This window comes from Vulpes lagopus, chromosome 3, assembly GCF_018345385.1.
Source record: "Vulpes lagopus strain Blue_001 chromosome 3, ASM1834538v1, whole genome shotgun sequence".
Taxonomy (NCBI): Eukaryota; Metazoa; Chordata; class Mammalia; order Carnivora; family Canidae; genus Vulpes; species Vulpes lagopus.
In genome coordinates, this window is record NC_054826.1 from 129,995,099 (window position 1) to 130,067,187 (window position 72,089).

Genomic DNA, 72,089 nt, shown 5'->3' on the forward strand with positions numbered 1-72,089 from the left:
AGTGGCTGCACCAGTTCACATTCCCACCAACAGTGTAAGAGGGTTCCCTTTTCTCCACATCCTCTCCAACATTTGTGGTTTCCCTCTTGTTAATTTTCCCCATTCTCACTGGTGTGAGGTGGTATCTCATTGTGGTTTTGGTTTGTATTTCCCTGATGGCAAGTGATGCAGAGCATTTTCTCATGGGCATGCTGGCCATGTCCATGTCTTCCTCTGTGAGATTTCTCTTCATGTCTTTTGCCCATTTCATGATTGGATTGTTTGTTTCTTTGGTGTTGAGTTTAATAAGTTTTTTTTATAGATTTTGGAAACTAGCCCTTTATCTGATATGTCATTTGCAAATATCTTCTCCCAATCTGTAGGTTGTCTTTTAGTTTTGTTGACTGTATCCTTTGCTGTGCAAAAGCTTCTTATCTTGATGAAGTCCCAATAGTTCATTTTTGCTTTTGTTTCTTTTGCCTTCATGGATGTATCTTGCAAGAAGTTACTGTGGCCAAGTTCAAAAGGGTGTTGCCTGTGTTCTCCTCTAGGATTTTGATGGAATCTTGTCTCACATTTAGATCTCTCATCCATTTTGAGTTTATCTTTGTGTATGGTGCAAGAGAGTGGTCTAGTTTCATTCTTCTGCATGTGGATGTCCAATTTTCCCAACACCATTTATTGAAGAGACTGTCTTTCTTCCAATGGATAGTCTTTCCTCCTTTATCGAATATTAGTTGACCATAAAGTTCAGGGTCCACTTCTGGATTCTGTATTCTGTTCCATTGCTCTATGTGTCTGTTTTTGTGCCAGTGCCACACTGTCTTGATGACCACAGCTTTGTAGTACAACCTGAAATCTGGCATTGTGATGCCCCCAGCTATGGTTTTCTTTTTTAAAATTCCCCTGGCTATTCGGGGTCTTTTCTGATTCCACACAAATCTTAAAATAATTTGTTCTAACTCTCTGAAGAAAGTCCATGGTATTTTGATAGGGATTGCATTAAATGTGTAAATTGCCCTGGGTAACATTGACATTTTCACAATATTAATTCTGCCAATCCATGAGCATGGAATATTTTTCCATCTCTTTGTGTCTTCCTCAATTTCTTTCAGAAGTGTTCTATAGTTTTTAGGGTATAGACCTTTACCTCTTTGGTTAGGCTTATTCCTAGGTATCTTATGCTTTTGGGTGCAATTGTAAATGTGATTGACTCCTTAATTTCTCTTTCTTCCATCTCATTGTTAGTGTATAGAAATGCCATTGATTTCTGGGCATTGATTTTGTATCCTGCCACGCTACCAAATTGCTGTATGAGTTCTAGCAATCTTGGGGTGGAGGCTTCTGGGTTTTCTATGTAGAGTATCATGTCATCGGTGAAGAGGGAGAGTTTGACTTCTTCTTTGCCAATTTGAATGCCTTTAATGTCTTTTTGCTGTCTGATTTCTGAGGCTAGGACTTCCAATACTATGTTGAATAGCAGTGGTGAGAGTGGACATCCCTGTCTTGTTCCTGATCTTAGGGGAAAGGATCCCAGTGCTTCTCCATTGAGAATGATATTTGCTGTGGGCTTTTCGTAGATGGCTTTTAAGATGTCGAGGAAAGTTCCCTCTATCCCAACACTCTGAAGTGTTTTGGTCAGGAATGGATGCTGTATTTTGTCAAATGCTTTCTCTGCATCTAATGAGAGGATCATATGGCTCTTGGTTTTTCTCTTGCTGATATGATGAATCACATTGATTGTTTTACGAGTGTTTAACCAGCCTTGTGTCCCGGGGATAAATCCTATTTGGTCATGGTGAATTATTTTCTTAATGTACTGTTGGATCCTATTGGCTAGTATCTTGTTGAGAATTTTTGCATCCATGTTCATCAGGGATATTGGTCTGTAATTCTCCTTTTTGGTGGGGTCTTTGTCTGGTTTCAGAATGAAGGTGATGAATTTGGAAGAATTTGGAACGAATTTGGAAGTTCTAAAATTGGAAATTTAGAACGAATTTGGAAGTACTCCATCTCTTTCTATCTTTCCAAACAGCTTTAGTAGAATAGGTATGATTTCTTCTTTAAACGTTTGATAGAATTACCCATGGAAGCCATCTGGCCCTGGACTCTTGTGTCTTGGGAGGTTTTTGATGACTGCTTCAATTTCCTCCCTGCTCTTTGGCCTGTTCAGGTTTTCTATTTCTTCCTGTTCCAGTTTTGGTAGTTTGTGGCTTTCCAGGAATGCGTCCATTTCTTCTAGATTGCCTCATTTATTGGCGTATAGCTGTTCATAATATGTTTTTGAAATCGTTTGTATGTCCTTGGTGTTGGTAGTGATCTCTCCTTTCTCATTCATGATTTTATTAATTTAAGTCTTCTCTCTCTTCTTTTTAATAAGGTTGGCTAATGGTTTATCTATCTTATTAATTCTTTCAAAGAACCAACTCCTGGTTCTGTTGATCGGTTCCACAGTTCTTTTGGTCTCGATTTCATTGAGTTCTGCTCGAATTTTAATTAACTCTCTTCTTCTGCTGGGCGTGGGGTCCATTTACTGTTTTTTCTCTAGCTCCTTTATGTGTAAGGTGAGCTTTTGTATTTGAGTTCTTTCCAGTTTTTGAATGGATGCTTGTATTTCCCCCTTAGGACTGCTATTGCTGCATCCCAAAAATTTTGAACCGTTGTATCTTCATTCTCATTAGTTTCCATGAATCTTTTTAATTCTTCCTTAATTTCATGGTTGACCCTTTCATCTTTTAGCAGGATGGTCCTTAACCTCGACGTGTTTGAGGTCCTTCCAAACTTCTTGTTGTGATTTAGTTCTCATTTCAAGGCATTATGGTCTGAGAATATACAGGGGACTATCCCGATCTATTGGTATCGGTTCAGACCCGATTTGTGACCCAGTATGTGGTCTATTCTGGAGAACCTTTCATGTGCACTTGAGAAGAATGTGTATTCAATTGAGTTTGGATGTAAAATTCTGTAGATATCTGTGAAATCCATCTGGTCCAGCGTATCATTTAAAGCTCTTGTTTCTTTGGAGATGTTGTGTTTAGAAGACCTATCGAGGGTAGAAAGAGCTAGATTGAAGTCACCAAGTATAAGTGTATTATTATCTAAGTATTTCTTTAATTTCGTTATTAATTGGTTTAAATATTTGGCAGCTCCCACATTCGGGGCATATATATTGAGGATTGTTAAGTCCTCTTGTTGGATAGATCCTTTAAGTATGATATAGTGTCCCTCTTCATCTCTCACTATAGTCTTCGGGGTAAATTTTAGTTTATCTGATATAAGGATGGCAACCCCTGCTTTCTTTTGAGGACCATTTGAATGGTAAATGGTTCTCCAACCTTTTATTTTCAGGTTGTAGGTGTCCTTCTGTCTAAAATGAGTCTCTTGTAGACAGCAAATAGATGGGTCCTGCTTTTTTATCCAGTCTGAAACCCTGCGCCTTTTGATGGGGTCATTAAGTGTGTTCACGTTCAGCGTTACTATTGACAGATATGAGTTTAGTGTCATCATGATATCTATTCAGTCCTTGTTTTTGTGGATTGTTCCACTGAACTTCTTCTTAAAGGGGAATTTTAAGAGTCCCCCTTAAAATTTCTTGCAGAGCTGGTTCGGAGGTCACATATTCTTTCAGTTCCTGCCTGTCTTGGAAGCTCTTTATCTCTCCTTCCATTTTGAATGAGAGCCTTGCTGGAAAGTATTCTTGGTTGCATGTTCTTATCATTTAGGACCCTGAATATATCCTGCCAGCCCTTTCTGGCCTGCCAGGTTTCTGTGGAGAGGTCTGCTGTTACCCTAATATTCCTCCCCATTAAAGTCAGGGACTTTTTGTCTCTTGCTGCTTTAAGGATCTTCTCTTTATCTTTGGAATTTGCAAGCTTAACTATTAAATGTCAAGGTGTTGAACGGTTTTTATTGATTTAAGGGGGGGGGGGATATCTCAATTTCCTGGATCTTAATGCCTGTATCCCTTCCCAGATTAGGAAAGTTTTCAGCTAGGATTTGTTCAAATACATATTCTGGCCCTCTGGCCCTTTCGGCGCGCTCGGGAACCCCAATAAAATGTAGGTTTTTCTTCCTCAGGCTGTCGTTTATTTCCCTTAGTCTGTCTTCATGGTCTCTTAATTGTCTGTCTCTTTTTTCCTCAGTTTCCCTCTTTGCCATCAACTTGTCTTCTATGTCACTCACTCGTTCTTCCACCTCGTTAACCCTTGTCGTTAGGACTTCTAGTTTGGATTGCATCTCATTCAATTGATTTTTAATCTCTGCCTGATTGGATCTAAATTCTTCAGTCATGAAGTCTCTTGAGTCCTTTATGCTTTTTCTAGAGCCACCAGTAGCTGTATAATAGTGCTTCTGATTTGGCTTTCTGACATTGAATTGTAATCCAAATTTTGTAACTCTGTGGGAGAGTGGACTGTTTCTGATTCTTTCTCTTGAGGTGAGGTTTTTCTTCTAGTCATTTTGCTCAGTGCAGAGTGGCCAAAAACAAGTTGTATTGGGAAAATGAGAAAAAGAGAGAGAGAGAGAAGGAAAGAAAAGAGAAAAAGAAAAAAGAGAAAGAAGAAGAAAAAGGAAAAAAGAGAAGAAAAAGAGAAATAAAAAGGAATAAAGGGGGAAAAAGGGTGGGGGAAGCAATCAGAAATCAAAAAGAAAGAAAAAAGAAAACACAGAAACAAAAAACCAAAAAACACGGGGGAGTATCCTCTGATTCTGTATACTTTAAGTCCCTTGACTTCCCCTGGAACTGGTCCGTCTAGCTGGTCTTCTGGGGAGGGGCCTGTTGTGCTGATTTTCAGGTGTTAGCACTTGGGGGAGCTGCTCTGCCCCCTGCCTGGTGCAGGGCTCAGTGGGGGTTGTTTACCCCGTGAGGCCCCAGGAGGAACAGCCACATGGCGGCGGCCAGCTCTGGAAACCTGGATTCAGCCCCCGCAGTAACTCCAGGGCTCTCTGTCTGCAGTGCCTGGATGCTCCGGGGCGGGGCCGCTGATCTGATCAGTTCCAGGCAGGAGCGTCCTTGCTGTCCTGGGCCCTCCGGGTCTTTGCCTGTCCCGGGGGGAGGCCGGATCCTGGTCTGTGTCCCGGCGCCGGGTCCTGCCTTGTTGGATTCGCGCTCCCGGCCGCGCAGCCGCCTCTCTGCGGAGCCGCCGACCGAGCCCCACCGAGCTGCTCCCGGAGCCGCGCAGCCCCCTCCGCGGAGCCGCCGCCCAAGCCCGTCCAAGCTGCTCTGGGTCCCGCCCTGCGCGCTGCAGTCCTTAGGGAGCTCGGCCCACTCTCTCCTGGGCGCAGGTGTCTGTTAGTGTCCCAGGGAGTCTGAGGGCATCCCCGCCCTCCTGGGTCCTGCTGTAACTCCCTGCGGGCGCCTTTCTGCTGGGAAGGTTGGTGCAGCTCCTGCTTCTCCGGGACAGGGCTCTCCTGTCCTGGGGACACTCGCCCGGCCTTAGCCCGGCTCCTCGCGAGGCCCCTCCCCCTTGGATGCTTTTTGTTTCTTTATTTCTTTTTCCCCGTCTTCCTACCTTGATAAAAGCGCGAACTCTTATCACTGTAGCATTCCAGCTGTTCTCTCTTTAAATCTCAGGCCGAATTCGTAGATTTTCAGGATGATTTGAAGGTTATCTAGGTAATTTGTTGGGGACAGGTGATTTGGGGACCCTTCTCTTCAGCTGTTGGACCCTTGCTCACGGGTGCCAATGTGTCCCGGTGGACGCCCCAGAGACTCAGACCCCAGACAGGCAGATGCAACAAGCAAGAGGGTTTATTGAACGTTTGCACAAATGGGCTCTCCGCCTCAGAGGTGGCAGAGCGCCCCGATTAGCAATTACAGGCATCTTTTAAAGGCAAAGAAAACGCGGGAGTAGCATAGCATTCGGGTTATGACGTGATTGATTTCTTTGAAGGTCAACACGACCATGTTCAGGGACTTTTCCAGTCAGGGCGAGGCGGGGGATAGTTTTCTTATCTCGGAAAAACAGAATGTTTTCGTTACTTGAATTCATGGGAGGCGCCTGGATGGGCTGCCTCAGGGTTAGGCCTGGGCCCACTCATGGGGGTGGGGTGGGGGGGTGGGGTTTCTTCATTCCCTCCTCTTTGTTTGGACTGATTTTAACCTTAAAATCTTAGGGAACTTTTTAGCAAGAGGGTCAATAGCAGAATCTAGTAAGTCCATCACTGGTGGGGGACCTCCATAGAGAATCTCGTAAGGAGTTAGTCCATGGCGCGTAGGAGTGTTCCGGATTCGGAACAGGACCAAGGGGAGGAGTTGGACCCAGTCTCTAGTGCCAGTCTCCAATGTCAATTTGGTTAGGGTCTCTTTAATTGTTCTATTTATTTTTTCTACCTGCCCTGAGCTCTGGGGTCTGTATGCACAATGTAATTTTCAATTTATCCCCGGTAATCTGGCCACTAACTGACTTACCTGGGAGACGAAGGCAGGGCCGTTGTTCAACCCTATTACCTTGGGCAGTCCAAACCGGGGGAAAATTTTTTCTAGGATTTTCTTGACAACCACCTGGGCAGTTTCTCGTCTGGTGGGGGATGCTTTTGTCCATCTTCCTGTGGGCCTAGTGCAGTGGCTCGTGCTGTTTCATCGGCCATCCTGTTCCCCTCTGCTACTGGGTCGTTGCCGTGCTGATGTCCAGGACAGTGAATTATACTCAATTTTTTGCTGTCAGTATAAATGTTGACCTTTTTGTCCTTAGCCTTTTTTAGGGCCTGAGTTAGGGCTATAAGCTCCGCCCTTTGAGCTGAAGTTCCAGGCTCTAGGGCACTGGCCCAGATGACAGTTTTTTTAATTTACCACGGCCGCCCCAGCTTTACGTTCACCATTTCGTAGAAAGCTACTCCCATCTGTGTACCAGGTTGCTTCAGCATCTGGCATAGGCTGGTCCATCAAGTCCCCTCTGGTGCCATGGACCTCGGCTAGGATCTGGTGGCAATCATGCATTATCAGGGAGGGGGACTCGGTTTCTGGAAGCAAGGTGGCCGGGTTTAGGGATGTAGCCGTTCCAAACTGTATCCACTCGGAATTCAGTAACATGGCCTAATAATGGGTGACCCAAGCGTTTGAGAGCCATTGATCAGGGGGCTGGCAGATGACTGTCTCTATGGCGTGGGGGGGCCACCACAGTGAGGGGTTGGCCAAAGGCCAACTTATCTGAGTCTTTTACCAGGACTGCCACAGCCGCTATTATTCGGAGACATGGGGGCCATCCTGCAGCCACGCTGTCTAATTTTTTGAAAAGTATGCCACAGGCCTTTTTCAGGGTCCCAGTTTCTGAGTTAGGACCCCTTTGGCTATTCCTCGGCGTTCATCAGCATATAGCGCAAATGGCTTGGTTACATCTGGGAGGCTCGGGGGGGGGGGCGGTCAATAAGGCCCTTTTTATTTTGTCAAAAGCCAATTGTTGCTCCTTTCCCCAGTGGTAGGGGGTGTTGGATTTTGTGAGAGGATATAGGGGAGCCGCCAGCTCTGCAAACCCGGGTACCCAGAGGTGGCAGAACCCGGCACTGCTGAGGAACTCTCGTAGCCCTCTGGCATTAGTTGGTGCTGGGATCAGGGCTACAGCCTTTTTGCGGCCCTCCGTCAGCCACCTCTGGCCTCCTTCCAGGAGATATCCCAGATAGGTCACTCGTCTCTGGCCTATTTGGGCCTTTTTGGCGGAGGCCCTATACCCCAGTCCTCCCAGTCTCTCGAGCAGGGCCCCCGTACCTTTTACATAATCCTGTTCTGTCTTAGCCACTAGGAGCAAATTATCCACGTACTGCAGGAGGATGAGGTCCGGATGGCCAACTCGGAAGTCTGCCAAATCCTGGTGCAAGGCTTTGTCGAACAAGGTGGGGGAGTTTTTGAATCCCCGTGGCAGCCTTGTCCAAGTGAGTTGTCCTGAGAATCCCGTCTCAGGATCTTTTCATTCAAAGGCAAAAATAGGCTGGCTTTGAGAGCTTAATCTTATGCAAAAGAATGCATCTTTTAGATCTAAAACCGTATACCAGACGTGGCTCGGGGGCAAGGTGCTGAGTAAGTTGTAGGGATTCGGCACGGTGGGGTGTATGTCCTCCGCCCTTCGGTTAACTTCGCGTAAGTCTTGTACCGGCCGGTAATCTCCTGTGCCGGTTTGTTTTTTTTTTGTTGTTGTTGTTTTTTTTTTTTTTTTTTTTTTTTTTTTTTTTTTTTTTTTTTACGGGCAACAGAGGAGTGTTCCAGGGCGACTGACAAGGTATTAAGATGCCCAATTGTAATAGTCTCTGTATATGTGGCCGAATGCCCTCTTTGGCCTCTTTGCTCATTGAATATTGCCGGATCGATATAGGGGTGGCCGAGGATTTTAGGTTTATAATTATGGGTGGCTGGTTAACAGCTAGTCCCATTCTGGCTGTTTTCACCCAGGCCTGAGGGTAGTTAGTGAGCCATTCAGAATGTAGGGGCTGCACGGGCAGTGGAGAGTCCTCGTGTAGCCCGTGTTCATCCTCTAGGCGCAAGGTCAATACCTGGAGGGGCTGCCCTTCTGCGCCAGTAATGGTGGCCCCTTTCTGATGAAAATAGATCTGAGCCCCTAGTTTTGAAAGAAGGTCTCTGCCTAGGAGGGGGTAGGGGCAGTCTGGGACCAGTAGGAAGGAATGTGTTACTTGCCCAGTGCTCAGGTGGACCTTCCGTTCAGTTGTCCATCGATATAACTTGCCTCCAGTTGCTCCCTGAACCCAAGACGTTTTAGAGCTCAAGGGTCCTTTTGCCTCAGTTAAAACTGAATGTTGAGCTCCCGTATCAACCAAGAAGGTCACTGGCTGGCCCCCCACTTTAAGGGTTATCCAAGGCTCGGGGGGGTGCTCCTGGCCCTGACACCCCTAATCTTTATCTTTTAGGGACAGAACGGCAATGGGCTTCTTCTTAGGTCCCTGCGTTTGGCCCTTCTTTGGACAATCTTTAACCCAATGTCCTTTTTCCTTGCAGTAGGCACACTGGTCTCGTTCAACCCGTGGTTTTCTTTTATCTCCCAGGTCCTTACTCTGTCCTGACTTACTCTGCCCTGAGCCCTGTACTATGGTGGCCAGTATCCCAGTCAGTTCTTTATTGCGTTTTTTTAATCTCTTTTATTCCCTCGTTCCTCTTGCTCTTTACGGATCCTTTCCTCCCTTTCCTCTGGGGTGTCTCTCTTTTTTTCTCTTTTTTTCTCTCTCTCTTTTTCTTTCTCTTTTTCTTTCTCTTTCTCTTTCTCTTTCACTTTCTCTCTCTCTCTTTAAGTATACATATGGTAGCCTTCCATTAATCTTTCCAGAAAACCTGTCGGCGTCTCATCTTTTTCCTGCACTATAGCATGTACCTTTGCCAAATTGGTGGGGCATCGCCCTGCCCCTCTGAGACCCGCTAGGAGTACCTGGCAATAGAGACGGAGCTGCTCCCTACCGGCAGCAGTGTCACAGTCCCAGGTCGGGCGAACCAAGGGGAAAACATCCTCAATTTCATTAGGCAGCTGGGTCCGCCTCCCATCCGCCCCCGGGACGCTTTTCCGTGCTTCGAAGTAGAAGCGCTGTCTCCTCCGTGGTGAGGAGAGTCTGCAGGAGCTGTTGGCAGGCATCCCAGGTCGGCTAGTGGGTCAACAGAATTGACTCAATTAACCCGGTTAGTGCCAGGGGGTCTTGGGAGAAAGTGGGGTTATGAGTGTTCCAATTGTAAAGGTCAGAGGCAGAGAACGGCCAGCATTGCATCTGGCCGCCTACTGATCGGAGGGGATGTGCCTGGGAGGTCCAGACATCTTTCAACTCCCCCTTGCGCTCTCGTCGAAAGCGGAGGCGACTGGAGAGCGGGGGGTGAAGCGAGGGGTTGCCTCTCTACCCCAGTAGAGTCGGGGGACGGAGCTGAGGGAGAGGAGGGAGAGGTAGGGCGGGGAATAAGGGGAGTGACACAGGCAGAGGGTGGGGGTCTCGGCCTGGTCCCCCCTGAGAAGGGGTGAAGCATTTTATCCAGGGGGGTGGGTTTTTAGCGAGATCCTCCCAAACTATGATGTACGGCACCTGATCAAGGTGCCCATTGGGTCCTGGCTGAAAGACCAGGGCTTTCACCTGCAAGATAACGCCAATATTAAAAGTTCCATTCCTGGGCCACCCGACGTTGAGAGTCGGCCATTCTGAGGAGCAGAAGGTGACCCATTTTCGTCTTCTGACTTGGACTGAAAGGTTGTGTGCCCGGCCGGCGACTTCTTTCCAGTGATCTAGAGTGAGGCTTAGAAGGGTGGTTACAGTCTGTCCCATGGGTGTAGAAAAGAGGTGAGCGGGGAGGAAGAGGACAGAGAGAAAGACACAGAACAGACAGACGCACACGAATGACAGGACTGGCGCGGCAGATACGGATGGGAGCGGTCGCGAACAGCGACCCTCCCCGAAGAGGAGGGAGTGCCGGGCTCCGTTCCTCTTTCAGACCACTCCGGAGTCCGACTCTGGAGGGGGACCAGGGGTCTCAGGGCACATCTGCCTCCCCCGCTGGTCCAAAAACAGAATACAGAGTACAGAGTCCTGCAGGCACAATACAGACCCAGCACAATACAGACCCGGCCAGTCAGACAGACGGAGGAGACAGATATGACATTTAGTGAGCTCGATCTTACCTCCTACCTGTTTTAGGATTGAGCCTGGGGGCGTCTCGGATCCCGGACAAGCCCCCAAATGTTGGACCCTTGCTCACGGGTGCCAACGTGTCCCGGTGGATGCCCCAGAGACTCAGACCCCAGACAGGCAGATGCAACAAGCAAGAGGGTTTATTGAACGTTTGCACAAATGGGCTCTCCGCCTCAGAGGTGGCAGAGCGCCCCGATTAGCAATTACAGGCATCTTTTAAAGGCAAAGAAAACGCGGGAGTAGCATAGCATTCAGGTTATGATGTGATTGATTTCTTTGAAGGTCAACATGACCATATTCAGGGACTTTTCCAGTCAGGGCGAGGCGGGGGATAGTTTTCTTATCTCGGAAAAACAGAATGTTTTCGTTGCTTGAATTCATGGGAGGGCCTGGATGGGCTGCCTCAGGATTAGGCCTGGGCCCACTCACGGGGGTGTGTGTGTGTGGGGGGGTGTGTGGGGGGGTTCTTCACAGCCATCTTGCCCCTCCCCTCGATAAAGATTTCATTGAATCTGTAGATTGCTTTGAGTCATATGAACATTTTAGCACTAGTAATTCTTCCAATCCATGAGCATAGTATATCTTTCCATTTGTTTATGTCATCTTCAATTTCTTTCATTAATGTTTTATGGTTTTCAGACTATAGGTCTTTCATCTCCTTGTTTAAATTTATTCCTAGTCTTAGGTATTTTATTCTTGTTATATATGTGTGTATATATATATATACATATATATAATAGTATATATACTATATATTCTTGTTTTATATATATATATATAATAGTATATATACTATCCTTGCAATAGTAAATGGGATAGTTTTTACAATTTTTTTTCTGCTACTCACTATTATTGTGTAATAGCAATACAGCAATAGATTTCTGTATATTTATTTTGTATCCTGCAACTTTACTGAATTCATTTATTACTTAAAATACTTATAATGTCTTTATATTTCATAAGTCAAGTCTCCTACAAGAATATCTTGGCAATTTCTGCTTTTTTGAATTTCTATATACATTTTGGAATAATTGTTAGCTGTTGACCTACACATACACAATATTGTGCTTTTGATTGTGATATTATTTAAACTATAAATCAATTTTGGGGAGAATTTACATTTTTATTAGTGTTTTTAATCCATGAAATGGGTTATTAGTTTATTTAGGTCTACCTTAATTTCTCTAAATAAGGTTTTATAGTTTTCTCCAAATATTTTCTCCCATTCACCGGTGTGTTTTTGTTTTGTTGATGGTTTCTTTTGCCATGCAAAAGCTTTTTATTTTGGGGTAATCCCAATAGTTTATTTTTGCTTTTATTTCCCTTGCCTGAGTATATATACTCATAAAAATGTTGTTAAGGACAGTGTCCAAAGGATTACTGAATCAACACGTTCTATTTTCCATGCCTACTTTTCATGTATGGTTGTTTTCATTCACCTTTATTCTTTCTAGTGATTTTCATTACATGTGTTAATTAGAATTCTTAATACTTAGAATCCATAATTCCTAGTGAAAACTAAGAAGTAAGCAATTGTGGACTGACAAATTTGTAAATACTTAGCATAATTTCTAGAATTATATGTTTCCTCATAGCAAATTTTTCAGGGTAGCACAAAACATGTTTATTAATAGACCCAAATATTTTTGTCTTTCCAAAAAATTAAAAGCCAAAACTAGACTTATGTTTAGCATTTGATATTTATCTTGTTTTGAAATGATTTAGATATTCAATGAATAATCATTGTTTAGTTTAACTTAGTATAAATTTTTATCTTATTTAAATTTCTTTAAATTACTTGCTTTTAACAATTATGCTTCAAATCAAACTCCAATAAAAAATATACAAAAAAACAATTATGCTTGTATTAAACATTAAACAGCTAATCATCATCTAAGTTATTTTTCTTGTTGACAAATTTTGAAGACATGACTGCTTTTATTAAACAAACTTTTATTTGTTAAAGATTACCCCAGGCCCATGAACATGAAACATATTTGAGTTAGTGTATATTTCTGATATTATACTTGATTTATAAAAATACTTCACTATTTTTAAGACAAATAGAGCTCTTTACAGATGAATTTTGGTAATACCATCTGGAAGTAGAAAAATATCACATGTCTATAACATGCATGTGTAGATACACATAAATATACACACAGACACAGATATCTTTTCAAAAATATATATATATTTTTTATTGGAGTTCAATTTGCCAACATATAGCATAACGCCCAGTGCTCATCCCACCAAGTGCCCCCCCTCAGTGCCCGTCACCCAGTCACCCCAACCCCCGTCCACCTCCCTTTCCACTACCCCTTGTTCGCTTCCCAGAGTTAGGTGTCTCTCATGTTTTGTCACCCTCACTGATATTTTCACTCATTTTCTCTCCTTTCCCCTTTATTCTCTTTCACTATTTTTTATATTCCCCAAATGAATGAGACCATACAATGTTTGTCCTTCTCCGATTGACTTATTTCACTCAGCATAATACCCTCCAATTCCACCCACGTCGAAGCAAATGGTGGGTATTCGTCGTTTCTAATGGCTGAGTAATATTCCAGTGTATACATAAACCACATCTTCTTTATCCATTCATCTGTTGATGGACACCGAGACTCCTTCCACAGTTTGGCTGTTGTGAACATTGCTGCTATAAACATCCGGGTGCAGGTGTCCCGGCGTTTCACTGCATCTGTATCTTTGGGGTAAATCCCCAGCAGTGCAATTGCTGGGTCATAGGGCAGGTCTATTTTTAACTCTTTGAGGTACCTCCACACAGTTTTCCAGAGTGGCTGGACCAGTTCACATTCCCACCAAGAGTGCAAGAGAGTTCCCCTTTCTCCACATCCTCTCCCACATGTATTGTTTCGGTCTTGTTAATTTTCACCATTCTCACTGGTGTGGTGTTATCTCATGTGGTTTCGATGTGTTTTTCCCTGATGGCAAGTGATGTGGAACATTTTCTTATGTGCTTGTTGGCCATGTCTATGTCTTCCTCTGTGACATTTCTGTTCATGTCTTTTGCCCATTTCATGATTGGATTGTTTGTTTCTTTGCTGTTGAGTTTAATAAGTTCTTTATAGATCTCGGAAACTAGCCCTTTATCTGATACGTCATTTGCAAACATCTTCTCCCATTCTGTAGGTTGTCTTTTAGTTTTGTTGACTGTTTATTTTGTTGTGCAGAAGTTTTATATTTTGATGAAGTCCAAATAATTCATTTTTGCTTTTGTTTCCCTTGCCTTCATCGATGTATCTTGCAAGAACACAAACAGATATCTTATAGCTGTTGCCTTAACATTTTAAACCACATCTCAGGTACAAAACTCAAAAGAACAGTTGCATCTGAATTGTATTTCAGATAGGTAGATTAAGTTAAGTTAACCAGCTCAGATGGCCAAAGTTTTTTACTAAAGATTATGTATTTGTGTGCTGTAGGAATCCTTTTAGAGCTGTTTTTTTGTGGTTATTTTGTCCTTTATAAGTTTCTACAGAATACCCAAAGAAAGCATTCCATTGCTTCTGAAAGGTTTGAAATCCTCTGTTTTAAGTGTGCTCCTTATGGAGGATTTATATAAGTCAAAATTCCCCAAAATGGACATTACAATTCCAAAAGTTCACCCATTTCCCCAAAAAAACCCCCCCAAAACAAAAAACAAAATATTTGTCCATCAACCATGTGGAACCAATCTTTACATTTCCTAAGACATCTTAACTATGAAAGCCTCTGTTTTCCATCAGCTATCCAAGACACAATGAATCTACATGGTGCCTCCTCCACCCCAACAGAATAGGGTGACCTACCAAAAAATCTTTAACAAACAAAATACAGATATGCACAATAAAATTGGGGAGCTCAAAATGCAGAGAGCAGAGCTCAGAACCTAATGCACATCAAAACCACAATGATATCACCTTACATTTGTCACAATGGATAGTATCAAAAAGATAAATAACAAGTGTTGGTGAAGATGTGGAAAAAAAGGAACCCTCATGCACTGTTGGTGGGAATGTTAATCGGTGCAACCTTTGCCCACATTTTTATTTCGTTATTTTTTTGCTGTTGAGTTGTATGATGTTCTTGTATATTTTGGATATTAATCCTTTGTGTGATATGTAGTTTGAAAATATTTTTGATTCTATTGCCTTTCCCTTTTGTTGGTAGTTCCCTTTGCTGAAGAGAAGCTTTGTACTTTGATGTAGTTCTACTTCTTTATTTTTATTGTTATTGCTTTGCTTTTGCTGTCAAGTTAAAAAAATATATATCCTTGGCAAGACCAATGTCAAGGAGTTTACTCTGTTCTCTACTAGGAGTTTTATGGCTTGCAGTTTTACAGTCAAATTTTTAATGCATTTTGAGTTGATTTATGTGTGTGGTATATGATAGTGGTCTAGTTCATTATTTTGCATGTGGCAATCCAGTTTTCCCAATAATATTTATCGAAGAGACTATCTTTCCCCACTGTGTGGTTGGCTTCTTTGTTATAAATTAGTTGAAAATATATGCGTATTATATTGATCTGTGTTTGTTTTTATTCTAATACTGTACTTTATATTATTAAATTTTGTGGTATAGTTTGAAGTAGAGAATTTGATGCCTCCATCTTTGTTCCTCTTTTTGTAAAAGATTTTACTTATTTATTAATGATAATATCGATAATATTAATGATAATACGATAATATTATTTATTAATAAACATGTTTCTTGTTAATAAATAAATAATAATAATAAATAATAAACAGAGAGAGGCAGAGACATAGGCAGAGGGAGAAGCAGGCTCCCCCTGGGGAGCCTGATGTGGGATTTGATCCCACAAATACCCTGAGCCACCCAGGTGCTTTATTTCACTTTCTTAAGATTGCTTTGGCTGTTCCGGGTATTTGTGGTTCTATATAAATTCCAGGATTGTTTTTTCCTATTTCTGTAAAAAACAAGCAACAACAACAAAAAACGCCATTGGAATTATATAGGAGTTGCAATGAATCTGTAGACTGCATTGGATGGTATAAAGTTTTTTTCCAAAGATTTTATTTATTTGTTTGAAACACAGAGAGAGCACAAGTGGTGGGGGGAGGGGCAGAGGGAGAGGGACAACCAGACTCCCCACTGAACAGGGAGCCTATCTCAGGGCTTGATCCCAGGACCCTGAGACCATGACCTGAGCTGAACTGAGAAGCTTAACTACTGAGCCACCCAGGAACCCCTGGATAGTATAAAGATTTTAACAATATTAATTTTTCCAATCCATGAACACAAGATAATGTTCCATTTATTTGATTTTTCTTCAATTTCTTTCATCAATGTATTATAGTTTTTAGTGTATAGATACTAAACTCCTTGGTTAAATTTAGTCTTAAGTATTTTATTATTTTTGAGGCCATCGTGAATGTGATTGTTTTCTTAATTTATTTTTCTGATAGCTCATTGTTGGTATACAGAAACAACTTATTTTTGTTTCTTGTTCTGTTTGTTACATATTCTTCTGTTTCTTCACTTTCCTTACCCTATGTGTTGGTCTTTGTGCTTTAGATAAAACAACCACTCCTCTCAATCTTAACAGACTAGTCTTTTGGAGGTATAAACCTCAATGATAAACTTGGCCTGAGCTCTCCTAGTTGTCTCTTAAACTTGTGTGATTGTCCAGGCCTCCTTCTTTGTTCTCAGTGGCTCCCAGTAGTTTATGGTGTGTGTCCCAAAGAAGGATCATAGCACCTAGATGAAGGCTGATTAGTAGCTGAGCCCTCAGGTAACAGCAGGCAAAGTATGTTTTAAGCCTATTCAAGTGTTACTAAGGTTTACCCCATCCCACTGAGCAGAAGCTAGCTCTATCTCTTTTCTTCTCCTCAGTTACAGACAAAACAAGAACCAGCCATAACCAGTTGGATCCAAGATGGTGGCAGGAAACTGCAAAGGACCAACCATGGCAAGTTACATCCAAGATGATGACCGATTCAACTGAAAAAATAACCCCAAACCTAATTATATGCTGTTATAATACATTATATGCTAGATGACACATCTACCAGTGCTATGGCAGTTCTGATCAAAACTATATAAAGAGAAAAAAGAGGTGGAATAGAGATTCTGAGAAAAGCCTGCCTCTTTCCAGGAATGCTTTTGCATAATCTTCCCCTGTTATCCAGACCGCATAAAACTCTACCTCAATTGCACCTTTGTTGAGAAGCTGATTTGTGAACTTACTTTCCATTTCTTTATTCTTGGCCATTGAGTAAAGCTTGTGCTGTCAAAAGCTCAGCTTCTGTTTCATATTTTACCTGAGATACCATATGGTGAAGACTCTCAAGGAGAGGCAGTGGGCTTCTCCAGGGATCCCAAGCCCTTTTTGGGGAAAGGGAAATCAGATGGTAACACAAAAACAAACTGGGAGAGGGCAGGTGGCCATTTTGCCTACTCCCTTTCTGCTGATCCAATATGCATAGCCATGAAGAAGGGGGTGCTCCTGTGCTTAACTCGTGTTTCTTTGTTTGCTATGATATTGTGGGACTCATGAATGCAACTCCTATTGGCTATCAGAGCCTGGGGATCCAGTGACTTGTCCCTCCGGTGGAAGCCACAAAAACTGGGACATCTGATATGTATGTAACTCCTTCCAGTGAGATATTGTTGATTTAGTTTTATGATTGGAGCAGGCTGGAGGGAGAACATGGAAGAGGGATCCACTGGCTTTCTCAGTCTCTGGGGAAGACTGCAGCCAGCCCCTACTGCCTGCTGAATTAGAAAGGTGGCCCTCAGGCAGTAGTTTTTAAAGATGAACCCTTTCCGGGCAAAGACTGGGAGATGGGCAATTTTGCCGGCTCCCTCTGCTGTAAACCCTGTGGAATAGCCTCTTTAAAATTTTTTTTGTTTGTTTGCTAGTCACGTGGGACTCGGGAATGATGGCCCTTGGCTATCAGAGCCAGGCTATTTGAGGACACATTCTTTGGGCAGAAGCTGTAAAAACCAGAGAGTACACATGTGTGCAAGCTCCTTGCAATCAGATACTGGTAAGTTGCAATGATCTGGAATGAGAAGGAGAGATAGGTGACTGCCACCTTCCCTGGGCTTTGGGAATGAGTGCAGCCAGACCTTAGTACCCACTAAATTGGAATCCTGGCCCTCAGACAGTAGCTATTAAAGCATGAAGACAACCTTCCTTCTGGGAAAGACGGAGAGATGGGCAATTTCACCTGCTCCTTTTGTGCTCAGCTCCGGGGTGAGTGTTTGCATACCTGTTAAGAATTGCTTTTTGTTTGCTATAGTCTTATGGGTCCCCTGGACACAAGACTTGTCGTCGGGTTTCAGAGCTAAAATTTTGGGAGTCTGTCCTTCTGGTGGGAGTACTAAAGGTTGGGACCCAAACTTTTGCAGGGTCTAAATCCTTTGCTTTTTAAGGACAAGCTGGAAGTTGAGGGTTCCCTTCCAATTGTAAGACACTGTGCCAGGGGTGGGGTTTATGGTGAGTGTGTGTCTCAGCCTTTCCCATCCATTATGATGTGGGTATTTTCTTGTTGTAGATGTATAGGAATCACTCATCTTGCTTCTGTATCCTTTTCTCAGGGAACTTTTCTGTGTGTAGTTGTGCATTTAGTGTATCTGTGGGGAGAGGGAAGCTCAGGAGCCTCTTATGTCACCATTAGTGGTGGACTCCCAATCTAGAATTTCTTTTAATGAGGGTTTTTTTTTTTTAAGATTTTATCTATTTATTCATGAGAAACATAGAGAGAGACAGAGAGTCAGAGAGAGGCAGAGACACAGGCAGAGGGAAAAGCAGGCTCCATGCAGGGAGCCCTATGTGGGACTCGATCCTGGGTCTCCAGGATCGTGCCCTGGGCTGAAGGTGGCACTAAACCACTGAACCACTGGGGCTGGTGATAAGTGCTCCTCTTATCTTTGTCTCAAACTGCCTTTATTTCACTTATTTTTTAAAATAACAAACATTATTTTTTTGGATTTTAGATTCATAGCAAAATTGAGAAGAAGGTACAGAGAGTTCCCATATACCCTGTGTCCCCATCCACACATATCCTCTCTTGCTATTGAGATTTTTCACTACAGTGATATTTGATGAACCTACACTGACAACATCATAATTACCCAAAGTCCATAGCTGACAAGAGTTCACCTGGTGTTGTGCATTTTATGCGTTTTGACAAATGAATAATTTACCATCACAATATCATACAGAATAGTTTTACTGTCCTAAAACTAGCCTGTGCTCTATTTATTCCTTCTTCCTTCCTAACTCCCAGAAATCACTGATCTTTTTACCATGCCCATAGTTTTACTTTTTCCAGAATGTCATAACATTATATAGCTGGAATCATACAGTATATATCCTTTTTGGATTGGCTACTTTTACTTAGTCATATGCATTTAAGTATTGTCCATGTCTTTTCATGGTTTAATGGCTCACTTCTTTTTAGAACTGAATAATATTTTATTGTCTGGATATATGGTAGTTTGTTCATTCACCTATTGAAAGACATCTTCGTTGCTTCCAACTTTTGGCAATTCTGAGTAAAGTTGCTATAAACATTTATGTGTAGATTTTTAAGTGAACATTGTAAGTTTCAACTCCTCTGGATCAATACTAAAGAGCATGATTGCTGGATCATATGGTAAGAGTATGTTTAGTTTTACAAGAAATTGCCAGTTGTCTTCCAAAATTGTTATAATATTTTGCACTCCTATCAGTAATAAATGAGACTCCTTATTGTCCCACATTTTAAAAAAGATTTTATTTATTTATTCATGAGAGACAGAGAGGCAGAAACATAGGCAGAGGGAGAAGCAGGCTCCCTGTAGGGAGCCTGATGCAGATCACACCCTGAGCCAAAGGCAGACACTCAACCTCTGAGTCACCCAGGTGCCCCTTGTTCCACTTTTTCATCAGCATTTGGTGTTAGCAGGTATTTTGGATTTTGACCATTCTATAGATGTGTGGTAGTATCTTATTGTTGTTAACAATATATTAAAGATATATTTATTTATTTACTTGAGGGGGGAGGCAGAGAGAGGGAAAGAAAGCGAATCCTCAAGCAGACTCCTTGCTGAGCTCAGAGCCTGAAGATGTGAGGCTCAATCCCAGGACCCTGAGATCATGACCTGAGCTGAAATCAGGAGTTGGCCAATTAACTACTTAACCAACTGAGCCACCCGGGTGCCCTTTATTGTTGTTTTAATTTGCAATTTCCTGATGTTGAAAATCTTTTCATATGCTTATTTGCCATCTGTATGCATTCTCCTCCTTCCCCTCCTCCTTCTCCTCCTCCTCCCTCCTTCTTCCCATCCCTCCCCCTCCTCCTCCTCCTCCTCCTCCTTCTTCTTCCGCTTCTTCTTCTTTGCCACCTGTGTGTCTTCTTTAGTGAGATGTCTGCTCAGATCTTTTGCCCATTTTTAGATCAGGTTCTCATTTTCATATTGCTGAGTTTTAAGAGATTTTAAAAATATTTTGTATAATAATCCTTTGTCAGATGTATCTTTGCAAATATTTTCTTCCAGTCTGTGGCTTGTTTTCTTATTCTTTTGGTCACTTTCAACTGGGTGACAGGCCTTAAGGAGGGTATATGATGTGATGAGCACTGGGTATTATGTGATGAATTATTGAAAACTACATCTGAAACTAATAATGTACTATACAAATGTACTACAAATTGAATTTAAATAAAAAGATAAAAGAACATTTTTCATTTGACATAGAGTTTTGTCTAGGAGTTCTCTTCAGATTTTTTTTTTAAGGTTTCATTATTTATTCATGAGAGACACAGAGTGAAAGGCAGAGACACAGGCAGAGGGAGAAACAGGTTCCCTGTGGGAAGCCTGATATGGGACTCGATCCCAGGACCTTGAGATCACCATCTGAACTGAAGGCAGATGCTCAACCATTGAGTGCCTAGGCATCCCATTTTCTTTACTATTACTTTTACTATTTTTGCTGTTATCTCCTACAATTTTGATTAAACATTTGCTAAATCTTTTTTTGCTGAATCCTTCATATTAAAAATATCTTTTATATGTCTAGCTTTGATAGAGACTACAATGCAATTTCTGAATAATAAATCCTATTCTATTTTCTAGTTCACCTGTTTTCCAGTCTATTGTATCCAGTCTGCTATAATCAATCTGCTTCAAAGTAAATCCACTGAGATTTACACTTTATTTATTCTATTTTTAACTTAAAAAGTTATACTCCTCCTGTTTCATATAATCTGTTATATTTTCCCATATTCTGTAGGCATTTTATTTTATTTTATTTTATTTTTTTAAAAAGAGCTTTAACTTCGATCCAGGATTTGATCTTTTTTTTTTTTAATTTTTATTTATTTATGATAGTCACACAGAGAGAGAGAGAGAGAGAGAGGCAGAGGCACAGGCAGAGGGAGAAGCAAGCTCCACGCACCAGGAGCCCGATGTGGGATTCGATCCCGGGTCTCCAGGATCATGTCCTGGGCCAAAGGCAGGCCAAACCGCTGCGCCACCCAGGGATCCCCTCTGTAGGCATTTTAAAGTTTATAATTTATGTTTTGAATGTGGTAAGCAGTTATTTTAAAATCTGTAACTGGAAACTTCAATATCTGAAATTTGTGCTATTTATTGTTTTTGCTGTTTCTCTCTCATATTGCCATGTTTATTGTGTGTCTTTTTATCTTTGGCTAATAACTGGTAAATAACCTTGAAAAAATTAGCTTTGAGATATCCTTAAGATCTGAGATATAAGTTCCATCCACTTTGCTTTATTACTTACTATCTCCTGGTCCTTGTAGTTATCACTAGTCAGGAACCACCCCAAAGTAGCTCTACAGCCTGGATCTAAGCTATGGTTCACTCAGGTGTAAACTTGAGTGAGGCCCAACTGTGGGCCCTACTTCTTATGCCCAATTTTGTTTACCTAATTCTTATACTCTGCTTTTGCCATAGAAAAAGTTTAATAAATTACCTTTCTGTTGTAGTTTTATTAGAAGTTTTTATTAGAAGTGTGTTTTGTTCTTTGGTGTTTCTTTTTTATGTGAGATGATGGATGTGTCCATTTTTTTGATATTAGTAACTATTCCATAATGTATATGTATATCAAATTATAATGTACACCTCAAATATATACAATTATATCTGCCAACTATTCTTCAATAAAAGGTATCAGTAGGAATTTTACCAGTAGCAATTTAGATAATTTCACTGCTTAATTTTTTTTTTAATTTTTTTTTATTTATTTATGATAGTCATACAGAGAGAGAGAGAGAGGCAGAGACACAGGCAGAGGGAGAAGCAGGCTCCATGCATCGGGAGCCCGACGTGGGATTCGATCCCGGGTCTCCAGGATCGCGCCCTGGGCCAAAGGCAGGCGCCAAACCGCTGCGCCACCCAGGGATCCCCTCACTGCTTAATTTTTATTAGTAGTATTTTTTAATTTTTTCAAACACTTTTTTACTTTGAAATAACTATATATTTTCTTTTTTAATATTTCTTTTTTAAGTATGAAGTAAATTATATTTATTGATTTTCTAAATGACATACATTTATTTAATTCCTGAGATAAAATTATTTGAGCACAAAATATCTTTTCTATATGTTGCTGGATTGTTAGTATTTTGTTTAGGATTTTTGCATCTATGTTCATGAATAAGATTGAGCTCTAATTTTTCTCTCTCATATTGTTCCTGTCAAGTATATGTATCAAAGTAATTCTACTCTCTTATTTTCATTTCCCCTTAGCCAATCTAATTTTTTTCACAGAACATGTCACTTCATAATATGCTATGGAGCTTAATTGTATACTACATCTATTTTTAATGTTAACCTCTTTCCAGAAAAATGTAAGCTATTTGAATGCAGGGATTTTTTAAGGATTTTATTTATTTATTCATGAGACACACACAGAGAGAGGTAGAGACATAGGCAGACGGAGAAGTAGGCTTGCAGGAAGCCTGATGTGGGATTTGATCCTGGAGTCCCGAGATCATGCCCTGGGCTAGAAGCAGGCACTCAACCGCTGAGCTACCCAAGTGTCCCTGAATGCAGGAATTTTTGTTACATGCATATATCTCAAGCACCCAAGTTCCTAGCATATCATATGCTTTCAATAATATTTTATGTGGTGATCATTTCACAATATATACATATATCAAACCAGTACTTTGTATACCTTAAACTTATATAATATCATATGTCAATATAGCTCAATAAAATTGGAAAAATATCTTAAATAAATGATATTATTCGGTCAATTTTCACAAGTGTCCCATGACCACTTGAAATGTGTGTGTGTGTATGTATCAATTTGTTACAGGGATTTCACTTTCACAATCTGGTTAAACAATCTCTGAAAGGATGTTTCCTTCTCATCTGATGTTAGAGCTTGAAGTCTGCAGGGCAGACAGTTGGGAAGGAAAGATGGAAGTAAAGTGGGAGGTAGCAGGGACAAGCTAAACATGAGCTGGAACTTACATGGACAGACTGGAACCCATGTCAGTTCTCACTACTCCAGGCATAATACTGTAGTGTCCTGTAGGAAAAACTAGTGCCTTTTGTCCTGAAGCTTAACATTTACCTGGCTCAAGAGTTGAAGAAGCTGAAAGAGGATCCAGTGGAAGGTGAGAGCTGCTGGACTGGCTGCTGTAAATACCAATAATGAGGTGAACTAGCAAATGTGTAACATTTGGTGAGTCTGCTCTGAACTTTTCAGTGTAAAAACAATATGACTGCTGCTTCTCCATCGTCTTCCAAACCTTATGCAAAAATGTCTCTTGTGGGGACATCTGGGTGGCTTAGTGGTTGAGCATCTGCCTTTGGCTCAGGTCATGATTCAGGGGTCCTGGGATCCAGTCCTGCATTGGGCTCCCCACAGGGAGCCTGCTTTCCCTCTGCCTGTGTCTCTGCCTCTCTCTTTTTGTGTCTCATGACTAAATAAATAAATCTTTAAAAAAAATTTCTCTTGTGTCCCACTCTAACCAGAAACACACAGGACCAGAACTGTAGGATGTAGTTTAGCTTAGACTGTTTTGAACACAATTTTAGCAGGATTATACAAATTCAAAGTTTTATATTTTCATGTGTTGAAAGTTTTATCATTATAAAGTAACTGTCTTCATTTCTATAAATGGCTGTTTGCCTTGAGGTGTTTTTAATCTAGTCTGACCAGCTTTCTCTTGGTTATTGCTTACCAGATACAAGATCAAGAATAAAAGATTGCTGCCATCCCAGGAACCCCTGTGTATTCCTTCACAATCAAAACTGGCTCCCTTCATCCACAGGCATCCACTACCTTGACTTTATAAGAGTAACTTTTTCCTCTCGTTTTCTCTTAAATCTTATAATGTGTTGACTTTCGTTGATTTTTAATGTTAAACAATCCATATTCCTACGATAAATTCATTTTGGTTATGATATATTTTCATTTTTCAGTAGTCAATTATCTACTTGCTTTCTTAATAATACTTTATGAAGAGTCATAGCACTATGTTTTTTTTTAAATCACACCTTTTAAAAAATGTTATATTAATTTCTGGTGTAAACCATAGTGATTTGGCAATTATATGAATCACAAAAGCTCACCGCAATAAGTGTGGTTACCATCTGTCATTATGCAATGTTATTACAATGAACGGATAAAGAAGATATGGTATATACCTACACTGGAATATTACTCAACCATAAAAAATAATGAGATCTTGCCACTTGCAACAACATGGTTGGATCTAGAGAGTATGATGCTAAGCAAGTTAAGTCAGAGAAAAAAAGAATACCAGTATGATTTCAGTCATATGTGGAATTTAAGAAACAAAACAAAGGAACAAAGAAAAAAAAAAAAGAGGCAAACCAAAAAACAGACTGTTAATTATAGGGAACAAACTAATGGTTACCAGAGGGGAAGTGGGTGGGGAAATGTATTAAACAGGGGATGGAGATTAAGAAGGGCACTTGTGATGAGCGCTGGGTATTGTATGGAATTATTGAATCACTATATTGCACACCTGAAAATAATATTATGCTATGTTAACTAATTGGAATTTAAATAAAAACTTTAAAAAATGGGTAAGTCACAAGGATCAAAAGTATAGCATGGGGAATATAGTCAATAATATTATAATAACATATATGTTCATTTTTATATACTTCTCAATTTTATCATCTTTTATAGGATTTTTGTATCTATTTTTGTAAGATTGACCTAAAATTTTCTTCTATAAACTTTTCTTTGTTCAGTTTTAGTATCAAATTTATGCTAATCTCACATTGAGTTGTCCTATTTTATCTTCTATTGTTTATTTTATTTAGATTTTTATTTATTTATTCATTAGAGATCCACAGAAAGAGGCAGAGACCTAGGCAGAGGGAGAAGCAGGCTAGGGAGAAGCAGGATCCACAGGCATCCACTACCTTGGAGCTCGATGTGGGACTCGATTCTGGACTCAGGATCACACTGAGCCAAAGGGATATGCTTTACCGCTAAGCTACCCAGGTGTCCCTCCTCTACTATTTTTTAGAAGAGTTTGTATAAAATTGGAATAATTTCTTCCTTGAATGTTTGTTGAAACTTAACAGGGAAGTTGTTTTTGCCTGCTTTGTTCAAGATAGATTTTTGAGCACTGACTCAATTATAAGTGAATTTATAAATTATAAGATTATATGATTATGTGTCTGGGTTTTCAAATGCTTTTTGAAAAGATTTTATTTCTTTATTCATGCGAGACACAGAGAGAGAGGTAGAGACACAGGCAGAGGGAGAAGCAGGCTCCATGCAGGGAGCCTGGTGGGGGACTCGATCCCGGGACTCCAGGATCACGCCCTGGGCTGAAGGCAGATGTTCAACCACTGAGCCACCAGGTGTCCCTCTTGAATACATTTTTTTTAAAAAATGTATTAATTAATCTTACCTAGATATTCAGACTAATTGGTATAATTTGGTCATAACATTTTTTTGTAATAGTCATTAGAGTTGTTTGCCAAATTTATCTTCTTTAATCTGCTTGACACATGGTACAATTGTATTTCCTGACTCTTTTGTGGTTGGATGGGGCCATGTGACTAGTTTAATTCAATGAGTTATGAGTTAAAGTGATGTCTATTGATTATAGGCTAGAGCATATAATTACTGCAAGAGCCTTCAGAGCTCCCCCTTTTCTCTGGTACTATCTTTTCTATTAGCCAGGGTATCTGAGTGACTTCATTGAGGAAAGGCCCTCTCCCAATAATAGACATGTAACAAAAGTAAAAATATATCTTTGTTGTTTTCTGTTACTGCATCATTTTCTAGGTTCTTCTTATAGATAATGCTCTTATTTTCTGTTTAATGTCATTGTAGCATCTGCAATGATGTCCGTGTTTCAATTCCTTCACTCTCCCACCCTTCTACTTCCCAGTCTCACCGCCAGAGGCTTGTCATTTTTAGAGAGGTAAACACCCACTGCTTGTCACAGTAGACCTGATATTATCATGGGTTCATTCAGAAAGTGTGCATTTTGCTTCTGCCAAAGCCTGAAATAACTTCTTGTTTGGAACTACTTAAAGCTAAATTTTAGTTTGAGAGTTTGCTGATGACTCAGACAGTATAAATTTGTACTTTACATCAACATAATGACCAAATTATGGATTCAAGGACATTGCCTTCCTCAGCTAAATTGCCAAGTTGCAGACAGATTTTCATGTAATCTTTGGTGAAAGTGAATGGCATTTCTAATTTACTCTTCTACTAAGGTATAGCACTTTGGTGCCTCTGACTTCAAAGAGGTAAGATCTCTGCTTAGACTCTGCCTTAGGCCTTGAAATTTGCTATGTATCCCATGTGCCATGAAAACTGAAATTCAAGTTCACCTACTTTGGCAAATGCCCTCAAATTCCTCTTGCCTCTCTGGTTCCCATCATCACAAAGCCTCTGGCTTGAGTATTCCTTGCTTTCATTCCAGTTCAACAACCTTCTTAATAAAATGTTTTAAAACTTTTATCTAGCACTTTTAGTTGTCTATAGTGAAAGTTTAGTCTGATAATACTGTCTATCTTATCAGAATTAGAAATTTCCTTTTTCTATGTGAGTCAATTTGGATGGTTCCTATTATTTTAGAAAAATGTTTATAGCAACTACATTTTCTTTTCAAAATGATTGACCTAGAGTTATTTTTATCATATAAGTTTCATGGATCTTAAAATCTGAACTGTATTGTGTCCATGGCACAATCTTTATAGTTATTTTTTTTGAACATCAGTATTGTTTTTAATGAGTTTTTTATGAGTTTTTATGAGTTTTATGAGTTTATGAGTTTTTAATGAGTTTTTAATGACTAAAGTCCAGAATACAAAGGGAGGCACTAGTTGTTGACCCAACTTGTTAGTACAGGGATAAACAATAGTTTTTTGTTCCCCCACAAGGGCAAGTTACAGAAGAATACCAGATGGACAAGATAAGACATTTGAATCTAGTTTTGAAAAATCAGCCTGAAACCTAGCAGTAGTACCGTTGCAGGGTAAAAGGCTCTCCCCATACTCTTTGCCCCACACCCACCCCGATTTACCAATTCAAAATCTGGGACTTTCTTGATCAAGAGATTCTATGAGTGAATTTCTCTCTTGAGACTTTTCGTGTGCAAGCGTCATTTTTCTTGGTTTTGCTGCTGATGTCCTTGACCTCAGTCGCTGGATGAGTGAGGGAGCTGGTGGAGTTCTTTAGGAGTTCTTCTGAGGCACTTTGATCATGACAGTTTTCACTTCTGTGTATGCCTGCAACCATACTCTCCCAGCTCCTGGCCACTCCCAGACATTTTGTAGCCACCGAATGGTGACTGGGCCCCAAATACATCATAGCAGTTGATCCACACAGTGCCAGCCTGGAGGGCTTGGGACAGATAATTGGCTTTGTCCAAGTCCTTGGTGAAGACAGCTGCAGCCAGCCCATACTTGGAATTATTGGCTCTGCCAATAACTTACTCTATGGTCTTGAACTTCAGGATCTGCATCACTGACCCAAAGATCTCCTCCTTGGCGATAGTCATGCTGTCTTGCACATCTCCAAACACGGTGGGCTGGATAAAGTAGCCTCGGTCAGCAGCTGCCCCTCCACCACACAATAGTTTCGCCCCCTCCTCCTTCCCAGATTTGATATAACCACGGATCTTCTTAAACTGAGTTTCATCCACCTGCGGCCCCTGCTCAGTCTGGTTGTCAAAGGGGTTCCCAACTACATGCGACTTGGCCCTGGCAACACTCGGCTCCACAAGCTCAGCGTAAACATCTTCTTGCACAAAGGTCCGGGAGCTGGCACAGCAGCACTGCCCCTGGTTGAAGAACAGGGCAAAGTGGGCCTGCTCCACTGCCCAGTTCATGTCTGTATCTGACATGATGATATTGGGGGCTCTTTCCTCCCAGCTCCAGGGTCACTCTCTTGAGGTTACTGTTTCCTGCAGCAACCTGGACTAGGTGGCCAACCTCGATGGAGCCTGTGAAGGCCACTTTGTCCACATCCTCATGGGAGGCGATGGCAGCCCAAGCTGTGGGGCCAAATGCAGGAATGTTATTGACCACGCCAGGAGGAAAGCCAGCCTCCTTAATCAGGTTGGCCACATAGAGGGCGGTGAGTGGAGTCTGCTCAGCTACCTTCATCACAATCATATTTCTGTCGCCAGGGTTGGGCCCAGTTTCCAGGCTTGCATCAGGAGGGGAAGTTCCATAGAATGATCTGCCCGCACACCCGGACAGGTTTGTGGCGGGTATAACTGGAAAAGTGCCCATCGATAGGAATGGTTTTCCCATGGTACTTATCAGCCCAGCCAGCATAGTGAGGAGGCATCTGAGGACGGTGTCCAGATCCACCAGGTAGGAGGTGACAGGGCTGGCCGTTACCCAGGGTCTCCGAGGCTGCCAGGTAGGTCCGGTCTCGCTCAGTCAGATCCGCCAGGCGGTTCAGATGCGTCCATGCAGCGCCGGGTGACCCTGCAGGAAGGCAGCCCGGGCAGCCTCTACTGCCTTGTCCACATCTTCCTTGTATCCTTCAGCTACCTGACAGAGGACTTCTCCGGTGGATGGATTGATGGTGGGGAATGTTTTCTTGCTGACAGCATCGTGCCACTCATTGTCTATGAAGATCTGGTTGTAGAAGACTTCAGGCTGCTGGTGGGGGCCCAGGCGGGGCAAGCCTGCAGGACGGAGCGCCAACGCCATGTGCTGGGCTTATTGTTATTTTTTACCTTTTCTTTTTGTTTTTCTAACTTGATCAGGCCAATGAGTAATAGAGACAAATAAATAGCAATTAAAATAAAGTGTAATAAGACCTGTAAAAGTTTCTATGAGCGTATTATGGAGGTACTCACAAAAGACATTTTGTCAAGATTTAAATGGGGAGATGTGTGTAAAGTTCTTAGCACACTATCTCATACTTGTAAAGACTTCAATAGATGTTAAACTTAGTAGTACTAAGGAAACCTTCCTTACAGCAAAGGTAAGAATTATCAGACAAAGGGATCATTCGATTAATGGGAAAAATAAGTTCGTATAGATAAAGCTTAGAGCAACTAAATAAACTTACATAAAACTGAGGGATAGAATAAAAGAATAGGAACAGCAAAAGGTGAAGCTGGAGAGCTAAGAGTGGGACATATCTTGTAGGTCCTGAGAGACATAATAAGGAATCTGAATTTTATCCGAAGAGAAATACAGTGTCAAAAGATTTCAAGCAGGAAAATATTTATATTTATGTTTTAGAAATATTATTTTGGCTGCTATATGGAGAATGTCTTAGATGAGGCCAGTGATGGATACTAGGAGAACAGATAGTGGATTATTGAAGGAATACAGGCAAGAAATGAAATGGGAAGAATGGGTGAATTTAACATCTGGTATGTGAATCCTTAGAACTTTATAACTGACTGGATGTTGGGAGTGAAGGACAGACTAGAGTTAAGGACAAAGCTCAGGCTTCTGGCTAGGACACCTGGGTGGGTGATAGGATCACCTACTGATATGAGGATCAAAGAAAAGGAACAGGTTTGGAAGATACAATAAGTTTTTTTTTTTTTGTTCACGTTGAATGTAGGATACTTTTGATACTTATATGCAAAAAAAAAAAAATGTATCCTCTGTTCCTTGTTTCCCTCAGGAAAGTGCAAAATATGTAGGTTTCCCTATAACTACCACTAAAATGACCGATTTTCCTTAAAGTGGGAGATCCTACACAAAATTTCAAGAACAAAATCCAATTCTTCTGTCCTTTTCTCTGCCTTCTCTACATTTGGTTCTGTATTAGATATGTTCTGATTTTATCCCTATAACATATGGTTATCAGATGATGTAATTTAGCTTATAGACAATCCAATTAAGCGTTCCGTGGCCCAAAAGACATGTTGTTGGCAACCTCTAAGATCGGCGCCCAATGATATTCACTCCCTGGTATTCACACACAGTATAGTCCTTTGTCCTCGATTGTGGGCTGAAGTTTTTGACTTCCTTCTAGGGACACAATATGGCAGAATTGATGAGATGGCACTTCTGAGTCAGATTATAAAAGGATTGTGGCTTGTTTGGGGTGCTGTGTTTCATGTTCTCTCTTGGGTGTTTTGTAATGGGCGAAACCAACTAATATCATAATAGGGCAGCCCTGTGGAAAGTTGCATGTGGCAAAGAACTGAGGCCTACCAAGAGCTATGTGAAAGATCTTTAAAGTAGATCCTTTTCCAGTTGAGCCTTCAGATAAATGCAGCCCTGGCTGACATATTGATTGTTGTCATAGAGACTATGAACCAGAATCACTCAGCTAAGCTGCTCCCAGATTCATCACTCAGAGAAAATATGAGATAATAAATGTATGTTCTTAGCCACTAAGTTTTGGAATTATTTGTTATACAATAATGTATAATTAATATACCTGCCTTGCTGGCAGGGCAACCAGTTTGAGTCACAGACAATATATTTGAGATATAGAAATGAAAATGTAATGACTAAGATCATAAACTATTTTATTTATTGAAGAATTAAAATAGTACATTAACAAACCTTATTTGATAGAGAAATAATACCAGAATTCTTATAAATGTGATTATCAGCTAAACCAGCAGAAATACTGGTTTTGCTGAGTTCTTCCATAGCTATAAAACTCAAAGGCTAAGAAATTGGCTGAAGGCAGGATATGAATCACTGGACAGTTTCTTCTGGAAAGACAGAATGAATCAATAAGGCCCTTTAATAAGGAAGTTGCAAGAAACCTTACCATTTGGAGAAAGAGTACTCTGTCATTCCTGTACCCAAGGCCTAGGCCCAGCCAAAAGGAAGCAGAGGGTTGGAACTGTGATCCAATGAGTCTGGCTCCAGAGCTCCCTTCAGCTTGCCTTTTGCTTGGTGGTGGAGAGTGTACTGGGCATGATTTAAACTAGAGCCTTATTTGACAACAAGAAGATGCAAAAATTAAAGTCCCAGACCCATCCTTTGATCTTGACTCATTAGTGCCACAGATTCTCTTGGCCTCTCATGTCCAAAACTGCTCAGGTATTAGTGTCACCACCTTGAGGGACACAGTTGCCCCCAGGAGTGGGTAGATGGTTGTTCTGGTGCCTGAGATGAGAAATGCCTGGCCAACACCCTCTTCTCTGGTTCTATGAAACAGGGACCGAAACAGGGACCAAAACAGGGAAAAGATGAGAGGGGGACAAAGACACTAGGCCAGGAGGTGATCATTTAGGGCTTTGTGCTATAAGTGATTTTGCATTTCCCGAGATGAAATAAGCCTCTCCAGCACAAGGCAGTAGGATGTCACAGCCCTAAGGTCTGGCTGGTTTTATCTATCTGGCAGTTCAAGGTCAGCGCAAAGGACATCCCCAACACCTGAGAAAAGAGATGGGAAAATGTGAGGTCTTCATAGGAGGAGGCATCTCTTCCACAACCGCTGAGATTAGCCCCAGACAAAAAGAAAGTGTCTATCACACTGGAACCACCCTTCCTGCCATTACTTCCAATTCCTTCTCTGTTCTCTCCTTTAGCTTTAGAATGGTAGTGGGGGTGATGGTGTCAGGAGGGTAAGAGGATAGAGTGTATAGTCAAGTTCTGCACAAGTCAACACTTTGTGCAATGAATCATCTCTATCCATGCCTTGAGAATGACTGGTTTCTAAGCAGAGATAAATTATTTCCTTCTGAGCTTCTTGATTAAATCTTAGCTATTCTGTGATATACCCAAAACACTTGGGTGTAAAAATAGTAGAGATGTCAGCTAATAAAAAAAAGAACACAAAGCTATCCCAAATTCACCCCTGACTTACCATACTAAGCAGAGAAACAAGGAGGAAATTGATTATAGTTTTTATCAACAGCTCCTGCTTGGCATACAAGGCCAATTATTCACATAGAATGATTATCCTCACAAGCTTTTCTTTACCAGCTGAGTGAATGACCAAAGTAGGGGTCTGCTTGATGACTACTAATTTGACTATGAAGCACTCATATATCTTAGGGATAAGTTGACCGTGTAGATCTTGCAGCATATTTTCTGTATGCCTTAAATTGGTAATGTCATCATTTGCTACATGACTAGGGAAGCTCATATTATTGAGCATGTACTATGTAACTGGTACTGTTCTAAAACTTTATGTGACGTAACTAATTTAATCTTCACAAAAGTCCCATGATTAAGTTCTTACCTGGATCACACATACACAGATAGTGATGATCCCAATATGAAGGAAATTGGAGTGAAACCACAGTTTTACTTTTGCATAGCAACCCTAAAAAAAATTACAAGTACAAATGATACCACTGTATTATTCAACTTTATCAGGAAGATAATTTCAGAAGATAGTTTATATTTTGCCTTATGCCAAGAGTCTTAGGCCATTTTTATTTTCTTCCTATGGATGAAGAAATAGGCATAAAGTAGAGAATATTAAACCAGAGACTTTTCTGGTGTTGTTATTATCACAGTGGCACCTAATGCAAAAGTCCGAGATTTCTACAAACTGAGTTAAACTAGCTCCTCAGAGGCCTTTCAGCAATAGATGTCCTTATGTTCTTTGAATATCCTCTGCTGACTTGGGACAAATAAATGGGGATATGGCCTATGCAATTCTAGGATTGGCTGCATTTCAGCTTCTGCTAAAACCTAAACCTATCATGGCCCTTCCAAACTCCAGGGCAGTGCTAGTTAGTGAGTGTCTTAGTCTTTCTTCATAGAACTAAAAATTTTTGGATATTTTCCAACAATCCCAAGGTGGATAACATGGGGTAACAGGAATTTAGGAACTTAATGTTGTCGAAATATAATCTTGGCTTCTTCTCTGGACCTAGTCTGAAGGTCTGAATTAAGTGGGCAGGTTGTTTCAACAGTTCTACCAACTGTCTCTCCCCTAACTCCAGTCTCCTTCACTTATGGTTCATTTCACCAAGGTGCTGGATGCTGCCATTTCAAGGAAGAAAAGCAGAGAAACAGAAAGAAGGGAAGCTTTTATAACTTTTACTTTCAATCATAAGGCCAACTTCTTTTTTTAAAAGATTTTATTTATTTATTCATGAGAGAGAGAGAGAGAGGGGCGGGGGGAGAGGCAGAGACACAGGCAGAGGGAGAAGCAGGCTCCATGCAGGGAGCCTGAAGTGGGACTTGATCCCGGGTCTCCAGGATCAGGCCGTGGGCTGAAGGCGGCGCTAAACCACTGAGCCACCCAGGCTGCCCCAAGACCAACTTCTTGCTCAAGAAAAATATTGATATAATTCTCTGTCACTATCACATAAACTTTCTACTCTAATGTAATAGTTTAGGGTAGCAAGATTTGTGATGCCATCTCTAGTCTAAATGAGCTTGTTCCTTTTTTTAGTTTTATCTAGTGGTCTGGACAACTTTTGTCTAATTTGTCTAGTTACCTAGGTTGTCCTCCTGGCTTCTATTTTGTCCAATGTTCCTTGTTTTTGGTTGGGAGGACTAAGTCCTATATGACTGGAGTTTCTAAGATAATTGAAAGTTTAACCAAAGAGATTAATAACAGAAAAGTTGACAAAAAATTACCTGAACTTGTGGATCTGAGGGGCAAGATTTTGGTGGGTGACCATTCCAATCACTTGTGCCATTTACACCGCAACATTGCAGCTAAAAGCCAAATCCCCCCAAAATTTGATGGTTAGAAAGTCAACAGAAAGAAAACTAGAACTTGGCGAAAAGGTGGTCCCTTCAGATCTGACTCTAGCAGAAAATACAGAATTGGCTTGACTACTATGGCCCCTTAGAACAAAATACTTTCAAATCTATTATACCATTTCATTCACATAAGACTCCTTGAGGTAGAAAGGGCGGCTTTAACTTATTTGCATTTTACAGCATTCAGGGGATTCAGTCTGACATGTTTGGGTCTTCCTTAGATCTAAGTAGGGCTTAGATAATGAGCCTATCTGGAAATAAGAGAAGGGTAAGAGAGTGTAGACAACTTTGTACCAATCAGATTGATTCCTGTGCTTTCCCCTTTGTGACTGCTAGACATTATTTTGGACTTAAGAGTTGTAGACCTTAGATTCTAAACATTTCAAGAAAGTAAGTTCCATTAACCCCCAGGCACTGAGGTTGGAAAATTAAGTCTGGGCTGAGCTGAGGAGGAGTCCATCTGTACTCACAACTGACTGGATGGAATCCCAGGTTGCTCTGGTGCTGTTGTCCAAGTGGTATTGCTTGATGCTGTCAGTCAGGCTCTCAGACACATAATCATTCAGCTAGGTAGGGCATATGCCAGCAGAGAAGACATTATAAAAAGCAGGTAAGTTCAAGGAATAAGCAATTTCTAATATAGATTGGTGGTTCCATTTGCTCCTCCCTTTCAAATGATCTCCTCAGAGCTAAGGACGTGCAGAGAAGGAGTTTATATTCAGGGAGAAGTGCTGAGACTGAGATGGCATTGTAGGAAGGAGTACATAGTAGTCTCTCATCCTTCCAGAACTCTGTTTTTTTCACAAGAGGACAGATAATCAAAACATGGGCTCCTTAAGGCATGGAAGCAGACATTTTCTACTTCCAAACACATGGAGAAAAAGAAGTCGGAGGAAAATAAGCTTGTTTTTACCTCTCTTTCTATTTTTCCTTCAAAGCATGACTCAATTACAATTTCTTTGATGATATTTTTTTCCTCTCTCCATTTACAATTAATTTTATTCCATCCTTTCAGTTTGCCTGTATCTCTATTACAGGACTTATTTTGTGCCAGCTTCTCCATAGTCAGAAATACAACAATGAATTGTGTTCTTTATAGCTTACCTTCTGTTCATACACGAAGAGCAGGATAGCCAAGGTCACCTCAGCAAGGAGGATAATCAGCAGCAGGATAAAGAACTGAGGCAAAGCAGAGACATGCTCACAGCATGATTCTAGTTCTTCCCTCATTCCCACTCCACCCAGGCAGTATCCAGGTGTGTCTCTGCACATGTGCAGAGGTTCCTACTCCTGCTTGCCCAGATCTTCATAAGCCTCTTGTTTTGTAAGGAATATATGTGATGTTTTTCTACAACTGCATTCCAAATCTCTAGAGGGCAGATCAGCTGTCTTCTAACTTTGTGTTTCCCTTCCCATTGTGCCTATCCAGCTCTATGCACATAATGAGTATGCAACATTATTTGTTAAATCAGTGAAGCAATTTTGGCATCAGCTTTTTGAAACAGTTGAGCAAAAGAGCATTAAACTAAACTATGTGTCTTTAGAGTTTGGGTCCTGGTTGTTTCAGCAAGATCAAGGCTAGTTTGTGGTGGGGGACAGGTGATGGTGGAAGTTGAAAGGAGCTCTTTATAGATGGGGAGAAGAGGTATTCTAATCACAGTCCTAACTTTTATTTATCTCCACCTGTAGATGCTTACTCCCTTTATGCTAATCACATACTACAGAAAACACATTTTCACTGATTCCGTCTCCTTCATTTTTTTTTTATCCCAACACTAATTTTGACTGCTTAAATCTGTTTAACACTTTCCCTATGTCTAACATCCCCCATATTTTGCCATTAATCCAGGAACTGAGAATGGGAATGTTTTTGCTCTATCTCTTGGCTCCAGTTTAAGGGTTTAAGGGTTGATCCATAAGGGAAAGAAGATTAATCAAATGACTTAAGGAAGAACCAAAGCAACTGGGAACCCTTATTTATGGATGGGTGACACTGTTATATCAAGCAGTGTTCTGGGTACACTTAGAGATACAAGGAGCTCTTCTTTCATAGAGTTTACAGGCAAAACCTAAGCCTAAATGTGTTCTTCAGGACACTTAACTGACAGGGAACAACTGAAAAGCTCTAGCATCTCTCATGTTACATAATAGCTGCCACCTAAGACCTCGCTTAAGTTGAGTCATCATTCTGTCATGTATCTTGTGCAGATTTGAGATAGAGAAATATCTTCTGCCATTTTAGAAGGGTCACAGTACAAAGAAGAATCTAGAGACTAGATTTTCCATCAGTTGGTGATTCTGACACAGATCCTAAAAATACATGCCAATGTGAAAAGCATTTAGGCAGATGAATGACATTTGATTTCAACCAAATATGAAGAAATGAAATGCCATAAAGGGAAATTATGACAAGGGTCATTATTAACACTGTAAAATGAATCTCAAGGAAGATAGCAATGTCCTCTTCTACCTATCCTGTGACCCAAGTCAGAAACAAAATACTATTGATCTAGATAGACTTGGCTGGCCTGAGGTGTCAAACCTATGATCCTATGATTTCCTTGTGCCCATAGGTTAGCCACCAAGAAACATCTTGCCTGGGGCTTCAGGCATCATGTCTCTCTACTTAGGGTACCACAACTGCTGCAAGAGACTCACCGACATAAGCAGGCACTTATTCTCCTTGATGGAGCCCATACAACCCAGGAATGCAACCACCATGATAATGGAGCCCACGATGACAAGCACATTGCCCAGTGTGAGGGAGAGGAGCAGCCTGAAGTTGTTGTGAATCAGGAAATAGATCCCAAAGCCCAAAATGCAGCAGCCACAGAACTGAAAGAAAGAATCCCACAATACTCTTGAATATCTGTTCACATTATCACTTGAAAATAGAATCACATCTTTCCTTAGCTCTATCAAGACTGTCATGATGTCCCACTCATGCTTCGTCCTACCCATATCAGATACCAGAGGAAGCTCACTGTGAGTAATATAGTATCTTCATGCTTCAGATCCCATTCTCCTTGTTCCCACAATAGCTTACAAATGGTCTTCCCTTTGGAAACCACAATCATGTACAGGGGATGATGCCCTGTTTGAGAAGTTTATCCTGCTAGGAAGAAAACTAGAGAAGCCAAACTTTTAAGGATCTTCTCATAGACACATGAGTACAAACATCCTATATTTGAAATTCAGTTGCTGAATTTGGCATAGTGAAACCTTCCCAGAAAAGGTGACTTCCCTTTCAATCAGCTATTCATCCAACGGATTCGGAGGAGGAGGGAAGTAAGAAAGTGTCATTTATGCACAGAATTTAGAGTCTCAGGTTTCTCACCAATAGATGTCAGCAGTGAGCCTTAGTAGCCTAAAGTTCGGAGAGAGAGAAATAGCATGCCTATAAATAACTGCACTAGTACTTTTCAATTTTACAGGCTTATACTATGGTGGGATGAGAAGAGGGGAGGAAATTATTATTCTCTTGTAAGCGGGGTATGCCATTCAGACATGCATGGGTTGCTCTCCATAGCAGGCTCTTCAGCAGAGGAGAGAGAAATAGAGTGTAGCTTGGATTTGATGAGCTCAGCCACGTTCAGAAGAGGCACACTTACCCAAAAAAGCAAGTTGAAGAAAAACAGAACGTACTTCAGCAACTTCAAGCCACTCATGCCCATGCTGGGAAATCCTTGCTCTAAAAAGTAAAAGGAAGAAAAGAGTAAGTAAATGACCTGGCTCTGCAAGGTGGCACCAGTGAACAGAGGACAGATATATTCAGGGTTCAAGAGCTCCAGCACCACCTCAGGTTTGAGCTGTAACTCTCCTCTAGGAAATTTCTCCAAACTCCCTGTTCTCTCAGTTTCTAAACTAAGGTATCAATTGGCTTATCTTGGACACTCACTTTCATTCCAATTCAGCAAGCCAAGAATGCTTATCACTGAATTAAGCACTGTAGAGGAGAATGAATCACAGTCTCTATCACATTTGGTCTCTAGGCCAATGCTCAGAGACTAATGCTTGGGCATTTATTCAAGAAGGCAGCCCAGGGGTCAGGAATTCATCAGTTGTGGAGAACTCAGTGACTTGATCAGCCAATTCCTGATCATGTACATACTACATTTGGTCTATAAATCTCTCCAGATGAAAATGGGGGAGCATACCTATGTATGATTCATTCTTTTACTGAAGAAACATTTATGATGTTTTCTGTGGAAGATATAACTGTGACTAAGCAGTAGCTATCTTCCAGAAGATATCAATCTGATAGCAGAGATAAAACTAGCTATCTAATATTCAATGGAGAAAGAAAAGAGATAGCAATGGAATTTCGATATATATATAATTATATATAAAAATATATATTTTATATATAAAATTTTATATATATAAAAATATATATGATTTTATATATATATAATTTCATTTTCTCAGCAAGGACACTAGAAATTGAGGCTTTTCCTCAATTCTAGAGATCTGGATACAAATTTTGAATTTTCTTTCAGACACAATTAGGTTCTATAGAGTCACTCATTTTAAAACTGCACATAAGACTGCTATATAAAGCAGAACGTCAATTTATTGTTTTTTTCCCTATTAGAACTATGCCTTTTCTAGTGTATAGATTGCCTACACTATCCATTGCCTGTACCCTTTTAACAGTATCAAGATATCCAGAAATCAGATGGTCTTGAGGGATAAGTTATGTAGGCAGTTGTGTGATGAGCTATTTGTGTTCCACAATACAATAATCTCTGTTGAATAGACCAAATACGTATATTTATCTCATACTATTTTCCTTTTCCTTTACTATGTCCTTCTCTATCCCTTTCTCCTTCTTGTCTTGACCCTCAGGATTATTCTTAATTCTTCATCAATATTTTAGCTAAGTTAAAATAAAATTCATTTGATTATAAGTGTGTGTATATACTTGCGAAGTTAAAAAACAGTATGATGGGGCACCTGGGTGGCTCAGTGGTTAAGCATCTGCCTTTGGCTCTGGTCATGGTCCCAGGGTCCTGGGATTGAGTCCCTCCTCAGATCCCCACAGGAAGCCTGTGTCTCCCTCTGCCTATGTCTCTGCCTCTCTCTCTCTATGTGTCTCATAAATAAATAAATAAATAAATAAATAAATAAATAAATAAATAAATAAAGTTTTGAAAAGTATGATGATTTACTACATAAGCTTTGAAGTCAAACTTGGATTCAACTCTCTCATATGCCATTAAACAGCTACACTAGATTTGGAAGCTTACTTAACATTTCTAGTCACAATTTATTCCTATGTAAAATGGGACTAATACTTATATCTTCTAGGATGGATGTGAAGATTAAATGATCTTACAACAGAGATATAGCTATCAATGGTGTACTACTCAGGAATAAAAGGAAGTGAACTGTTGCTACACAACACAGCATAGATGAATCTGAAAATAATTATGGTGGATACACAAAGCTAGACCAAAAATATTAGTACATAGTGTATGATTCCAGTTATATAAAATTTTAGAAATGAAAACTAACATATAACAATGGAAAGCAGATCAATGATTGGAGATAGAGGTAGAGGAGAGTGGTCGTGGTGGCGGGGGTTTAGATAAAGAAAAGGAGAGTAGGGAGAGGTGGGAGAAAAGGATAATGAAAGACCATGAATAATCTTTTGGAAGTGATGAATGTGTATTATCTTGACTGTAGTGATGGTTTTATATATGTATGTATATGTCATAAAGCCCTTCCTAATTTGCCCTGTCTATCTCTCCAAATTCATGGCAACATCCTGTGTCTTATATTTTATTTTTTTAATTTTTATTTATTTATTTATTTAATTTATAAAAGAACTTTATTTTAGATATTCATGACATGTAAAAATGATGTACATACCAACATACACAATTTGATGAATTTGGGGTAAATGTACAGTTATGAAACCATCACCACCATCAAGACCATAGACATATCCATCATTTCCTGAAGGTTCCTCCCATCCCCATTCTTATTATTTTATTTTTTGTGATCACTTAATATAGGATCCACCCTCTTAGGAAGTTCTGAATGTACAATATTATATTGTTAGCTATAGTCACTATGCTGTATAGTAGATTTCCAGAATTTATTTATTTTGCACAACTGAAACTTTGTATCCTTTGACCATCATCTCCCTACTTATCTTTCTTCTAAGCCAGTAACAACCACCATTTGACCCCATGCTTCCATGAGTTTGACTATCTTAGATTCCACATATAAGTCATACAATACAGTATTTGTCTTTCTCTGCTGTGCTTATTTCACTAGCATAATGTCCTCCAGGTTAATCCATGTTGTCACAAATGGAAAGATTTCCTTCTTTTCTTTTTCTTTTTTTTTCCTTGTTTTTTTAAGGTCAAATAATATTCCATTGTGCGTAGGTACCACATTTCCTTCATTCATTCATGCATTGATAAACATTTAGATTGGTTTCATACCTTGGCTATTGTGAATAATGCTACAATAAACATGGAATGAAGGTATCTCTTTGAAATCCTGATTTCAATTCACTCCAGTTTATTCCAGAAGTGAGATTGCTGGATCATATGGTAGTTCTATATTGGACTTTTTGAGTGTTTTCCATAAGGGCTGTACCAACTTATATTTCTACCAACGGTGCACCAAGCTTCATTTTCTCCACATCCTTGCCAACACTTTTTTTCCAAATATTCATTTATTTTTTTTATGGTAGAAGAAGAACAATATTAATTTCTGTTTGTTTCAAGCTTTTATTTAAATTCTAGTTAGTTAACATATGTATAATATTGGTTTCAGGAGTAAAGCTCAGTGATTCATCACTTATATAGAACACCCAGGGCTCATCACAGGTGCCTCCTTGATAGCCATCACCCATCTATCCCATGCCTCACACACCTCCCCTCCATCAACCTTCAGTTTGTTCTCTGTCATTAAGAATCTCTTATCGTTTGCCTCCCTCTCTTTTTTTTCCTTCTTTCCCCTGTTTATCTGTTTTGTTTCTTAAATTCCATGTGAGTGAAATCATATATTCTAGCTCCATCCAAGTCATTGCAAATGGCAAGATCTCATTCTTTTTGATGCCTGAGTAATATTCCGTTGATATATATACCACGCCTTCTTTATCCATTTGTCAGTTGATGGACAGTTGGGTTCTTTCTATAAGTTGGCTATTGTTGATAATGCTGCTATTTTAAAATCTAAGAAGCAACATTGACCACTTGTCTCAGTGCCTCCTTTTTTTTACCTGTGGTTATGGGATTCTTTGTTGGAATTTACCATTTTTCTACCCCTCTGACACCTTAATTTGGTTAGCCACTATTTATCCTGACACTCAGCTCCAGTGTCACTCTTCCAGTAAGCCCTCATTGATTGGGTCTATTTCTCCACACCCAACCCCACTCCCCACAAGGAGTACCCGTAATACCTGCACATCTCTGTTATTGCACTAGCCTCTTTATTTTGTAATTATCTCTTTCCTCTCTAGAATGTGAACTCCTTGAGGGTAGGAATTAGTTTATTCATCTTTGAATCCTCGAGATCCAACACAGTCCCCTGATTACACTAAAAAATTAAGATTATTCAATAAGCTTTTGTCAATTAATTCTACATAATCTGGTATAGTGGAATGAACATTACACTGTGTTGGGCTTGAGTTTATCCTGCCAATAAACTAATCTTTTGGATGTGGACAGATAACTTACACAGAAGATTGGACCAGATGCCTCCTAGGGTCACCTCAGCCCCCAAATCCTAGGATCCTATGATCACTGCTTTAGGCTCCTATAATCAAATGGTCCACAGAACACCAACTAATGAAGTGCCCACAGACATGTGGATATCCTTATTGAGTTTTTTCCTTTCACAGATGGGAAGAAGAGCCTCTTCTTTCTCCTTCATTGACTTTTCATTTGCTCAGACTCCCCCAAATCCCCAGATTTTTGAAGGAGAAAATCTGCCCATTTGGTAAAGATTGTCACTACTTTTACCACGTGTATGTCCCAGTTTTCCTATTAACCAGACTGAATGGCACTGTTTCCTCTTCCTTTCTTCATTTTAAGTTCGTCAGTTATTGGGCTCCTGCCCCTTTCAACCCCCCTGTCTGGAAGAAATGACACCTCTTTGCAGTCAAAATCTGCTGCATGATTCATGGCTCTGTGAAGAAAGTCCTTGACGTCAGCTTCCAGGAAACCTCTGTGACCAAACTCCAGTTAGCTGTGGCAACCTTCCACAGCTCCTCGTGCAGGCCAGGGATAAAGTTCACTTTTCAGTTCCTTCCAAGCAAAGATCTTGGGCTAATAAATTGTCTTGTGGATTTCTAGTTCAATCCTTCCTTTTTATTTGGCCTGTTCTTTCAGAGCCATCAAATCTAGTCTTGAATGCAATCGAGTTTAGAAGTAGCTAAAGTTGGGATAGAACTTTCAAGAAGCTACCAATTCAATCCAGCCTTATGAGATCCCAATCTTGGTGCCACAGCAAGACAGCTTTGGTGTTACATATACTATTATATTTATGAGATATTAATCTGTGTTCCCCAAACAAAAACAAGCAACCAAACAGAACCATAGGGAATGAAAGGAATCCATGATCAAATAATTTTGGAAGTAAATAGGATTAAATAAAAGTAAAAGAAAAAGCAATACAGTTCTTTTAATGAATGACTTCTGAGAAGCTCATTATATACTAATGTACATTGTCACTATAAACCTGTTTTTATATTGAAGGCTAAACAGCTCAGAGAACACATTGTTCTACAAAACACAATTTGATAAACACTAGTAATGGAATCAGACAGATCTAGTTTTGAATTCAAACCATGCCACATGCCAGAAATGTGGCCTTGGGCAACTTGTGTAACCTCTCTTTCACAATTTCCCTCATCTTTAAAATGATGATATTTACATGCAGTTCACATGTTGTTCAGGGGGTTAAACGAGATGACATTTCCTGGGTGGCTCAGGATGAGTGCCTGGCTCAATGAACACTGACTAAAAGATCATGTTTGGTGGGGGATCCCTGGGTGGCTTGGCGGTTTAGCGCCTGCCTTTGGCCCAGGACGCGATCCTGGAGTCCCCGGATCGAGTCCCGCGTCGGGCTCCCGGCATGGAGCCTGCTTGTCCCTCCTCCGGTATTTCTGACCCTCTCTCTCTATGCCCAAAGCAGGACTCCATCCCAGGACCTCAGGATCATATCCTGAGCCAAAGGCAGGCACTCAACCACTGAGTCATGCAAGCGTCCCACAAAAGATTTTTCTAAAATGGGAAAGAAAATCTGTTCTCTACAAGGGTCCCCTATATAAGGGCAAAATAAATTTAAACAGATGATAGAGTTCATTGAACCCTGCAAAATACTGAATTCTTCATGAATGTGTCTTATTTATAATCCTCTCATCAACCCTGTAACTTAGATGTCAACAGCCTCGGTTTGCAAACAAGAAATCCAAGGCTCAAACAGCCTGTGTAACTGGCACTGTTCACCCAGCTCATGAACAGCAAAGCACACGGCACAAGACAAAGTCTCTCAGCCTCCCAGCCGACCATTCTTCCGCTTCCCCGGGCTCCATTTTGTGCCTCCCACTTCCCAACCCAACACACCCCCTGCAGTGTGAGCCGCAGGAGGATTCCATCCAGTTTTCAGTGTGAATCCCTGTGAACAGTGGCTGAGGAGAAATGGGGGTTATGCAAATACGTCTCTCTCAGAGGGAGTAATAATCGCCAGGGAAAGGTGGCACAAAAATAAAACAAAACCAAACTGTCAACATTTATGCATTAATTTTGTCTCTCTCCATCACTTTGTCAAAGTAACGTGTTTGTCATCTTAGTCCTCCCTGAAATTGTGGTCTGGTGAAATTCAAAGCTGCTATTAGGGAGAGAAATTGGTGATTTGTAGAAGAGAGAAAGGAAGAAGTGGAGAGAAAAAATGAAGAAAGACAAATCCAGATAATCTTGGAGGCTCGTTTTCTAGAGGTTCTCTTTCCTTACTCCCAAAATATGTAGAATTTGGGGTATGTGGGTGTCTCAGCTGGTTAAGTGTCTGTCTTCGATTCAGGTCATGATCTCAGGGTCCTGGGATCGAGCCCTGCATCCAGCTCCCTGCTCAGTGGTGAGTCTGCTTCTCCCTCTGCCCCTTGCTGCCCTGGCTCGTGCTCTCTCTCTCTCTCTCTCTTAAATAAATAAATGAAAGCTTTAAGAAAATCTTTAAAAAAAATAAAAATACATAGAATTTTGCTGTGGATGGTCCCTGTCCTGGAGACCCATCTATGGTGCATTCAAGCAAGCTATATCTAGCATGAGCAAGGCTCTGTGTGGGCTAATCAAAGCCATTTCTGTGGCATTTCCATCAAAAGTCTGAATAATCTGAATCTAGTCATGAAGAAATATGAGACAAAACAAACTGAGAGACATTCTAGAAAATAGCTTGTCTGTATGCTTCAAGGATATCAATATCATGAAACACAAGAAAAATTCAGGAACTGCTCCAGGTAGAAGGTGACTAAAGAAATAAGACAGTTAAAAGCAAGGTGTGGTCAGAGATTTCCAGTCACTATGAGGATATCAATCAGCAACCGATGGGATCTGAATAAAATCTATAGATTGATAACAGTATTGTAATTGTGTCAATTTCCTGATGTTGATTATTATACAGTGGTATGTAAGAGAACGTTTGTGTTCTTAGAAAATACATAGTAGGGGCACCTAGGTGGCTCAGTGTTTGAGCGTCTGCCTTTGGCTCAGGTCGCAATCCCAGGGTCCTGGGATCAAGTCCCACATCAGGGTCCCCACAGGGAGCCTGCTTCTCCCTCTGCCTATGTCCCTGCCTCTCTCTCTCTGTGTGTCTCTCATGAATAAATAAATAAAATCTTTAAAAAAAAAAAGAAAATACGTAGTAAACCACTCTGTGGAAAAGGATATCATACCAGCAATTACTCCCAAATGAGAAAGCCAAAGAAGGATAAAGAAAATGTGACAAAATGGTTATATTTGGGACATCTAGGTGAAGAGGGTTCAGAAATTCTTGGTACTAGTTTTGCAAGTTTTCTGTAAGTCTGAATTTAAAGAGAGACAGAGAGAGAACATTGAATATGAATAAATGATCTAAGGAATTCTGATCTTTAAATCATTACATCATAATTCCCTGATGGCATAAATTCTGAGATTCCACAAGAGCTGTTTTTAGAAGAGCCATGGGATAATTCCTTAAGGCCTCTAGTTGCTCCTAATAGAGTGAGTATTAACCCATGAGTTCAAATTTAAAAGATGTGAGGCATCAAAATATCCTATGCCTCAATCTAGTTCTCCTGAAATATAAAATGTCAAATGAAAGTGTGACAAATTAAATATATTTCAAATATTTCATTTGCTAGCATATTGACTTCAGATCAATTAGATTTATGACTAAGTTGCATTTTTAAATGTTTGCATATGTTAAAATGCACTGAAAATTTATGGACAAAGAACAGTCTGATGATGCTCTTTTAATAGGAAGTTTATAAGAAAAGAGAATATAGTATAATGGAGAGAAAAGAGCATTCCATAGGGAATCAGGAATTACTATTTAACAAGTTTTATGACTTTGGACAAGTTTCACCTTACCTGGAAATAAGCAGTTTGGAATATTCTATGAAGAGCTGATATTTTCTGGGCTCTCACTACAAGTTGAACATTTTATTTGAACCTAAATAATCCCAAATTCTATTTAAGTAACAACATTCTAACACTTGGAAAATAGTGCTCTTATTTTAAATGATTTTAGAAATATGTCCTTGCGGCACTTTTTCCTTTACAACAGTTCATGGCTGAAGCTATGATGTATTGAGGTTCCTGCTTGGGCAGGAAGGGTCTTGTGTGCTGGTGATGTGGGGAATGAATAGAGGACTTGCCTCTGTATCCCAACACAGAGATCCATGGTCTCTACTCTGAGTGCTCCCCCAATGCCTTTGGAAATGGCTTCCTTCTTCCCAAAGCCTATGTCCAGACAGCCTTCCCACACTCACACTCTAGCTGCAATCCTTGCCTCCTCTAGTCCAACAGCCACCCTGGGAGGCCTGCTCTGTGTAGTGGTCTTGTTTCTCTGTTAATTTGCTTCAGTGCTCTGTACCTGCAGTGGCAGCTCAGTCCCACAGCTTCCTGAGGGCAGATACCCAGTCTGTGGGCCCAGGGTGATCTGCACACACTGGATGCTCATTCAGTACAGGAGGTACTGGGGGAGGACTAATGTAGGAACACAAACCAAACCACTATAACTAAATCAATACAGCGTTTCCTGGAACAGAAGCTGAGAGACAGTGATCATAACCTCACAGAGAGCTCCAATCTTTACCCTAATCTGGGGGAAATTGAAATTAAGGAGTAAGAAATCTGCCCCTTCACTCTCATTTCAAGCCACACCCCATCAGTTCTGATGTCTCAGGCATAGCCACAGCCAGGGCTAGACCTTGGACCCGCTTGGTTGTTTGATCTTTCCTCTCACTTTCAGGTGCTGGTTCTAGAACCAAGCAGGAGAAAGAGATTTCTGCCTCCTGTGCTCCTGCAGCCAAAGCCTGTACTATGGTCTTGCTTGCTTATTCTCATTTCAAAGGAGTCTAGGGGTCAACTCACACTCTTTGAATGTGTATGTACAGTGCCCCATTTGGAATGCTGTTACTTCCAGTCTCTATAGCAAACTTGTACTTTGTAAATGAATGAAAGCAGTCACTTCCTCTCCAAGGCACACTCCTACACATCTCCGACATTTTGTGCACATCCTACCTCCATTATAGAAAAGATCGCATTGTGCTGTATTTGTGTGTTGTGTCTGTACTCCACACCAGAATCTACAAATGCTTTGAGATTGATAAGCACATCGGTTATCCCTGTTTCTCTGGGACACAGCACAATGCCTTCCTGTTCAAATGCTGTGGGTTGGGACTGAGGAAGGGCTTCAGATCTGGAGTCTGAAGCCCTCTGGGTGGTCACAAGTCAACCTGAGGACATCAGAAACCAAAGACCATTGGAGTTTGACTTTGCTGGTTTATGCTGGAAAATTATCAAAGGTGAAGTGGCTTAGGCAGCACTAGCTGTGACAGAATGGGCTTTGAATCATTCCCTTTGGGTATAAAGGTGTCCAATCCTTTCATTTATAAGCTAAGTACTCTTTCTGTGGCCCACACAGAAAACACAGGAAATCAATCTTCAGTTCAGTCTCTGTTCCAAACCCAACCACAATTTCAAAACAGTGCAGATTCCGGTGGAGATTGAGAAAGCAAAACTTTTGTTCAGCCAGCAGCTAAGAATGCTTTTGCTCAATCCTCTTCCAAAACACCAATACCTCTTATCTTTCACAGGAGTTCCTTAAGGGCAGGACTATTTTCGGGACAAATCTCTACCTTGCTATTTTGTCTCTCCACCAGAATCTTCCAAAGCACAGTGCCTGGCCCCAGGAGGCACTTAACATAGGATTAGTAAATGAATTCATTAAAAAGTCTGGTCTTTGGGTGCCTGGCTGGTTCAGATGGTTGAGCATAGGACTCTTGATGGGGAGGTTGTAAATTTGAACCCCCACTGGGTGTAGAGATTACTTAAAAATATAATCTTAAGGGGCACCTGGGTGGCTCAGTTGGTTAAGCATCTGACTCTTGGTTTCAGCTCAGGTCATGATCTTGGGGTTTTGAGATAGAGCCCCACATCCGGCTCTGTGCTCAACCCCTGCTTAAAATTCTATCTGCTCCTTCCCCCTCCCCATGCTCCTTCTTGTTCTCTCAAATAAATTTTAAAAAATCTTTTCAAAGATCTTTTAAAAATAAAATAAAAAGTCTGGTCTTTATTTTTAAATTTATGGCTCAATGGTCCCTGAGATACTTTGGGAATCTAGAGCCCCCAGTGGCATTGCCATCCTCCATTGTTAGGTGTGTAAGTATTTTTCTGGAGGATTTTCCTCTCCCCCAGGGCATAATCAGTTGAGATGCTTGCAAGTCTTGGAAGGAGAAAGCTCTGATTTAGTGTTTCCCGTGGTCTCCTGACCTCCAGTAATGACTATGGTGGTCACAGAAAGTCAAGACCAAAAGCTTGACTATGACCTTCTGAGTCCATAAGACCCCAGTCACTAGTTACAGGGCATGAATTAGAACTCATTACAATATCAAATTTTGTTGGTTGGTGCATGTCATAATACATTTATCAATATTTATGTTTTGTATACCAAGAACGAGCTTATTCAGCAGAACCATTAGGACCACAATGTTCTTTCTGTCTGAAAACAATCTACGCATCTCTTTAGGGGTGTTCAGCTTTTACTTCTTGATATACAGGCAGTGGGCATGCCTTATGTTCCTGACTCTGAACTCGGTGTTGTCATTTGCAGCTGTCCTATTTTAGTAGCTCTGAGGAATCACAGTGAGGAATTCAACATGAAAACTTGTTGAATTAAGAACTACCATCTCCCAGCTGCCTTTCTAAATGGCTCTGGCTGTTGGTTCTCTCCTCACTTTAAAATCACAAAATCAGGCTTCTAAGAGACCTGAGCATGTATGAAATCTCCCCAATATCATATCACACAGAAGGCTCCAGGCATCAAAAATGACAACTCACAGAAATTCAAGTTCTGAGGCAATTAAGCAATTAGGTTCTAAAGCACGAATGCCTTGGCCCAGTGAGGTATCAGACAACAGGAACCTGGTTAATGAAAAGTCTTTAGGGCTTGCTTGTCTTTTGAAGGGTTCTAGGATCTTAATCTTTTTACTTTCCTGCATTAAATATTTGAAAAATAGAAGTTGCAGGAGATTTTAGGCCTACTAAGAGGTATGCAGACAATCCTAAAATACTCTATCTTACATAATATGGTTCAGGTCTTTGCTGTCAAGCCAGATTAAAATGTCACCAATCTTACCTTTTGCAGGCACTTTTCTTCAGTTCCTTAGGCAGGCTTGGTGATTATTCTTGAGGAGGTCACAATAAGGCTGGTAACACGGATGTCAGGGGCTATTTGTGTAAAAGGAGAAGTGAAGGGAAAATAAATGTGCTCACACTGTGACAACAGGAAGCCCAGTTGAAGAGAGGGAGGAAGTGAGGCTTGGCCTGCCCTCTTTAGCCTTAGAGGTGCAATCCTTCCCCTGTGGCTTTTTAAACATCTACTCCCACGACCCACCCAAATACATAAACTTGCTTCTATGAAACATAGGAAAAGTCAAAGACCAAAGTGGTTCAGGTACTAATCAGTGAGCACTGGTAGGTTCTGGGGTGATTTCAGCCTTGATTTCTGTCTAGTAAAAGGCAGTGCTTCTCAATCAAAGTGGTGCCTCAGAATTACCTGTGGGTCTTTTCAAGAATAAGTATGCCTGGCCCCCCATTTGGTAGCTGGAAACTGGAGTAGAACCCCAAAATAATTATTTTTAAAGGTTTTCTAGGACTCAGACAGGAATGTCTTTTAAGCCTAATTTGACCTTCTCCCCACCCTCCCTCCAGCTGCCTTCCAGAAGATCTCTGGTTTCCTGTTGGATTGGGATACCATTTTCAGACTTCTGTCTCCAAAGTTGGATTTTACTTATGTAAGGATATTGTCAAGGATAAACCCCAAGGTACAATCCAAGGGACACTGGTAAAAATGATTTGTTTAGTAAAGAGAGCCCCAAAGTTCTGAGTTTCAATCCCAGCTTCATCTCTGTTAGCTGTGTGATACTGAGCAAATCTCAACCTCTTAGCTTCAGTTTATTAATAGTAACATCTAATAATAGTCCTGCTAGTTACTGTTATATCCCCATTAATAGATGAGAAAACAGAGCTCAAATAGGTTAGATATTTAGCCCAAGATTATATAGCTAAGAGATAGCAGTTGGGGGTGCCTGGGTGGCTCCATCAGTTGAGCAACCCACTCTTGATTTTGACTCAGTTCATGATCTTAGCATCATGGGATGGAGTGCATGTCAGCTCCATGCTCAGTGCAGAGTCTGCTTATCCCTCTCCCTCTGCTCCTCCCCCACTTGTGCGTTCTCTCTCTCTCTCTAAATAAATAAATAAAATATTTTTAAAAGTTTAAATAAATAAACAAACAAAATGAAAAAAACAGCAGTTGGGACTCAAATTCAAAGTCACAGAGAATTGGGGCAGCCCAGTTGGCTCAGCGGTTTAGTGCCGCCTTCAGCCCAGGGCGTGATCCTGGAGACCAAGGATCGAGTCCCACGTCGGGCTCCCTGTATGGAGACTGCTTCTCCCTCTGCCTGTGTCTCTGCCTCTCTCTTTCTGTTTCTCTCATGAATAAATAAATAAAATCTTTAAAAAAATGTCATAGAGACTGCTATTTTTAAAAAAACCTATGACCAGTAGATTTTGAAAATTATATATCCAGTTTTCTCTCTGCTGTGCCTACTGGGATTTTCTTAGATTGAAATGGTAAAGGGCTAAGTGATAACCCCAACAAATCCCTAGCCAGCTGTGAGATGTGGAACCTACCACTGAGTCACAATTTTTTTATCTGATAAATGAAGAACTAGACATTCTCCCCAATCCTCAACTTAGAAACATGTATCTGGGGGAGGGGGCACTTGGGTGGCTCAGTCAGTTAAGTGGCTGCCTTTGATTCAGGGCACAATCCCAGGGTCCTGAGATGGAGCCCCACGTCAGGCTCCCGGCTCAGTGAGGGGTCTGCTGCTCCCTCTCCCTCTTCCCCTCCTCACCTCTCATGTGCTCTCTCTCTGCTCTGTCTTTCTCAAACAAATAAAATCTTAAAAAGAAAGAAAAAGAAAGAAAGAAAGAAAGAAAGAAAGAAAGAAAGAAAGAAAGAAGACGACAATGGTGAAAAGAAACATGTATCTAGAAAAGCTAGCTTTCTCTGTCTTCCTTCAACCTGACACACTCAGATTCTGGAATCACCTGTGACCAGGGCTGGCTTATGGAAAATGCTAAATTAAAGAGGAAATGGATCTTTACTGAAGAACTTGTCAGTCATTAATATTCTCTAAGTGCACAGATTTTTCCAAATTTATTTGATCATTGAACAACATGTGTGTGGGGGGGTGTATGATTTTTTTTCGGGGAACAGTTTTTCACTGTTCATTGCACCTTAGGCAATGCTCTTGTAAATTCTCCTATCTTCGTGTGGCATCAGTTTGAGGAGTCAGGGCCCCTCACTCAGGCTGTTATCACCATGACAGGTCCCTGATATAGAGGAACTGAGGAAAGACTTCTTGCTTGGCTCACATTTTCTGTGGCTTCCATTAGTATCTCTTTGTGCCCAAGATTCACAAATCTATATACATAATTCGAGTTCTCATTGAGCTCCATGCAGTTACCTTAAATCTGGTACACAATATTCAACTGAGGAAACTGGGCATTCTTCTGCTGAAACCTGCTCTTCTCCCATATTCGCCATCACAGGGAAAGGCCCCACTACTTCCCTGTTGCATCCTCTTGGGCTACTCTCTTAGGCTACCCACATCATGGAATGTTATCAACCACCAAGTCCTATAGATTGTAATTTTGCCTAAATATTTCTCAAATCGGGCAACTTCTTTCTAACTTGAAAGCCACACACTAATCCTTATCTCTCACCTGTTTCACTGCACCCCAGCCTTTTTCAAGATCAGCTTGGATATTTTTTCACTCAGCTCAGACAAGGAAAGCCTTTTAAAAGTGATGATTTAATCATGTCACTCCCCAGCTTACAACTCTTCAATGGTTTCCCTTTAGGTTTTTGGTTTTGTTTTGTTTTTGTTAAGTAAGCTCTATACCCAGCAAGGTGCTCAAACTCATGATTCTGAGATCAAGAGTCTCATGCTCCACTAACTGAACCAGCCAGGAGCTGCCTTAGGCTTTAAGCAGCCCCATTAATAACTAGTACTCATAGCTGGCCTCTCCTTGCCCACTCCCAACACCAAGGCCCTGCCACACTAGATACTGAATTACTTTGAGTTGCTTGAACAAATCAGTATCTCTCTCTCTCTCTCTCTCTCTCTCTCTCTCTCTCTCTCTCTCTCTCTCTGGAATATCTTCTCAACTCTTCAATTGACTAATTCCTCCACATTCTCCACATCTCAGTTCCTTTGGGAAGCCCTCCAAACATGACTAGATACTCCTACTACATGCTCTCATACCCATATACACCCTTTTATCATTCATTGTTTTCCTACTTGTCTCCTTTCCATATTGACACAAAGTTCCAAAGGTAGGTTCTGTGTTGCTCTGTGGATGTTGGGTGATGGTGTCTGGTGCATCAGAGGTGCATTATACATATTTGAATAGCTTCTGGTAGTGTAAGGTCTGAAAATTAGGGGAACTGGAAACTTGGATGGGAGGAGAGAGTAGCAGAAAGAGAGACGTAGTAGAGTGAACATCTGAGGGAGAAGAGGGCATTTTAGGATTATCAGGAAGAATATCTCAAGATAAGAGTTGCTCACAGAACTGGATGACTGTTTTAATGGAGAAAACTTTTTCCTTTAACGTACTCCTCTCTGCATTCCAATGAAGGGCTGGTCCAAGTGCCTGACAACCAGAAGTTGCTGTGCCTGAGGATATCAGGATATCAGGTAATCAGGATATCGGGTATCAGGTAAGAGCAGAGAATTGCATATCTGCTTAGACCCAAATCTACAAGATTCTATTGGGAACCAACGCTATTTCTGACCATCAGGTGTTGACAATCCATTTGCGGAGACAAGGGGAAAAAAAACAAGAATAAGGTAATGTCAGGGCAGACTGTGTTGTTGAATGGTCCTAGAGAATGCTCCAACACTTTGAAAAATGAAATCAGGAAAAGGATTTGCAGAAGCCTAGACTCATGTTTTGGTCTTCTTGATGCATGGTATATTGGATCAAGTGTCAGAGTAACAGTGGTGCCTGGGAGTTTAGGAGACCTGCATTCAGCCAGCCAATGAGTGGGAATACAAATTATGAATGTTCCATTATCACACAATAGTACCTGCCAAAATGTATGCTGAATCTCATATAGACAGAGAGAAATCACTGGTTCTCTTTTGGGCTTTCCTTTCCCTTTCCTTTCTAGCAGACTAAGTTTGCTATTATTGAAAAAAGTCACTATTAAAATAGAAGAGGAAAACGAAAGTCCTAAGTTTTTCTCCTCAAGTTACTCAGATATGCAAGAATATTAGAGTTTGGGAGGGATAGATGCTTGAGAATTATAAGATTAATCCTCCTTCAAATGGAGGATTAAACTAGTGGCACAGTGGATTTTGCTTATGAACTCAGGTTAGAGTTTTGAAGACAGTACAACAGAATATCACTTGTAGAAAGAGAATTCTTCATACAATTTGATTGCTATTATAGCTTAGAAGTGAATATAAACACTCAAAATTCTAACATTTGACTTCATATATTTTGGATATTTCTGGAGTTTCAAAAAATCATTCATACTGAGAAGCAAATTCAAAATCTGGGTTTCAGCAATTGGATATATATTATCGGTGCCCATATCATTCCTAGGGTTTAAATTAAGTAGCTATATCACAGGCATTATGTAACCGTTTGGCAGTATGGCTTGTGGGACAATGATATCAGTGGGGGGCTACCCTGCATGCAAGCTTGCCAATCTATGTGGTATTACATTAAGCTCCAAGAGCAAGGCAATATCATGATTGGTATTATAACTATAATAAAATAACATACTGTCTTAGTCCATTCTGGCTGCTATAACAAAAATACCACATAGATTGGGTAGTTTATAAGCAACATAAATATTTTTCTTACAGTTCTGGAGACTGGAAAGTCCAAAATCAAGGCACCAGAAGACTTGGTGTCTGGTAAGAGTCTGTTTCCTGTCCCAGTTCTGCCAGTGGGAAAGTTCCTTAGATAGGAACTAAGCAGATATCACAACTGTTAGCTCACTCTGAGGTTGGGCTCCAGGAGGATGCATCAGAAGTGGCACCTTTTGCTGAAGACTCATAATTTCCACATGAAAGGACTCTCTTGCTAAGGTTCTATCTTCTTTGAGTTCAAGTGAGTATGGATAAATGAGAACCTACCAAGATTGTATGACACTGTAGCACAGACAAAATGGGCTTTCTTGCCCTCCTGCCTGACCTCAGAGAAAGCAGGGTGACAGGTCTCTCTGAAAACATAGCTACTCTCTGTGTTGTCAGAAGTGGCTATGAATTCCTCTCCTGACCCCTCATCCAACCCTGACTATACGTCTATATCTCTTCCTATCCATCAGCAAAGGACTGCACTGCCCTAGGCCAAGAATCAGCTCATTGTGCAGCATTCCCTTCCCTTCTCCTCCAAAAGGATCTAAATCAGAGTGACAAGAGACTCCTTTTGCAGGCCAATTAACTCCTGAGGCTAGAAGGACAAATGTGTCAGGGTGTCAGCATGCTAACTTGGGGTATCCAGGGCCCTACAAGGACAGGCATCCCTTGATAAGCCTGGAGGTGTCACTGGCAAGTGTTGCTTTGAGACCTGACTTGTAGATGACAAGTCAGTTACAGATATTTAGAGGCTTAAAAAATGCAGGGCCAGTAACAATGACACAAAATCATCTATAGAAGTTGGTTACCTCAGAAGCTGTGGCTGTCTCTAAATACTCTCCCCTTATTCTCCTCTCAGGGTACACCAACTTCCCTTGGCTTTACAGGGCATAAATTATTCCAACTGTGAGCTCCTTCTTTTTGTGTATCTTTCCAGTAGGAAAAGTAAGGGAAGCTAAAATGAAAAGATCTAGCCGAAAAAAAAGTTGTGTGTATATATATATGTGTATGTAGAGTATACATATATAGCAGCAAAACTCTTTATTAAAATAAAGCTGAAAATGGAACAGCCATAACTCTGAGAGATGAAAGCAGAACTGCTTGGAGAACACAGGGGTGGGGCTCATCCTTCTCCCCCTTTGGTGGCTTCTTGGCTTCTTTGACCAACTCTAAGGATAGAAAAGCACCGGCCCCCGGTTCTCTTGCCAGTGTTGGGGTTTGTTTTCAGTTGTGGGACCAGGGCTGTTGTTCCTGCAGCCCTGCTGGACCTCACTAGCTTGGAGAAAGTTCCATTGCCATGGTTCAACGCAAATAGGAGGCCAGTTCTAACCCTACAGCTCTTCTTCCCTATGGGAAGGCTGGGAGTTGTGGCTGCCTGCAGAAAGGATAATGCGGACATGTTTCTCTCAGCTGACAGCAATTGTACTGGCCACAAACACCCTGAGGCCTCCTCACCTGATCTGAGGCCATGAACTTGTAGCAGACACAAGGTGGGGCTTGGGGCTGGTGTGGGATGTCAACAGCTATGTGCACTGTGATACACCACACTCTCCTCGCCAAGTATAGCAAAATGGTATTCCTACAGACAATTCTGGCGTACAGCAGGAGGCTCCTTCTGGTATAGGGCAAGGAAAAAAGCCAGAGTTGGTAGGTGGTGTGGTACAGGGGAGAGAGGCCTGGACTCAGAAACAGAAGTGCTGGATTCTAGTCTTTGTTCTATAATTACTCGGGGAAAGTCCATTTTATCCCCTAAGGGATCACTTCCCTGTCTGTGAAAGAAAATAGACTAGGTAATCCACACATTCTCTCTGGACCTTAAAATTTCTGCACATTTATTACTTTATAATATCGAATATGAATACCTAAAATATAGTGGTTTGGTTAGCATTTGGTGCAGAGAGTGGAGCCTAGAAGCAGGGTTAGAAGAGCTACCATTTACGGAGCTGTTCCTGTGGGTCAGACAGTGTGCTCTACATGTTCCTATTTAGCAGTAGTGGGGAATAAACATGGCATTTCCTCCTTTACTAGAGAAAGGTTAGGATCAGTGAGTCCCCCTAACCTGTCCAAAGCACACTGCTATAAAATGGCAAAGCCCGAATGAAAAGCATGCCCATGACACAAAAGCCTGCTCACCTCTCCAGCAACCCAGCTGGCGCGGGAGCTAATCAGTGTAACCCTTGTTGCACCTGTGGATAATTGCAAGCTTACAATGTTTACTTTCACCAGGAACACCCGGTAAGGTGATCTCTCAGTATTTCCCAGGTTTATAAGAGGAGCAAGAAGAGGGCAATTCTCTCCATAAAGCAGTTCATAAAGCAAAGCCTGAGGATGTTTTCAGACACCCCACACAGACTCCTCTGTGCTATTTCCTAGCCAGGGCTTTGACTAAACTCCATGAAAGAATAGTGAGCATAATCTCTTTGCTCACGTCAGAAAGAAACCCCAAAATGCTTCAAAAGAAAGATTCAGGCAAGACATATTTGTATCCTCAGCACCGGGGAAGCATAATCTGAGGAGCCAGAGGCAGGCAGCATCTGAGTGTGCTGCTGACTTCAGTTTTTCTACTCTGAAGTCAACTCAGCTCTTTAGAGCTGCATAGACCGAAGGACAAACACATGCTCACCACACCCTATGTTCTAAGTACTCAGAGCACATGCCAGCAGAAAGGGGAGTGTGGGCCAGAGCCTGGCAGAGGGCCTGGCAGGGAAGGCGGCACTCAAAGAAAAGCCCCAGCTTTCCCCTAAACCTGCCACTAGAGCGCCACGGGAGACGCTGCGCTGCGGAAGGTGCTGTGGATCCTCTGCGTAGCCGCATCTCCCCAAACCTTCACTTCCCACTGTGAAGTTCTAGAGTGCAAGGAATTAGAAAATGCTCTGCATCCACCAAATCTACTGTGGCTGTCTAGAGAAAGAAATTGAAGCTCCACATTCTTGATGAATAATTGATTTCTTATAATTATTGCTATTATTATTTTAAAGTAAGTTGATTTTTGGAGGAGTTTTAGGTTCTCAGCAAAATTGCGCGGAAAGTACAGAGAGCTCTATTTATCTCCTGGCCCCTGTGAAAATTAGGAAAAGGAAACCTTGTTTGGAACGGAGTCGGGGACCAGCAGGAGGAGCTCTCACACCCTACCTCTGTCCACTGCCGCCCCCACAGGAAGACTTGGATACTTGCGCTTGGATACTTTACCATTCCAGCAGTAAGAAAAAAGGCTCTCCCCTCGCCTGGCAACAGCCCACCCAATGACAGACTATGCTAAGGCAGCCAATGAAAAGTCACTACACTTCCAACTCCGAGTTTACCCTAAATGAGTCTTTTGTTTAGAAGGGCCTTCCCAACTTCCCACTTTCCTCTATAGAAGAGGTTGCCGCTGCCTTGTTCTCTGGACTTGCCCATGAATGGTTGTGTCGTATCTGGCTCGTAGGGGATGTCAATTCCGCACTAGTCTCAAACCCATGTTTACTGGCAAGATAACTGGAAGTTTTATATTTAAGGTTCACATTACTTGTTGATCTGAAGCAGGATCCAGAGGAGACCCCCAACTCGGAGGCAGTGTGGCAGGATATAAAATCAATGCTCAGAAATCAGTGGCATTTGTATACACCAACAATGAGACTGAAGAGAGAAATTAAGGAGTCAATCCCATTTACAATTGCACCCAAAAGCATAAGATACCTAGGACTAAACCTAACCAAAGAGGTAAAGGATCTATACCCTAAAAATCACAGAACACTTCTGAAAGTAATTGAGGAAGACACAAAGAGATGGAAAAATATTCCATACTCATGGATTGGAAGAATTAATATGGTGAGAATGTCTATGCTACCCAGGGCCATGTATACATTCAAGGCAATTCCTATCAAAATACCATGGACTTTCTTCAGAGAGTTGGAACAAATTATCTTAAGGTTTGTGTGGAACCAGGAAAGACCCAGAATAGCCAGGGGAATATTGAAAAAGAAAACCAGAGCTGGGGGCATCACAATGCCGGATGTTAAGTTGTACTACAAAGCTATGATCATCAAGACAGTGTGGTACTGGCACAAAAACAGACACATAGATCCATGGAACAGAATAGAGAACCCAGAAATGGACCCTCAACTTTATGGTCAACTAATATTCGACAAAGCAGGAAAGACTATCCACTGGAGAAAAGACAGTCTCTTCAATAAATGGTGCTGGGAAAATTGGACATCCACATGCAGAAGAAGAATGAAACTAGACCATTCTCTTACACCATTCACAAAGATAAACTCAAAATGGATGAAAGATCTAAATGTGAGACAAGAATCCATCCAAATCCTAGAAGAGAACACAGGCAACACCCTTTTTGAACTTGGCCACAGTAACTTCTTGCAAGATGCATCTATGAAGGCAAGGGAAACAAAAACAAAAATGAACTATTGGGACTTAATCAAAATAAAAAGCTTCTGCACAACAAAAATAACAGTCAACAAAACTAAAAGACAACCTACAGAATGGGAGAAGATATTTGCAAATGATGTATCAGATAAAAGGCTAGTATCTAAGATCTATAAAGAACTTATTAAACTCAACAGCAAAGAAACAATCCAATCCTGAAAAAGGCAAAAGACATGAACAGAAATTTCACAGAGGAAGACACAGACATGGCCAACAAGCACATGAGAAAATACTCTGCATCACTTGCCATCAGGGAAATACAAATCAAAACCACAATGAGATACCACCTCACACCAGTGAGGATGGGGAAAATTAACAAGAAACGAAACCACAAATGTTGGAGAGGATGTGGGGGAAGGGGAACCCTCATGTACTCTTGGAGGGAATGTGAACTGGTGCAGCCACTCTGGAAACTGTGTGGGGGTTCTTCAAAGAGTTAAAAATAGATCTGCCCTAGACCCAGCAATTGCACTGCTGGGGATTTACCCCAAAGATACAGATGCAGTGAAAAGCCAAGACACCTGCACCCCGATGTTTATGGCAGCAATGTCCACAGTAGCCAAACTGGAAGAAGCCTCAGTGTCCACTGAAAGATGAATGGATAAAGATGTGGTCTATGTATACAATGGAATATTCCTCAGCCATTAGAAATGACTAATACCCACCATTTGCTTCAACATGGTTGGAACTGGAGGGTATTATGCTGAATGAAGTAAGTCAATTGGAGAAGGACAAACATTATATGGTTTCACTCATACGGGGAAATAGTGAAAGGGATTCAAGGGGAAAGGAGACAAAATGAGTAGGAAATATCAGAGAGGGTGACAAAGCATGAGAGACTCCTAACTCTGGGAAATGAACAAGTGGTGGTGGAAGGAGAGGTGGGCGGGGGGATGGGGTGACTGGGTGACAGGCACTGAGGGGGGCACTTGACGGGATGAGCACTGGGTATTATACTATATGTTGGCAAATCGAACTCTAATTAAAAAAAAACATACAAAAAAAAAAAAGAATCAAAACTCAAACCCAAAGTCACATTTAATAAGAAGTCAAGTAAAAAAAGCCGAACTAAATCTGAACTTAATTATGGTAAGGTATCAACAAAGCAATCAAATCAAATGAGAATCATTATCAAGTACAGGTAGGTAGAAGTCCAAAAATTCATATGAAATCTTCAGCATAGGCTCTTAGTGCATACAGAAAACAATGGCAAGAGTGTGGTTAAAAATAGTTTGGTTTTAAAAAAAAAAAAATAGTTTGTTTTTTTTTTTTTAATTTTCCTTTCTTATCCTGAGGGTGCATTCTAATAGCATGTTTAATAATATATGGGGTATAATTAATAGCTAAAAGCAATAGAAGGATTTCCTTAATGGATTCCCAAACGTGAGCAAGAAATAATTCCATCTCATATCTAAGTATTTTAGAAGATTCTAGTCGGCCATCAGCCAGAACAAATCACATGTTAAAATGACAATTCTAGAAATGAACATTTCTTATGTAAATTTTGTATATCTCTGTTTCCTGCAGCTAGGTTGGTGTTGACGAGTGCCTAGGCCACATGAGTAGCTTGTGCAGCCCTTTCAAAGTGGGTTAGCTTGCAGGTCAGGTTTCATGAGCCACTTTGAGCCCTTAGAAGCTTTCATCTGAAAGTTTATTCTGTCAGTTTTTACTCAAGGTAGTTCTGTTATTTAATTATGATAGGATGTTGGGAAATCTTTATATGAATATTCTGAGATAAAAGTACCCATCTTGGTAACATTAAATATCACCTTAATAGCATACAATATATTTATACACTCATGGTGATGGACACTGCATGGTGAGGGACATCCTTCATCCTGATGTGATTAAAGTACATGACCTGTGAGAAGTTCTTAGCATACATTGTCCAGTTAAAATGTCCCATGTCTAAGAAAAACTTTTCCATGGATGTTCTTGTTAATAATATAGATTAGCATTGATTTCTAATTCATGACGGGCATAATACATGTCATTAGACTGTTGAAATATCATCTCTTTGGGTAGTAAATATCCATCAATTCATAAGGGTGTGTGGGTTGCCAAAAGAGCTGTGCTGGTATACTCATCCTATGTGTATGTGTCATATGCTAATAGACTTTGACTTCCTCCTAAATCTTAACAATTAAACTCCTGTATTATCACAACCAGATAGTCTGGAGGTGTCTGTCAGAGAGACCAGTCTAAAAAACACATTTTACCTGTCAAAATAATGTTTCTCATATCATTCCGTGTTCTTTCCAGTAGGTTATTGATTTTGTAGCAGTGATTTTTAAATTGTTTTCTTATGTAGAAATTTCTAAGATAGAGTAAATTCTGTTGGAGGGCCTGAACCTTATGGTCAATGTTATAGTTAAACTCCAGTTGGTAGGCATAGTAACCATGCATAGTTGAGACAATGGGATGTAGTTCTCTGAGCGCTGGAGAGATTTTGAAACTCAAATTTCCTACTGCATTAAGTAGAGGGTTCGTATGTTTTTTTAAAAAATGCAAATATCTCCTTTTTATTTTTATTCTTTAATTTTTTTAGCTCCTTTTTAATAGCACCTTTTTAATGGCCTAAATTTTTGTTTCTTGAGTTCTAGAAATAATTTAGAGATGATGCCTTGTCTTACCAGGATTGTAGGGGTATTCTAAACCTAATCCTGTCAATGGGTGGTAAGTCGGGCAATTCCTGGGTGGCTGTTCCCACCTCTGTTGCACAAATCTTACATTCAGGTTGTATATAGAGCAAATTGAATTGTTCCTTTTGGAAGCTTATTTTAACTTTCTGTGGCATAGGTTTGTATGCAGTTCTCCTAGCATTAAGTAATATGGGTTCAAACATATTTGGTTTGAGAATTTTTGGTGTTGGGTTGCTAATGCTATGTGTCCATGGCCATTATGCTTTCCATTGAAAAGTTTTCATACAATGTGTAGTATTCCAACGTCCCCTCTCAATAATGCATGGATGGGCCTGCACCATTGGGTGATACATCACATTGGTCAAAGGTAACTCCTTTCACTATGTAGATTGGTATTGATGAGTCATTTATGGTTATTTCTCATAGATAGGGTGCTGTGCCAGCCATGTGTATTCTACCCATTGTGCATCTGATGGTTGGATCAATGAAAAGTAATACTGTTGTATACCTGGATCAATCTGTGTCATTAGGTCTGCATTAAGATCAGTTCCTAATGTTTCCCACCATGCTTATGATCTTCCATGTATAATTGAGTCTTATTAACCAAGGGATAATAAAAAATATATTGAATCTAATTGTTCTAATGGACATAAAAATATGATGACTTCCTTTCTTATATAGGTTGACTTTAGATTTTGATATTAAGATAGCATTATAGTGTTGGCAGTTGAGCTGTATCTTATACTACATAGGTGTGAAAGGACCTAAGATGACTGGACTCATAGGTACAAGGTTATTAAAATGATCTAGCCTGTGATCACAGGTGAAAACTGTATTACCCCATTTACCTTTCTTGTACTGAAACTTATTTAGGTATGACTGTATAGGTGTCATAGACTGTTTTGGGAACTGTTTTGCCTTAATTACAGGGTGACCAGATTTCCAATAATTAGTTATATCAACTGGTAGTTTGTAAGTTGTGATATTAGCTTGTAGTAGGGGTCTCCATAACAAGTAATCCCTAAAGCCATAAACATTATCTCTAGAAATATACCACTATGTAATACTGCATTCAATTTTTGATAAGTTTGGATCATATCTAGAAGTGTTATCATTGGAAGAGATGTCAACTCCATGAGAGTGTGGTATAATAATGATATATCCTGTGAGGATGTCTTCAAGGATTGAGGTGTTGGGGCACCTCGGTGGCCCAGTCGGTTAAGTGTCTGCCTTCAGCTAGGATCGTGATTCCAGGCCCTGGTATCTAGCCCTGCATTAGGCTCCCTGCTCAGTGGAGAGCCTGCTTCTCTCTCTCTCTCTCTCTCTCTCTCTCTCTCTCCTACTCCCCCTGCTTATGTGTTGTTGCTCTCTCTCTTTAATAATTTAATTTAATTTAATTTAATTTAATTTAAAAAAAGGATTGAGGTGTCATTTGGTATCCATGTATAACCTTTGTTTGTGTCATCATGCCATTGTGTACTATATTCCATGTTAATGAAGTGTAACTTAAATTCAGCTATCCCATTAAGCAGAAGTTGATCAATCATGGTATTGCTCAAGAGTTTTGATTCTGTCCCATTATGATTTGATATGCAGAAAGTTTCAAAGACTGACTTTGAGGTTATCTTTCTTACTTTAGGGCAGTTTATCCTTCAGGGTAATATCCATGCCCTGTAAACCAATGTTTTAAAGCGTGAATTGTTCCAGATGGTTAGCTTAGGTGCTGGTTCTGAATATGCTGCATAAAAGTGTTCCATCATGTGTCCTGTTGTGAGGTTCAATAGAAAGCATACACAAATTGGTTTTTTAAAAGCATTGGTCTTGTAGCATTGTCCCTGTGTAAGTGGGTGGTAAAATTACCTTTAAAGCCCCTTAGGCAATGCCAATTATGGCATAATGGCTTCATCTAATAATGTGTGTTTTTGGTACATGTAAATCAGGTCTAGCTTGATGTATGAAGTGATCTGGCTATGTAAGCAAGTTGGTCCTATTTTTAATTTCCAATCTAATTCTGTAGGTACAAATGTTCCATTTCCTCTTTTCTAAAATTCTTCAGATGTTAAGTAGGTTGATGAAGCATTGGGGTATCAAGTGCCATGTGTGTTGTTACATTGTGTATCTTTATGTCTCACACAAAAATTGCCAAAAGATGGAAAACCTGGAAAATGTGTTAAATAATAATCATAATATGCAAAGTTTTCATTTGTGGATATGATGTTGTAATCCTTGGGTTTCCAGTTGGCATTGGAACCTTGTCTAGAGGTGGGTTAAAGTATGGTAAATGATATAATGAGGTTTTAGTAGTAATAGTACTTTCAAGATATTCATATTTATCATATTCATTAATACTAGGAGTATTTTCAGGATATTTATATTCATTATATATATCCTTTGTCCCATACCTGGTTAGTACCCAAATTCATACCATGTGTTGATGAAGATTTGTACAAGTGTATTATAAAGTTAATGCATGTGATGTCTGGACATCCTGCAGTGTGTATAGCTCTATGTTGGGTACATATGCTTGTGTGGTGAAATTATGTAGGATGGTACTATTTAATTTTTTTCTGATTCTGAAAATTTTATTTTTTTCAAAGATAGATTATATACTCTCAAAATTATTTTTTGAAAGACAGTATTTCCATCCCTTTTTGTTTCCAGTAAGAATTTTCTTTTTTTTAAGGTTTATTTAAATACCAATTAGTTAACATAGTATAATATTAGTTTCAGGTGTACAACTTAGTGATTCAGCACTTTATTTATTTTTTTTAATTAATTTTTATTGGTGTTCAATTTACCAACATACAGAAAAACACCCAGTGCTCATCCCGTCAAGTGTCCACCTCAGTGTCCGTCACCCATTCCCCTCCAACACCCGCCGTCCTCCCCCCTCCCCTTCCACCACCCCTAGTTCGTTTCCCCGAGTTAGGAGTCTTTATGTTCTGTCTCCCTTCCTGATATTTCCCAACATTTCTTTTCCCTTCCTTTATATTCCCTTTCACTATTATTTATATTCCCCAAATGAATGAGAACATACACTGTTTGTCCTTCTCCGATTGACTTATTTCACTCAGCATAATACCCTCCAGTTCCATCCACGTTGAAGCAAATGGTGGGTATTTGTCATTTCTAATTGCTGAGTAATATTCCATTGTATACATAAACCACATCTTCTTTATCCATTCATCTTTCGATGGACACCGAGGCTCCTTCCACAGTTTGGCTATTGTGGACATTGCTGATAGAAACATCCGGGTGCAGGTGTCCCGACGTTTCATTGCATCTGAATCTTTGGGGTAAATCCCCAACAGTGCAATTGCTGGGTCGTAGGGCAGGTCTATTTTTAACTCTTTGAGGAACCTCCACACAGTTTTCCAGAGTGGCTGCACCAGTTCACAGTCCCACCAACAGTGTAAGAGGGTTCCCTTTTCTCCGCATCCTCTCCAACATTTGTTGTTTCCTGCCTTGTTAATTTTCCCCATTCTCACTGGTGTGAGGTGGTATCTCATTGTGGTTTTGATTTGTATTTCCCTGATGGCAAGTGATGCAGAGCATTTTCTCATGGGCATGCTGGCCATGTCCATGTCTTCCTCTGTGAGATTTCTCTTCATGTCTTTTGCCCATTTCATGATTGGATTGTTTGTTTCTTTGGTGTTGAGTTTAATAAGTTCTTCATAGATTTTGGAAAGTAGCCCTTTATCTGATCTGTCATTTGCAAATATCTTCTCCCATTCTGTAGGTTGTCTTTTAGTTTTGTTGACTGTATCCTTTGCTGTGCAAAAGCTTCTTATCTTGATGAAGTCCCAAAAGTTCATTTTTGCTTTTGTTTCTTTTGCCTTTGTGGATGTATCTTGCAAGAAGTTACTGTGGCCAAGTTCAAAAAGGGTGTTGCCTGTGTTCTCTTCTATGATTTTGATGGACTCTTGTCTCACATTTAGATCTCTCATCCATTTTGAGTTTATCTTTGTGTATGGTGAAAGATAGTGGTCCAGTTTCATTCTTCTGCATGTGGATGTCCAATTTTCCCAACACCATTTATTGAAGAGACTGTCTTTCTTCCAATGGATAGTCTTTCCTCCTTTATCGAATATAAGATGACCATACATTTCAGGATCCACTTCTGGGTTCTCTATTCTGTTCCATTGATCTATGTGTCTGTTTTTGTGCCAGTACCACACTGTCTTGATGACCACAGCTTTGTAGTACAGCCTGAAATCTGGCATTGTGATGCCCCCAGATATGGTTTTCTTTTTTAAAATTCCCCTGGCTATTCGGGGTCTTTTCTGATTCCACACAAATCTTAAAATAATTTGTTCTCTCTGAAGAAAGTCCATGGTATTTTGATAGGGATTGCATAAAACGTGTAAATTGCCCTGGGTAACATTGACATTTTTACAATATTAATTCTGCCAATCCATGAGCATGGAATATTTTTCCATCTCTTTGTGTCTTCCTCAATTTCTTTCAGAAGTGTTCTATAGTTTTTAGGGTATAGATCTTTTACCTCTTTGGTTAGGTTTATTCCTAGGTATCTTATGCTTTTGGGTGCAATTGTAAATGGGATTGACTCCTTAATTTCTCTTTCTTCCATCTCATTGTTAGTGTATAGAAATGCCATTGATTTCTGGGCATTGATTTTGTATCCTGCCACGCTACCAAATTGCTGTATGAGTTCTAGCAATCTTGGGGTGGAGGCTTTTGGGTTTTCTACGTAGAGTATCATGTCATCGGCGAAGAGGGAGAGTTTGACTTCTTCTTTGCCAATTTGAATGCCTTTAATGTCTTTTTGTTGTCTGATTGCTGAGGCAAGGACTTCCAATACTATGTTGAACAGCAGTGGTGAGAGTGGACATCCCTGTCTTGTTCCTGATCTTAGGGGAAAGGCTCCCAGTGCTTCCCCATTGAGAATGATATTTGCTGTGGGCTTTTCATAAATGGCTTTTCAGATGTCGAGGAAAGTTCCCTCTATCCCAACACTCTGAAGGGTTTTGATCAGGAATGGATGCTGTATTTTGTCAAATGCTTTCTCTGCATCTAATGAGAGTATCATATGGTTCTTGGTTTTTCTCTTGCTGATATGATGAATCACATTGATGGTTTTACGAGTGTTGAACCAGCCTTGTGTCCCGGGGATAAATCCTACTTGGTCATGGTGAATAATTTTCTTAATGTGTTGTTGGATCCTAGTGGCTAGTATCTTGTTGAGAATTTTTGCATCCATGTTCATCAGGGATATTGGTCTGTAATTCTCCTTTTTGGTGGGGTCTTTGTCTGGTTTCAGAATTAAGGTGATGCTGGCCTCATAGAACGAATTTGGGAGTACTCCATCTCTTTCTATCTTTCCAAACAGCTTTAGTAGAATACGTATGATTTCTTCTTTAAACGTTTGATAGAATTCCCCTGGGAAGCCATCTGGCCCTGGACTCTTGTGTCTTGGGAGGTTTTTGATGACTGCTTCAATTTCCTCCCTGGTTATTGGCCTGTTCAGGTTTTCTATTTCTTCCTGCTCCAGTTTTGGTAGGTTGTGGCTTTCCAGGAATGTGTCCATTTCTTCTAGATTTCCTAATTTATTGGCATACAGCTGTTCATAATATGTTTTTAAAATCGTTTGTATTTCCTTGGTGTTGGTAGTGATCTCTCCTTTCTCATTCATGATTTTATTAATTTGAGTCTTCTCTCTCTTCTTTTTAATAAGGTTGGCTAATGGTTTATCTATCTTATTAATTCTTTCAAAGAACCAACTCCTGGTTCTGTTGATCTGTTCCACCGTTCTTATGGTCTCGATATCATTTAGTTCTGCTCGAATTTTAATTAACTGTCTTCTTCTGCTAGGGGTGGGGTCTATTTGTTGCCTTTTCTCTAGTTCCTTTATGAGTAAGGTGAGCTTTTGAATTTGAGTTCTTTCCAGTTTTTGAATGGATGCTTGTATTGGGATGTATTTCCCCCTCAGGACTGCTTTTGCTGCATCCCAAAGATTTTGAACGGTTGTATCTTCATTCTCATTAGTTTCCATGAATCTTTTTAATTCTTCCTTAATTTCCTGGTTGACCTTTTCATCTTTTAGCAGGATGGTCCTTAACCTCCACGTGTTTGTGGTCCTTCCAAACTTCTTGTTGTGATTGAGTTCTAATTTCAAGGCATTATGGTCTGAGAATATACAGGGGACTATCCCGATCTTTTGGTATCGGTTCAGACCCGATTTGTGACCCAGTATGTGGTCTATTCTGGAGAAAGTTCCATGTGCACTTGAGAAGAATGTGTATTCAGTTGAGTTTGGATGTAAAGTTCTGTAGATATCTGTGAAATCCATCTGGTCCAGTGTATCATTTAAAGCTCTTGTTTCCTTGGATATGTTGTGCGTCGAAGACCTATCTAGTATAGAGAGAGCTAGATTGAAGTCACCGAGTATAAGTGTATTATTATCAAAGTATTTCTTCAGTTTGGTTATTAATTGGTTTAAATATTTGGCAGCTCCCACATTCGGGGCATATATATTGAGGATTGTTAAGTCCTCTTGTTGGATAGATCCTTTGAGTATGAGATAGTGTCCCTCTTCATCTCTCACTATAGTCTTCGGGGTAAATTTTAATTTACAAGTGCACCCTTTAATCCCTATCACCTATTTAACCCAGCCCCCACCCACCTCCCCTCTGGTAGCCATCAGTTTGTTAAGAGTCTGTTTCTTGATTTGCCTCTCTCTCTTCTCTCTCCTTTTTTTCCTTTGCTCATTTGTTTTGTTTCTTAAATTCCACATATGAATGAAATCATATGGTATTTGTCTTTCTCTGACTGGCTTATTTCACTTAGCATAATACTCTGTAGCTCCATCCATGTCCTTGCAAAAGGCAAGGTTTCATTCTTTTTTATGACTGAGTAGTCTATATACCAGTAATGAAGTGGCAGGAAGAGAAATTAAGGAATCAGTCCCATTTATAGTCGCATCAAAAACCATAAAATAGCTAGGAATAAACCTAACCAAAGAGGTGAAAGACCTGTACTCTTAAAACTATAAAACACTATGAAAGACAATAAACACAACACAAAGAAGTAGAAAGACATTCCATGTTCATGGATTGGAAGAATATTGTTAAAATGTATATACTACTCAAAGCCATCTACACATTTAATTCAATCCCTATCAAAATACCACCAATATTTTTTACAGAGCTAGAACAAATAATCCTACAGTTTCTATGGAACCATGAAAGACCCCAAATAGCCAAAGCAAGCTTGAAAAAGAAAACCATAGGGACGTTTGGGTGGCTCAGCAGTTTAGCGCCTGACTTCCGCCCAGGGCATGATCCTAAAGTCCTGGGATCGAGTCCCACATCGGGCTCCCTGCATGGAGCCTGCTTCTCCCTCTGCCTATGTCTCTGCCTTTCTCTCTCTCCCTGTGTAGATAAATAAATGAATAAATAAGTAAAACTTTTAAAAAAGAAGCACAGATGGAAGCATCAGAATTCCAGGCTTCAAGTTGTATTACAAAGCTGTAGTAATCAGAACAGTATGCTACTGGCACAAAACAGACACATAAATCAATGTAATGCCTTTTTAAAGGTAGCCTTGAGATTTCTGTGAACCACTTGTATAAGGCATATATTTCCATGAGATCTTTCTGTGTATGCATTACCACAATGATTTGTGGAGTTAATTGTACTTGTTTCCTCATTTATGTGATATTGGTCTCTTTTTTTTTTCTAGTTTTTTTTAACCTTTCACCTTTTTTTAAATTTAGATTTTGTGTATTTATTCATAAGAGACACACAGAGAGAGGCAGAGACATAGGCAGAGGGAGAAGCAGGCTCCCTGCGGGGAGCCTGATGGGACTCCATCCCAGGACCCCAGGATCAGGACCTGAGCCGAAGGCAGATGCTCAACCACTGAGCCACACAGGTGTCCCTCTTTCTAGTTTTAATAGTGATACTCTAGGTACTTCCCATTTTCCATCTTTATCCCCTTTCATAAAATTATAATTTAAATTCCAGTTAGTTAACTTACAGTATATTAGTTTCAGGGGTACAATATTGTTATTCAACACCTCCATGCAACATCCAATGCTCATCATAACAAGCACACCCCTTAATTCCCATCACCTATTTGACCCATTCATCCACTCACCTCCCCTCTGGTAACCACAAGTTTGTTCTCTATAGTTAAGAGTCTATTTCTTGGTTTGCCTCTCTCTTTTTTTTTCCCCCTTTGCTCATTTGTTTTGTTTCTTAAACTCCACATAATGAAATCATATGGTATTTGTCTTTCTCTGACTGATTTATCTTGCTTAGCATAATACTCTCTGGCTCCATCCATGTTGTTATAAGTGGCAAGATTTCATTCTTTTTTATGGCCAAGTAATATCCCATTGTATGTATATACTACATCTTGTTTATCCAAAGAATACAAAAATACTAATTCAGAGGGATACATGCACCCCAAAGTTTATAGCAGCATTGTCTACAATAACCAAAGTATAGAGATAGCCCAATTGTCCATCAACTGATGAATGCATCCATGTCCCTTTTTAAGATTATTGGTGGCAGTGTGTCTCCATTCTTTTTTATCCTTTTTAAACTTTAATTTTAATCCTCTTTGTTTCTGTCACCTTAGTGATTCCTGTCAATGCATCAACCTCATTGTTATATTTCATTACCTCTGTATTGTCTTTTTTGATGTGTTGATACACATGTGACATGTATTTTAATATTCTCTGAGGCTTTATATAGTTCTTTCCAATATTTTCTTGACCATGAGTCTTTGCCATTTATTTTAAAGTCATTTCTTTTCCATTTTCCTGACCATGGGGGCTATTCCATTTGCTACTGCATATGAGTCAATATATATGGTACTTTGATTTTCCTCTTGGATTTTCTTTCAGCCAATATTACAGCAATTAATTCCACATGTGGTGCCAAGCATGTCTTTCCTTTCTTTTAAGGATCAGATTGTCCAAGGGTGTCAATACCATGCCTGTCCATTCTGTTTTTCCAGAGACTAAGGAGGTTGATCTGTTAACCAGGTATTTGAAAAATCTTTATACCAGGATGAGCCCCATTTGCCTAAGTTCTGAGTATGGATTTGCCCTTCCCTCAGAATAAATTCTGGTTAAGTCCACTTCTATCGTATGTATTCCCTTGATGACAAGTCCTGGTTGTCCCTGGAAAGAGGTATGTGAAATTGGATATACCATTGGATATACCATTGGATTGGATATACCCCTTGGATATACCATTTCCAAGCAGGCAATTTGGGATCATGTTCAGGTAGCTGTTTGTTCTTCTGGGCTCAAGTTTATCCAATGGGACAAAGGTTTATGACTCCATACTATTTTTTGGGTTCCCACTAGGGGTTCTGTATTCTTTAAAGCCTCATATATCAATCATATTTACTTCTCAAATATTAAATATTTATGTTCTGGATATGGGAATTTTATAACCAAAAACCCACTGTTGGAAAACTAGGCTTATGTTATTTTTTTGTCCAAAGGGACAATGAGCCATATTCTCTACTTATTAGTATTTATATCTGTAATGGCTCTCCTGGCACTGGATAGTATATTGTTTGGAATGTTTTGATGAAATAATTTAATGTATCTAATGCCTTTTGTTTGTTCTATCCATTCAAAATCTTGTGCTTTCCTACTTATTTTGTATATGGGTTTTAGAATTATATTTAAGTATTGTATATGTTGCCTCCAATATCCAAATAAGCCTTATAAATCATTTTGTCTGACCTCTAGATGATCCTATTGCTAGTATTTTATCTATTACCTTATCTGGCACTTTCCTTTCTTCAGAAGACCATTGGATTCCTAGAAACTTGCAATGAGTGTCTGAATCTGATGTTTTTTCATTATTAATGGTCCATCCCTATTCCCTTAAATAGATTATCAGTCTTTACTCTTCCTGTTATAATTGCTCCTTATTATTACCATTATTATATTATCAGTATAAGATATCACTAGAGAATTGTACTGTGACTCATCTATATGAGTGGATAATAGGGTATATACTGTTATTGGACTATTTAAATAACCCTGAGGCAGCCTCATGGATTGGTATTTTTTGCCTTCCCATGGGAATGTAATATATTCCTGGCTTTCTTCTGTAATAGGTATTGCAAAGAACGTATCTGACATATCTATGGTCACATGATATTTTCCATTATTACTAGTTATCTTGTTCATCTCTTCTTATGTGACAAGTAATGTACCCATTAATTTTGGTGTTGCTTTATTTATAATTTTATAATCTACCATTACCCTTTACTTTATTGTCTATTAGGTTTTTGTAAAAATGTTTTATTTAAATTCAATTTAGTTAACATATAGTATATTATTGGTTTCAGGGGTAGAATTTAGTGATTCATCAGTTGCGTATAACACACAGAGCTCATTACATCAAATGCTGTCCTAACTGACCATCACCAGCTCTACCCACCTCCCATCCACCAACCCTGTTTGTTTTTTATAGTTAAGTGTCTCTTATGGTTTGCCTTACTCTTTTCATCTTATTTTATTTTTCCTTCACTTCCCCTGTGTTCATTTGTTTTGTTTCTTATATTTCACATATGAGTGAGATCATATGGTATTTGTCTTTCTCTGACTGACTTATTTTGCTCAGCATAATATATTCCAGTTCCATCCACATCATTGCAAATGGCAAGATTTTCTTTTTTTGATGGTTGAATAATTATTATTATTCCATTTGTGTTTGTGTGTGTGTGTGTGTGTGTGTGTGTGTGTGTGTGTATAATCACCTCTTCTTTATCCATTCATCAGTTGATGGACATCTGGGTTTTTTTTCCATATTATGGCTATTATGGACATTACTGCTATAAATATTGGAGTGCATGTGCCCCTTCAAATCAGTGTGTTTGTATCATTTGCATAAATACCTAGTAGTGCAGTTGCTAGGTTGTAGGGTAGTTCTATTTTTAACTTTTTGAGGAACCCCCATCTTGTTTTCCAGAGTGGCTGTACCAGTTTGCTTTCCTACCAACAGTGTAAGACGGTTCCCCTTTCTCTGCATCCTCACCAACATCTGTTGTTTCCTGACTTGTTAATGTTAGCCATTCTGACTGGTGTGAGGTGATATTTCATTGTGGTTTTGATTTATATTTCCCTAATGATGAATGATATTGAACATTTTTTCATGTGTCTATTGGCCATTTGTATGTCTTCCTTGGAGAAATGTCTATGTCTTCTGCTCATTTTTGACTGGATTTCTTGTTTTGGGGGTAATGAATTTCTTTAGAGATTTTGGATACTAGCCCCCACCCTTTTTAAAGATTTTATTTATTTATTCATGAGTGACATAGAGAGAGAGAGACAGACAGACAGAGAGAGAAAGAGAGAGGCAGAGACACAGGCAGAGGAAGAAGGAGGCTCCATGCAGGGAGCCCGACGTGGAACTTGATCGTAGGTCTCCAGGATCAAGCCCTGGGCCCAAGGTGGCGCTAAACCCCTGGGCCACCTGGGCTGCCTGGATACTAGCCCTTTATCTGATACATCATTTGTGAGTATCTTCTTCTTTTTAGTCTTGTTTCCATTGCTTTGTAAAAGCTTTTTATCCTGAGAAAGTCTCAATAGTTCATTTTTGCTTTGTCTCCCTTGCCTCTGGAGATATGTCTAGCAAGAAGTTGCTTTGGCCAAGGTCAGAGAGTTTGGTGCCTGTGTTCTCCTCTAGGATTCT

General features: G+C 40.3%; 1 protein-coding gene and 1 pseudogene across 1 annotated transcript; both read right to left on the reverse strand.

Annotated features, from left to right (window-relative positions):
* Positions 1 to 27,057: 27,057 nt before the first annotated feature.
* On the reverse strand, positions 27,058 to 29,426 carry LOC121486085 (annotated as a pseudogene).
* A 1,078-nt stretch (positions 29,427 to 30,504) lies between these two features.
* CD53 (CD53 molecule) lies at positions 30,505 to 48,671 on the reverse strand. Its single transcript, XM_041746799.1, has 8 exons — positions 48,535 to 48,671; positions 37,290 to 37,369; positions 36,337 to 36,513; positions 34,783 to 34,857; positions 34,149 to 34,244; positions 33,550 to 33,630; positions 32,195 to 32,278; positions 30,505 to 31,383 (listed from the first exon to the last, which is right to left on the reverse strand). Exons 2-8 carry the CDS (start codon positions 37,350 to 37,352, stop codon positions 31,312 to 31,314), a joined length of 648 nt encoding a protein of 215 aa, XP_041602733.1. The 5' UTR covers positions 37,353 to 37,369; positions 48,535 to 48,671; the 3' UTR covers positions 30,505 to 31,311.
* Between the last annotated feature and the right edge of the window lie 23,418 nt (positions 48,672 to 72,089).

What these genes read in the sequence shown, in the direction of transcription:
- CD53 (XM_041746799.1), bottom strand. Translation starts at nt 37,352, where the DNA reads ATGGGCATGAGTGGCTTGAAGTTGCTGAAGTACGTTCTGTTTTTCTTC. An exon ending in TCTTCAACTTGCTTTTTTGG is followed by an intron (nt 36,514 to 37,289) that starts GTAAGTGTGCCT and finishes TCTTTCTTTCAG; the next exon opens with TTCTGTGGCTGCTGCATTTT. An exon ending in TCTGTGTATGTGTGATCCAG is followed by an intron (nt 31,384 to 32,194) that starts GTAAGAACTTAA and finishes CTCTTTTCTCAG; the next exon opens with GTGTTGGGGATGTCCTTTGC.